Source organism: Danio aesculapii, chromosome 1, assembly GCF_903798145.1.
Source record: "Danio aesculapii chromosome 1, fDanAes4.1, whole genome shotgun sequence".
Taxonomy (NCBI): Eukaryota; Metazoa; Chordata; class Actinopteri; order Cypriniformes; family Danionidae; genus Danio; species Danio aesculapii.
The window spans coordinates 3,476,769-3,543,222 of record NC_079435.1 but is presented as its reverse complement, the minus strand read 5'-3'; the positions used below and the strand labels follow the sequence as shown (position 1 = coordinate 3,543,222).

The window sequence follows — 66,454 nt, the reverse complement described above, 5'->3', positions numbered from 1 at the left end:
CAACCACAAATAAACACTAGTGAATCACAAAATAAGCATACTGTGTGCACTATAGTAAGTTTTTAAGAGCTATTTTAGAGCTTACACAAAATTAAATAAAACACTCTAAATCAGGGGTGCCCAAACTGTTCCCTATAAAGGGTCAAAAACCAAGTTTGATTGAGAGCTGTGGGCTGAAGTCAAATACACCAAATCTTATTGCTTTAAATTTGCCATAGGTAGTTTCCTAATTGATTTGCTAATATTTAAAAGTAACTAGAAAACGTTGCTTTAAACATATGAATTAATGATGCAGTGTTATTTTTTTTACATTTTATAATTGTATGTTGTATATTACGCTACAAACACCTTGTAATAAACGAGCAGTGCATTTTCTGTTATTTTACAGACTTATTTCTCTAGATATTATATACTATATTATTTCAATCTACTAAAACATCAATAAAAGTCACTTTGTTAAACTGTAGAGTAGAATTTTTTCCAGCATCAAAATTGAACAGAGCAGAGATCAAATACACCAAATCTTATTGCTTTAAATTTGCCATAGGTAGTTTCCTAATTCATTAGTTAATATTTAAAAATAACTAGAAAACGTTGCTTTAAAACATATTAATTAATGATGCAGTATTATTTTTTTACATTTTATAATGAACATAGTAAAAACATAAACAATCCCATTTATAACACAATGGAGTTCAATGCTGAATACACTAGTCAAGCTGCTCCAGCCTTTACCTTGATTTGCTCAACTTGTGCATTGTCCTCTATCTGTCAACTGACAGTATTTACATTTTAAAAGTCTGATTCATTTATTTAAAGCATTGTTTTTTTCTGTAGCTCCTCGATTAAACAAAGAAAAGAAAGGTTATGTTAAATTTTAAATGACAATCTCTGTCAAAGGCATTTACTCCAACTAACTCCCCACCATTCTCCTTCTCTTTTCAGATGGGATGGCGGGCCAAACCAAAGGTTACCATAGGTCAACTTTGGCCCACGGGTCCTACTTTGGGCACCTCTGCTCTAAATGAACCATATACCAGCCTCATTATTCGCTTTATTCTCATCTGCTATTCGAATAGTAATCAATTTTGGATAATAGTCAATCATAATAATCGCGAGTTGCATCTGAAACCAGGTTCTACTGCAGAAAAATACTCCGGCGTGTCCTGAACCTGCAGGTGTGTGTGTGTGCCTTTGTGTAATATGCAAACTAGCATCTGTAAATTAAACATTAACACTTTTGTTTCCTTATAAAAGAGCTTGAACAACACGCAGCCGCAGGACCAAGTGCATATCTTGCAAACCTGTCAAACACGTATTTCATTCCCCAAGGCGAAAAGGTGTGACATTGTGTTAGTTAATACTAATATTACTTAACATCAAGCTCATTCACTTAATATCACTTTTTTGCTTATGGAGAAAGTCTTATTAGTTTTTGTTTGGCTGGAATGAAAGCAGTTTCTACTATTTTATAAATACAATTTGAAGGTCAATATTTTTAGCCTCCTTAAAATTTCCAATTGTTTAGGGGAGAGTGGGGCAAGTAATGGGGTTAGACAAACCATACTTATTTTACCAACAACACACAAGCCTCTCCAACAAATGAGCATTGAAATTATGATCGCCGGATCTATGGTTTCTGTACAGTATTGCCAAGAGTGCCAGGAGTAAAAATGTTACTATTTACCCCACCTGCCGGGCAAGGTGTAACAGACAGAGGGTTAGTTATAACACGTGCTTATAAAGTCAGATTTCCCACAAGTCATTTAAAAGCAGTTTACTTTAAATAGTAGCTATATTTCCTCAGTACTGAGCTTATTTTTTATTCTACATATCACAGCATATTTATTCATTTATTTATCTATTGGATAAACACATTTGGATTTATTTGCATTGTTATACTTTATTATACGATGCATTTATTTGCATTATTAGCAATTTTGTTTTTTCTATTAAAAATATATTATATTAAAAACTTTTGATATTAAAAGTTCTCAACATTACACTCCAAATTCAACAATTATTTTGTTTGTTTAATTGGTGTCCAACCAGGGGCGTTGCTAGACATAAAGCTCTACTGGGTAGACATAAAGCTCTAGAGCTCTACATAAAGCTCTCTCTATATATACACATACATATATACATACATACTCTACATATACACTATATAGATTTTTTAAAATAAATATTTATTATAAATAAAAGTATTCTTGTTATTATACAATTATTATTCTAAATAATCTTAAATTTAACTGGAAAACAATTTTAAGACTACTGGAGTGATGCTAAGATCATTTAAGAAATTACTTTAGCATAAATATTAATTTCATTTGAATGAGATTCTATAGACAATTCAATAAAATACAAAAAAAGATGTGTGATAGAATTATCTGTTGTCTTAGACTTGACACATGCATAAGAATTAGGTTTATGAAGTCTTTACCTCCCTGACTCCTCATCCCTCCTTTTTGCCTCATACAAAAAAAATCTATCAGGAGGCACGCTTAGTAAGATCACCATCATATTGTTTAAACTTTAGTTTTGTAGACTTGCAAAACAAAAAAAGGCTGTTACACCGGTTTTACAACGCATGCGCGGTGCGTGACAAGCAAGTAGCCTGCTTTTTTGGGGCACGTGCCCCAGTAAATTGGGTCTAGTGACGCCCCTGTGTCCAACAGTGTGTGGCTTAATTGTAACACCCTATTACAGCTAACCCCGCTGTGTCGTGTTTTCCTCAAAACTGGCTAGCGGTCACTGTGTGTGTTTTACACCTTTCAAATTGGTTTCATCTTTTAGCGTAGAAGATGGTCATCACAACAAGGTTTTACTTATTTACTCACAGATTTATTTAACCCTTTGACTGCCCGCTCTACCAAATGGTTGACCATGTTTTTACTCTTAAATAATGACTGTTATAGTCATTTAAAGAATGACTGTTTTAAATGGTTTACACACACAGCATTGTTGGTTTACAAAATAAATAAATAAATAAATAAATAAATAAATAAATAAATAAATAAATAAATAAATATCAAACAAACATTTTCCTGTTGTACTACTACAATTGATCTTGGTTTTATTGTAAAAAACAAAACAAGAAAACATGTTAAATGGGAATCTGAAGTATTTTATGGCATACTGCAAAAAATGATGATGATTTAGTATTCAAAAATGTTTTATTTTGAATTTTTTACACAAGTTTTTCATAGTATATGTATTAATTCCGATACTTTTACCATAAACCGACATATCTGCCATTTGGTAGAGGTTGATATTTTAGAAATGATGGGATGTGTTGAAAAAAAAAAATGTATTGAGAGAAAAAAATATCTAATAAAAGAAAAAAAAAAAAAGCAGCACAGTGGTGCACTCACAGTGGTGCACAGAAATTGTTAAATGCTAACCGTGTACTTTATTTATTGTGCTTCAACCAGCAGTTATTACCATTCAATTCCTGTTAGACCTCCTTTTTTTTTTTGCTTGCAGAGAAACTAAATTCCCAAACTGCAAATTATTTCTTGCATTAAGCTCACTTCAACACAATATATCCAGGTATTGACATGGTTCACTTAAGTAGGAGAATCCTAAAAAAGCTGAACACAGTCATGATAATAAAAAAACTGTACAAACAAACAAACCTGCTAATTACCCAAACACTCTTAATGATATACTGGTGTCGCAGCGCCTTCGAGTAGACGAGTACAGTCATAACACAATAACAGCTTTAAAAATCATTAGCAAATGAGATGGTACATCTCAAGGGGTTTATCCCAATGAATAAATACCAAATGGTTAATTTAAGCAGACATCTACAAAACTTTGATGTTTGCAGTATTTATCACATGCATTTAGTTCATTATAGCTAATATAATATTTTATTATGGATTCAATACATTATGACTTATTTAATTGATGAAAAAAATGTTTTCTTAATGTATGAACCATAAGGAACATCGAAAAGCCAGGTTATTTGTTTCAGTTTTGTAATTTTTCCCCATATTAAAAAAGTATACTACACTAATTTATAGTAAATATAAAGTGTTTGAGCTCTAATAAAGTGTATTGTATATATTATAGTATTTACAACGCTTTGTGTCTAAAGAATGCTCCAGCATGGTGTTTATAATAGGCTACTTGCACAAGAGGGTGCAGGTGAGCAGTGTTGCCAGATGTAGCTGACTGATTCCAGCCCAAAAACTATCCAAAACCCGCCGAAATGCAAAAAGACCCGCCCAGTCATCATGCGAAGTCTGCGGTCACACTGGGCTTTTCCTCCCAAAGACTTCCATTCATACACACGTGAATGCATCAGACCGGAAACGCAGGGTCATGCGTTAAGTTTCGCAGTTTGCTGCGGTGCAAAGTTCAAGCTTGGTGAACTCTGACCTGCGAAATCGCATCACTTGACTGCGTGAGACCAATCGAGGATTAAAACACGATCTTTCTGGACAGAAATTTAAAACATGGAGCAATCGCTCGCTTTTTGAAATTTCTAATCATCTTGTTTAATCCCGCCCCTTTTCGCAGGGCCATACAGCAGAATTTCGCACACACAAACTCTGGTGTGAACGCAGCTTTAGTGTGTGTTTAGGGGGGAGGGGGGAGGTTGTGACGGTCGCGCAGATAATGCTTAGTGGGGTGGGGGTGGAGGGGGGATTTGTGACGGTCATCGAAATCAAGCTAAGGGAGGGTTGTGACGGGTCCTATGTCCTTTTGTACCGCAAAAGTACATTCAAAACTGCGGGAAACCGCCCAATCTGGCAACACTTCCAGTGAGCTTTCGAAGCGCAAGTGTTACTTTGTGTTTTGTATTATCATTTTTGTGACACTGAAGGAGGCTAATTATAAAGGTTTGAGTCTGAATGCACTTTTGTCTTTTTTTTCATTGGCGATTCATCTGGCGATGTATCTCTACTAAATTACTGCTCAGTGCACTAATTTGCTTTCATTCTTTCCCAGTTGATTCCATTGGGATCACTACAGTCCTACAAAAACTTCTAGTACTGTATGTAGTCCCAACAAACACATCTATGTGTGTACGGAAGACAGAAGATGCACAAATTAGTATTTTTTTATCATTATTTCAAATTTTTACAACAAATAAGCATATGCTTTAATATATTCATAACGGCGTTCGTGTTTTACCGTCTTGGTTTAAAAAAAAAAAAAAAAAAAAAGCTAAAATAAAAACCGCAAAATTTGGCTATCTATAATCCCTAATGATAACTCCTGTACAGCAGTCCCACAACATTCTGATGCTCGATGATACTCGAATACTCTGTCAGAAGTGTAGTGGCTGGGAATGGGCTTTTTACAGTGTCTGCTATAATGTTAATGTTGTTTTTTGTGTGTTTGCATCGATGAATATGGTCACGGTGTAAATGCTCAGTGTAGTTACGATCTTATTGCCACATTATATCGTTATGATAACATGATGCAACAATCTAGGTGCAAAATCCAAAGCGCAGGGCGCAAAAGCATTAAGGACGTGTCAGAATCCACTTTAGCTATTTTAAAGACTGAAAAATCCGCTCTGTACTGTGGCGCATGGTCTAACAGGGTTGAGCTTATTCTCTTAATGAGTTCTGGGTGTGTTTTGAGAATAAACCAATCAGAGTCTCATCTCCCATTCCCTTTAGGAGTCAATTGTGTCGCGTCATGGCGCATTTGCTATTTACATGGCGGACTTTGTAAGGGGAAAAACTGAACGCTTCACTAGTAAGAAAACAGTCAAACAGAGCATCTGCAGCTCGAGAATGAGAGATGAGCCTCCTCATTCTTTACTTTCACTTTCTTTCATGGATAAGAAAACGTGTTGTACGCACAGACATGCATTAGTCTACATAATTAATTCCGTTTTGTTAAGCGCAAAGATTTGTTTCAAAACTATTTCTAAATTCAGTTCTAATTTCCAGCAAACTAATAAATAAACAATAATAACAAAGCGCGTTCAAAAACTGAGTTATATCCAAATACTACAGTGGCCGAGAAAGCTTAACACGCTGGAATTACAAAAAAACACCAGCAAATAAAGAAACGATCTTAATCAATTTGACAGCACACGTGTTGCAAATTCTCACAACACAAAACAACAGAAGAAACACACAGCAAATTGGTCCCAACACAAACAACTGAAGAACGACGCTGCAAATTGGTCCCAACACAAAACAACTGAAGAAACACGCTGCAAATTGGTCACAACACAAACAACTGAAGAAACACGCTGCAAATTGGTCCCAACACAAAACAACTGAAGAAACACGCTGCAAATTGGTCACAACACAAACAACTGAAGAAACGCTGCAAATTGGTCACAACACAAACAACTGAAGAAACGCTGCAAATTGGTCACAACACAAACAACTGAAGAAACACGCTGCAAATTGGTCCCAACACAAAACAACTGAAGAAACACGCTGCAAATTGGTCCCAACACAAACAACTGAAGAAACACGCTGCAAATTGGTCCCAACACAAAACAACTGAAGAAACACGCTGCGAATTGGTCACAAACAAGGGAAGAAACCGCTGCAAATTGGTCACAAACAACTGAAGAAACCACTGCAAATTGGTCACAACACAAAACAACTGAAGAAACACACAGCAAATTGGTCACAAACAAGGGAAGAAACCGCTGCAAATTGGTCCCAACACAAAACAACTGAAGAAACACGCTGCAAATTGGTCACAACACAAAGAACTGAAGAAACACGCTGCAAATTGGTCACAACACAAAGAACTGAAGAAACACGCTGCAAATTGGTCACAACACAAAGAACTGAAGAAACACGCTGCAAATTGGTCACAACACAAAGAACTGAAGAAACACGCTGCAAATTGGTCCCAACACAAACAACTGAAGAAACGCTGCAAATTGGTCACAACCCAAAGAACTGAAGAAACACGCTGCAAATTGGTCACAACCCAAAGAACTGAAGAAACACGCTGCAAATTGGTCACAACACAAAGAACTGAAGAAACACGCTGCAAATTGGTCACAAACAAGGAAAGAAACCGCTGTAAATTGGTCACAACACAAAACAACTGAAGAAACACGCTGCAAATTGGACACAACACAAAACAACTGAAGAAACCACTGCAAATTGGTCACAACACAAAACAACTGAAGAAACACACAGCAAATTGGTCACAAACAAGGGAAGAAACCGCTGCAAATTGGTCACAAACAAGGGAAGAAACCGCTGCAAATTGGTCACAAACAAGGGAAGAAACCACTGCAAATTGGTCACAAACAACTGAAGAAACCACTGCAAATTGGTCACAACACAAAACAACTGAAGAAACACACAGCAAATTGGTCACAACACAAACAACTGAAGAAACACACAGCAAATTGGTCACAAACAAGGGAAGAAACCGCTGCAAATTGGTCACAACACAAAACAACTGAAGAAACACGCTGAAAATTGGTCACAACACAAAACAACTGAAGAAACACGCTGCAAATTGGTCACAACACAAAGAACTGAAGAAACACGCTGCAAATTGGTCACAACACAAAACAACTGAAGAAACACGCTGAAAATTGGTCACAACACAAACAACTGAAGAACGGCGCTGCAAATGGGTCACAAACAAGGGAAGAAACCGCTGCAAAATGGTCACAAACAAGGGAAGAAACCGCTGCAAAATGGTCACAAACAACTGAAGAAACCGCTGCAAATTGGTCACAACACAAAACAACTGAAGAAACACGCTGCAAATTGGTCACAACACAAACAACTGAAGAACGACGCTGCAAATTGGTCACAAACAAGGGAAGAAACCGCTGCAAATTGGTCACAAACAAGGGAAGAAACCGCTGCAAATTGGTCACAAACAAGGGAAGAAACCACTGCAAATTGGTCACAACACAAAACAACTGAAGAAACACACAGCAAATTGGTCACAAACAAGGGAAGAAACCACTGCAAATTGGTCACAACACAAAAGAACTGAAGAAACACACAGCAAATTGGTCACAATCAGGGCTTTAACTTCACCAGCCAATGTGGCTAGTAGTTTTCATCATTACTAGTCACTCACCATTTTCACAAGCCACAATTTTATTGTTGGGAAAATATTTTTTATACACATAAATATGCTAAAATGACTTAATTTAGATTTTGCGTCATCTCCTCATGCATTTCACTTTTTGTGTGTCGTGTTGTGTATGAGCTTGCTGAATAATCATGAGCAAATGGGTCATGGTTTCAAAGTATTACAATTAGTTTTTATTTTTACATAATTTCAGAGCTCAAAATGAAGGATTTACCACATTTATCTCTGACCACACCAAACATAAACAATGAATTATTTTTAGCCACAAATTTTAAATGTGACAAAGCTCTGTCCTGGCTAATGGTCCCAGATCACCAGTTAACTACACAAAATGGGGAGTTAATCTCCCATTAAAGCAATGTTATTGTAAAAAAATGAAAATTAAACCATATTAACGCAAAAGAAAGCAGGTAAAAAAACATACCGTGTGATAATGAAGGAATGATCACACACACACACACACACACGGATAATGTTAGACCCATAAATAATCTGTTCAAAGTATGGTTAAAGCAAAAGCAACTGGCGCTGCTTACAATAAGTCAACTCTGGATATCTTGAAAGCAGCAGGACTGTGTGTGCATGTTCATCACTTTTTGTCTAGTCTATTTGAAAGAGAACCAATCGCATCAGGTGTGTTTCTAGACACAGTTGTTTCATGAAAGGAAACCGGAGCGCACACGTGTCATCACCTCAGCTGTTAGCGCGAGTGATTATCCTCTCATTCTGTATTCACCTGCTTTGTTCGCACGAAGTTGCGAACGCAATTATTTTTGTCAGTCATGTTGCTTCTCAATTCTAAGATCGCCTTTGCATGCGTATTGGACAATCCTTATTGTCGAACCCTCCTTTTAAGAATTATTATCTGGAAAAATTATTTTCAACCAGCCAAAGTGGCTAGTGGCAGTGTATGTCTTACCAGCCTGATCTCACGAGAAAACGTAAGTATTTTACGTTTTGTCAGTTTAGTGGCTAATTCATTCGTACGAATTTGTACAATTTTAAAAAGGAGGTGTGGCACTTAACTCCACCCCTAAACCAAACCGTCATTAGGGGAAGAGCAAATCATACTAAATTTTACGAATTAGATCGTAGGAATTCATACGAATTAGCCACTAAATCAAAAAGTTACGAATTGCCGTGAGATCGTCGAAATCTACCTGCATTTGGCGGGTGTTAATGTAAAGCCCTGGTCACAACACAAACAACTGAAGAAAGACGCTGCAAATTGGTCACAACACAAACACCTGAAGAAACGCTGCAAATTGGTCACAACACAAACAACTGAAGAAACATGCTGCAAATTGGTCCCAACACAAAACAACTGAAGAAAGACGCTGCAAATTGGTCACAACACAAACAACTGAAGAACGACGCTGCAAATTGGTCCCAACACAAAACAACTGAAGAAACACGCTGCAAATTGGTCCCAACACAAACAACTGAAGAAACGCTGCAAATTGGTCACAACACAAACAACTGAAGAAACACACAGCAAATTGGTCACAAAATTGCTTCATTCCACTGTGGCAAAAGCAGATTAATAAAGCAACTAAGCCGAAAAGAAAATGAATGAATGAACTCAGTGATTGGGTTTAGCGAAGTTACGACAATCCAACATTTTATTTTTAGATTTTTTAGATATTTACTATAAACTAGAAAAGTATTTTTTTCATGTGAAAAAGAAACATGCCAGCAGAAATAAATCCTCCTTCCAGCATCAGAAGCGAATCACTGAAGTACTGTAGATGTACTGATGTACTATCAGATCTGTGAAGAGAATCATTTCCTTCCATCAGAGAACCAGTAAAAGCAACCGGATTTCTGAGCACTGATGAGATTTTATCTTTAAAGTATCGAACACTTTCCTTATAAGGACGATAAAAACAACAACATTAAAGAACGTTAAAGGACTTGTGTTAATACAATATCATTAATTTTCCACTTCTATGGTCAACATAACGTTTGTGACATTATTAATCATAAAAAACAACAACAGAAGAAATAAAACACAAACTGACATCTACAAACGCTTTGACTTTATAATTAAACCTGTACGGATGACAGGTGGACAAATCTAAACCTGTTTTTATTTAAAACAAATATAAATACACATATAATAAATAATAATGCTAATAATAATGCTAATAATAATGCTAATAATAATAATACTAATAATACTAATAATACTACTACTAATAATAATAAGAATAATAATAATAATAACCAATATATACCAAGGCAAATTGTCATGAATAAACTGAAAAAGCCCCCCGACATGAAGCATGGAGGCAGAGGTTTTTATATTTATGTAGAAAATAATCATTTTAGTAACATTTGAATCCTTTAATTCTTTTGATCTGTAAAGATATTTGTGTATTGCTGTAGATCCTGTGTGTATTAAACAATGTGTAAGCATTTAGACCCGCATAGGTGCATAACTAACTGGACTTTAGCACAGATTTAGTTGGTCAATGGCGTGGTCTATTTCGGCTCCTCAAACTAGCAACATGCCAACAATGTGCCTTAACACACCTCCTCTATAGACCGGAACACCCATGAGTCTACAAAGTGGGGCAAATGCATTTGCTATTTAAACAACGTGGCAGAAAACGAGAAAATTACTGTTGCGCTGATTTCTCATAATCACAACAGAAAAGAAGAACAATGGCGTGTCAGTGTGTACATCACAATCACTCATCAAAACTGAAGATCAACTGACATCAAAACATTGCTTTGTGTCCACAGATTTCTACAGAATGTAAACAGGTTTGATATGTATGGATTTTCAGCACAGTCAGTGCGCTCCTGAAAAATCAGATAGGATGAAAGAAGGCAGTGTTTTTGGAAAAGAAATGAGACTTTATCATAAGAAAAATAAAGTAGGAAACACTGTAACATTTTTTTCTTGCTCTGTTAAACGTCACTTTTACACAACTGACAAATACTAAACCGATTTCTCAATAATCGTGTCTTCATTAACACGAGATAAATGAACAGTAGTAAAACTACAAACCGGTAAAACAAAAATGCTATAAATAAACGCAAACCTCTAAAAAAAGAAGTTTAGAATGTTCTTATTCTAAAAATGATGTCATTCATTCATTCTTTTCTTCCCTTTATTAATCAGGGGTCGCCACAGCGGAATGAACCGCCAAAAATTATGTCATTGTGTTCCAAAAATATCTTATAAAAATTTCCCTTTTTTCATCGTCAACATGAACATCATGTTTTGTTACGTTATTAATTTAAAAACAAACAAAAAACAACAACAGAAGAAATAAAAACATAAGAATAAACACAAACTGACTTTATTGACTTGATTAGTAATGATTAAACTGTATGGACGCAAGCAATGAGTGTTGAATGTTGTATTATTGTTTAAGCATGCACTCTAAAAAATGCTGGGTTATTTTAACCCAATTCTGGGTGCAATATGGACTAAACCAACTGCTGGGTTATTTTTTTTAAAACTAAATTAATAGGAGTAAACTGAACCCAATGTTTGAGTTGTTCAAATAACCCAGCATTTCTTAGAGTGTGACAAGATGTTTACAGAGATTAAAAAGCAAATATTATGGAGCCACTGCAAGCCACAGAATCAGGTGTCGAACACAACCAGCCAATAGGTAGCACGGGGATTCTGTTTCATTAGCATGAAGGAGTCTAAAAAGTTTCTGTTATGAATGATTCAGATGGAAAGACGCTGATCAGAAGCAGATCAGAATATAAAGGTAAGAATAAAACCATTATTTAACATATGTACACACACACACACACACACACACACACACACACACACACACACACACACACTCAGTTAGTAGAATATAATTTATTTTTAGTATAATACACTTGTTTCTAGTATTTGTACTACACTTTAAAAAATTAAATGACAAAAAGTCACAGCAATTATTGTTATTTAATGAATTAATTTAATTTAATTGAATTTTTGTTAAATAAAACAAATTATTGTGTGAGGTTATCTTTAAAATGAAGCATACTGTTTATATAAATTTAAAACCAAATAAGTGTCACTTATTTATTTTTTTTACATGTTTTCTCATATATTTAATTGTTTTCTTGATTTTCATTTTATCATTACAGACTGTATACATTTTTGTGCTTATAAAAAACAAATTCTTAAGCAAAAATAATCAGAATCAGAAAGAGCTTTATTGCCAGGTATGTTCACACATGTGAGAAATTTGCTTTCGTGACAGAGCTTCTACAGTGCAACAGGATTACAGAGACAGGACAAAAAACAGATAATAAATATATTAAAAAAAATACAAGTAGTGAATGCAAATATTAAATATTAATATTGAATGCAAATAAAAATATTAAGCAAAATTTAAAAACTTAAAAAACAGAATTGTTTTGTTATAAAAAAGTTTAAACTAATATAATTTTTATCATTTTGTGAGGAAAGCTGACTAGAAAAAAATAATATCAATAATAATTAATAATATAATAATTAATAATAATAATAATAATAATAATAATAATAATAATAATAATAATAATAATAATACTTAATAACATTAATTTTTATTAAATTAAAAACTTTTTTGCCAGCAACATTGCAGTTAGTTTGGTTATTTTTGTTTTTATAAAACATTACTTTAATGATTTGTGAACACTGATGCAGGCACATTTTCAAAAGCATTGCAGGATTTAAATAATTAATTATGAATATTTTACTGTAAATATCTTGTAATCACGTGAATCGTAAAAAGGGAAGATTCGAGTATGTAAATAAGATTACATTTTAGCAGCACTGACTACAAACTATGATTAATGCTAATATACGTAAAATTATAATTTAAGAAAAATATATTGAGAATTGAACCGAAAGGAACACTATTTAATAAATTAAGGAGAGTTTGAACTCAAAAATAAAAAGATTTTTGCTGCTTGTTCAAACTACGTATTTAAAAGAATAAGCTTAAAATGCTGAAACATTTTTAGGACAACTTAATTGTTTCACATTCAATCCATTTAAAATGATTAAGTTTGTTTGTTGGGCTAGGACAACATGAAGTAATTAGGATAACTTATTAATTTTTACCAATGTAAGTAGATTGAACGTAAAACAATTAAGTTGTTGATTGAACAATTAAGTGTTGATTCAACTCGTTTTAAATAAGTGCTTTGAACAAACAGCACATGATTTTTTGAATTAAAATGATTCATTTTGATTTCTCTCTAAAACAGTGAATATACCCGTTTAACTAGTATGCTTGAGGGATTTTCTTTTGGGTGTGACTACTGTAAACCTTTCAGCCGAAAACTCTTTTGTACATCATAACTGTACAGTGATTTACGAGAATTCCGAACATATTATTCTGCATTTCAGTTTGTGTGGCAAAGCAAAAATACAATCACCATCAAAACTACTGTAATTGCACATCACGGCTTAGTCAAGACAGCAACGTGTCAGAGATGATGATTTTCTCAGTGAAAAAAATGTTGAGAATGTGAAATGCAGGTATTCACACGATTACCCTGACAATCAACACACAAAAATACATATTTTACATTTAACCTGAAGCTGATCATCAAAGAAAGACTTTTCTGCAGATTATGCATGACTTTTTTTTCAGTTTCATCCGTCCAATAATAAAATAATTGACCATTTCAAGCATAAAATACCACATTTAGACAGTTTCTGTCAGATTTCAATGCTGTTTTCCAACATTAGCAGTAGAGCTATTAAACTGCACTGTGGAAAATCCTTAAATTAGCAGTTTTTCATATTTTGTGATTCATGTTTTTATTTTTCCCCATTTATTTCTGGTATTGAAGCTTTTTTCTGACAACTTTAAACCTTAAAAAGTTTAAAAAAGTGGCCTCTATGAACATTTGTAATAGTTTGCAGTGCTATATTGTCTGTGTTGGTGTTGTATATTACGCTACAGAAACCTTGTAATAAACTGCAGCACACTTTCTGTTATTCTACAGGATTATTTCTCCAAATATTATCTCTTATATTACTTCAAATGACTGAAATGTCAATAAAAGTCACTTGGTTAAACTGTAGAGTTGAATTTTCAACATCAAAAGTCGACAGAGCAGATTTCGACATCCCATAGTGCAATTCACAACCACAAATAAACACAAAACACACTAAAATACAGTTCAAGAGTTCACACTTAGCTGATGATTGATAATAAAGCTTGTTTGGCATGCTGTCCCGGGAGAGAGCGCTGAGCTTATAAGATCCTCGAGCCCTGGGCTTCCTTCCATTGCAGGGCGAGAGGGGAGTGTGAGCTCAGGTAGATCTCGATGACTCCCCCATTGCTTATTGTAGCCAAGTGTCAGATATGGATGCTGAAAGAGGTGTACTCAGAGCTTGGCTAAAAATATTTTGGATTAATTGTTTAGGGTGCTTGCTTTTGAACTGTGGGAGGAAACCAGAGGTCCCGGGAAAAACCCACGCGAGCACGGGGAGAACGAGCAAAACTCTGCACAGAAATGTCGCCTGGTTTCGCCTGGTTTTCGGCAGTCTTGATGTGAGGCAACAGTGCTAATCACTGGCCACCGTGTCGCCCGTTTGAAAGGAGGGAAAGTAGGGTTGGGTGGGTTCGGGGGAGGGGTTTTCTTCAAGACGAAGATATTGAGATGAGAAAACTCTGGTTATTTATAGCGAGTTAAGAATCGTCTGATAGGATAATTAGTCATGAGCTAATGCTGGAACAGCTGTGAACAATCATGATCATGTGATCCTCTTGAAATTTCAACTGTGCATTAACCCAGAGGTTCTCAAACTTTTCAGCCTGTGACCCCTAAAATAACAATGCCAGTGACTTGCGACCGAAAATTCCTCAGAGGTTATGGTAACACTTTATTTTGATGGTCCATTTGAGTATTAATAGACTGTCTGCCTAATATCTGTTGCTACTGCTCCTTCAACAGACATTTGACTATAAGAAACTTTTAAAGTGCATGTCAACTTACACTATCCCTAACCCCAACCTAACAGTCTACTTATAATCTAATGAGAATTAGTTGCAATGTAACTTAAATTCAACAAACGGACCATCAAAATAAAGTGTGACGGAGGTTATAAGTATTCAAACGTTGCACACAAAACATTAGTCCTATATAGACACGAGCATATTGACAACGCAAAACAGTGCCACAGTCTAACAACCATATAATTTTTGTAGTCATTTAATAATTTGTTTAATATTAACCTCAACTAAAAAGACTATTCTTGGTTTAATATTGCAGACCGTCACCTAGGGTTGGGTATCGTTTGGGGTTATTTCGATACCGGTGCTAAATCGATACTTTTAAAACGGTACCGGTGCCAAAACGGTGCTTAAACTGATACTTTTGAGCTACAAAATTATGGTGGATGACTTTAGAAAAATGAATATATTTCCTTTGATCATTTTTTGGTTAGCTTGAGTTTAAGATTTGCATTATGAAATTACATTAGCTTCCTACTAACCTGTGGAAAAGCTGTCAGCAAAATACTGAACTCCTTTTTTCTAAGGTTTGGGCTTGTGACTGTGTTTACATGGTTATTAGTAATCTAATGATTTGCCTTAATCTGAAAAAGACAATAATATGATCACGGTGTTTACATGAGTTGCTTTTTGAATGTTCCTTTCATGATCCTCTCTTACATGTTATAGTACATAGATCGATTAATGTCAATGGGTCACCAGGCTATCCATAATTCCTCCAGAGTTTCAAGTAATTTCAGGTGTTTCATTTAAAATTTTTTGACTTTAACTGAAAAAATTAATTTTTTCGACTTTAATAGATGTGAACGCGATCATGCGTGTTGATCTGAAGAGAGTCACTCTCGCTCACCGAATGCACCGTACTGCATGCATTGTGTGCGTGAGTCCGTTCCCTAAGTAACAAAAAAAATAGACCTAGTGCTGAAACGATATCTTCTTTTGTGTTTAACTGAAGAAAGAAACTCGTAAAGGATGAGAAAATGATGACTGAACACATTTTGATTAGTTTAAAGCAACGAAAGTTTTCCAAAATGTCTAGTAAAGTCGACTACTTGAGTTTACAGTAGGAAAAACAAACACAGAAGTCAATGGTTACAGGTTTTCAGCATTATTCAAAATATCTTCCTTAGTGTTCAATGTAATAAAGACACATAAATATTTATTAAAGAAACTCAGTGTTTAAACAAATAAAGGGAGAGTAAATGATGAGAGAATTTTCATTTTAGCAAGAACTATCCCTTTATTTAGGATTTGCTCATAAATTATTGGTGGGCATCTGCGGATATAACTGAGCTTTAAATTCTAAGAAATGTTCAGAGTATTTACAGGAGATGATTCCCTTTAACCCAAATATTTGCCTTTTCATCCATCATGTTTGTAGTTTGTTTACACTTTTCACTCTCACTTTGTAGTTCTAATCGAATTCACGTACTACGCGCAATGTATTATGGGCAATATCAGCGGTTAGAATGTGGATGCTTCTACACTTCGAGTTTTTACCGGAAATAATAAACCATACCGGAACCTCTGGCATACTCTTTTCAACATCCTACGATTTGGGACATACTAATTCTACTTTCAAATACTATTTAGGATGGATAGTATGCCAATTGGGACGCAGCAAATGGTTACAGCATTATTCAAAATATCTTCCTTAGTGTTCAAATGTAATAAAGAAACTCTTAAATGTTTAAACAAGTTAATGGAGAGTAAATGATGAGAGAATTTTCATTTTAGCATGAACTACCCCTTTATTCAGGATTTGTTCATATTGGTGTGTATATGTGGATATAACTGAGCTGTGAATTCTGAGAAATGTTCAGAGAATAACAGGAGTTGACTCCCTTTAACCCAAATAGTTGCCTTTTCATTCGTTCATTCTGGACTCTCAGGCGATGTCATTTTAATATCCATAAACCACTGAGTTCCATAGTAGGAAAAACAAATACTATGGAAGTCAATGGTTTACAACATTTTTCAAAATATCTTCTTTTGCGTTCAACAGAAGAACGATATTCGTAAAGGTTTGAAACAAGTAAAGGATGAGTAAATGAGAGAATTTTCATTTTTGCCTGAACTATCCCTTTAGGATAAACTGTACTCATAAATTATTGGTGTGCGTGTGCGGGTGTAAGTGAGCTTTTTAAAGCTGCGGATTCCAAGAAATGTTCCAAGAGTATTACAGGAGATGACTCCCTTTAACCCAAATATTTGCCTTTTTATTAGTTCATTCTGCACTCTCAGGCGATGTCATTTGAACATCTAAAAGGCATCGTTTGGACACTTTACTGAATGGGATGTTAATTCAACTAATGCTGTTTAATTTCACCTCTTGTACACATTTTGATTAGTTTAAAGCAACGAAAGTTTTCCAAAATGTCTAGTAAAGTCGACTACTTGAGATTACAGTAGGAAAAACAAATACAATGAAAGTCAATGGTTACAGTTTTTCAGCATTTTTCAAAATATCTTCCTTAGTGTTCAATGTATTAAAGAAACTCCTAAATGTTTTAGTAAAGGGAGAGTAAATAAGTGTTCAATGTAATAAAGAAACTCTTAAATGTTTAAACAAGTAAAGGGAGAGTAGATGATGAGAGAATTTTAATTTTTGCGTGAACTACCCCTTTATTTAGGATTTGCTCACAAATTATTGGTGTGCGTCTGTGGATCTCGAGTTTTATAAGCTTTGTATCTAATGGGATGTTCACATCAGATGTGGCTTGCGCAAACAGATCACAATATTTCCACGTAAATGAACTTTTTGAGTTCACTCACATCTTAGCGTCAAACTGACATCATCTGTCTGCCCGTCAACATTCTGACTAAAACAAACACTGATCTCAACAACGGACAACCAAAAGCAATTAAACTTAGAGCTAGTCAGTCTTGTTTTTTAATATGCTAAAAATGCTGTGTTTTCATCCTCCTGGCTGAATATCTGCCTCAGGTTTTATCTGAGACTGTGACTGAAAATGGTTCCTGTTTATCATGTTAATGTTTGCATTTTTTGATTCTGCTTGTAATTAGCAAGTAATTGAATTATTCATTCATTTTCCTTCGGTTTAGTCCTTTTATTAATCAGGGGTCACCACAGTGGAATGAACCGCCAACTATTCCACCTTATGTTTTATGCAGTGGATGCCCTTCCAGCAGAAACCCAGTACTAGGAAACACCCATACATTCTCACATGCACACACAGACTCATACACCACAGGCAATTTAGTTCATCCCATTTCACCCCACGCCAACACGGTGAAAACATGCAAACTCCACACAGAAACACCAGCTGGTCCAGCCAGACTTGAACCAGCGACCTTCTGAGCCACCGTGCCACCCCAGAAAATAAATTTGTATGACATTAAAAGATTCTAATATTGCTGAAGGATTAGAAACCTCCAACACAGTGGATCCATGATGTCCTCTTCTTCCTAAAATTAGACTTTCTGGAGGTTCATCTAAGCAGTTTGAGGAAAAAATTGGGAAAATATATCCAAGATCATGTTTTATTGCCAGATATTCACACACCAATCAAGGCTTAGCAACCGTAGCAATGCGCAGGAGGCCTGTCAAGCTTGAGCGACGAAAACAAGCCAAATCGTTGTGCATATGGATTGTGCAAATCTGATATCCGGTATCCTAAAAGTTTGGACGGGGTGGTGGGATATTTTCCCTTTTCAAAACCTAAAACCCAAGTGGAGAAGTGCCAGCGTGGATCAAGCTCTGTAAGGGGTGCTAAAGGAGCGGGGTTAAGTTAGTTTGTTTTCGATATTCCTGACACATTCAGTGATAGACAGAAATAACTCACACACCTCTTACCCTAAACGGATCTAAACTGTGTTTTACTACAAAAATACAAAGCAGGTTGTGTTTCCCTGCTGTCTTTTTACTTTTTCTCCGCTCTATATTATGAACACTAAGCCATTTAAGCCTTCGCCATAGTAGTCATACTAATAGCAGTAGTAGCATCCATGTTTCCATTAGTTTCAAGCAGAGGTGGAAAGAGTAATAAAATCTTCTACTCAAGTAAAAGTACTGTTACTTACAAAATGTTTTACTTAAGTAGAAGTAAAGTTACATGTCTATAAATCTACTAAAGTAAAAAAATAACTCATTAAGAATGTACTCATGAGTAAAAAGTAAAGAGTAACTTTCTCAAAAGGAACAAGACAATATAAACCTCCAATTAGTTGTTTTTTCATCTGTATAAGTAACTTTAAAAATTAAAAACCAGTAACAAAAAATATATAATTATGTAAAATATCTTACAGATTATCCTATTTAACAATGTATACAAATTCTAATGCAACATCTGCTGTGTTAGCTAAATGGGCTATATGCGCATGGACTTTTAGCCAGGCAGCCCTATGGCTTCCGGTGAACTGTCTTTTTCAAAATTGTCACGTTAGAGATCTGATTTCTTTAAAAATCAGCGATCTTCACTGCCGGTTAGATCTACGATAGGAAGTGGGTCTCAGATGGGACAAGAAGCACTACATTAAACTCAACCCCCCCCCCCCCCCCCCCCCCCCCCTCCAAGCCATGTCTTTAAAATATGACAGTTTATTTGACCCCAGTATTTCGGTTGTTGCTAGATCGGATACAGTTGCGGCCGGAAGTTAACAGGAATTATCTATATTATTTATTAGATTTCACATTTGTTGTATTTTATTAACGTCTACCCCCACCCCAACCCAACTGTCACAGTAAGGTAAAAACAGTAGTTGTATTGAGTATTATTTATGCTATCTATTACATTACCCAATAAATTGTATTTTTAACGCCTACCCCCACCCTAAATTAAAATTATTGCTTTACAGTGTCATAAAAAATGCTGCTATATTGATGTGCATATCGCACATCCGGCCGGCCGAGTACCCGATCTAGACTTTACCCAGTATTTTCAATGGAATATCTGGCTAGCCAGTTGCTACCGACGGCGCTAGTGGTTACACCATCTTTCATCTCATTTTACGCTTGAACAACTAAATGAATGCTTAAGTCTATTTAACTGAATGTATTGTAACATCAACATCGATGCTGTAAAAACAACCTTGAGAAATCGAAAATAGTCACATTAGGCTTTCACTGGGAGTTTATCGTTGGCTTTAAAACTCTAACTGTGCATAGAGCCCACCGTGCATGAACAATTTTGCTCCAAGTCCCCGTTAATATCTAATCTTTGTGCTAACGAACATTAGCAATGTTACGAACACAGTTGGGCAAGTTACTTCCAAAATGTAATACAATGTATATTAAAAGTTACTGTCATTTCTTCTCTCTCTCTCTCTCTCTCTCTCTCTCTCTCTCTCTCTCTCTCTATATATATATATATATATATATATATATATATATACACATATATATATATACACACACACACATATATATATATATATATATATATATATATATATATATATATATATATATATATATATATATACATATACATATATGTATATATATATATATATATATATATATATATATATATACATATACATATATATATATATATATATATATATATATATATATATATATATATATATATAGCTTTGCATGTATGGCAATGACTGTATACCAACCTTAATCACTTCTGGGGATGGGGTCTTATTACAGTAAAAGGTAGCAATTTTATTTTACCCAATATATCGTTGATAATATCCACTGATTTTTATATAGTTAATCAAATGAACTTAAACTATTAAAAATGCAGCAAACATTTGTTTTGGCCCAAACTACAAAAGCAAACAAATTGAAAACAGTTTTAGTATTGGTTTTGCTTAAGTTGCATACTAGTTTGATCATGTATAAATGTCATTATAACTATATTGTATAAATATTATTACAAAGGCCTACATCATGCTGACAATCAAAAACTAAATGACATGATATAACAGGCGATTGTCCCCTGAATGCACCTGAAAAGACACGAATGACACGTCTCATAAAGCTTGAGAAGCATACAGTTCTTCATGATATATATATAATTGGTAAAATAAAGAGTTACACGTTAAGGAGACACTAAACAACATTTGATACATTTACTGCGGGCTCTGGTGCAGATGAAAAGAAAGATAGATAGATAGAAAGATAGATAGGTAACTAGAACAGACAGAGATAAGGTGTGCTGGATATTAATGGATGCAGCTGGTAGGCAAATGCCTGCGAGTTGCTTCTGCGCTGCGCACGCGCTGCTTCAGCTCACATTGCGCGTGCGATGGGAAAAAAGTCTCCCCGCATCCATCGCGATCTTTATCATTTCATGTGCGCATCGCTTTTTTTTCCGCACAGTAATGATCTTTATATCGCGGATCAAGTGCAGTGAAATGTTTCAGACAACACGCGCAAGCCGCGTCAATCAAAACAACTAGCTGTAACAACTTTTATAGCAGGAAAAAAACAAATACTATGGAAGTCAACTGATGCAGCTTTCCAGCATTCCTACAAAAATCTTATTTTGTGTTCAACATGAGGAAGAGAATCAAACATGTTTCGGCTTTTTACAAGCAAAGGGCGAGTAAGTGACGGAAGAAGTCAGTTTAGGGCTTTAAGCTGCCATGGCAACCATATCCAACGCACACTGTGGGATATGCGCTACTAAGAGTAGGAAATATGTCAGTGTAAGAGATTTATAGGTTAGTCTAACAAGTGCAAACAATACATTAAACAACGGATTGAAAATGCTTTTATACTAAGCATTTTAAATTGTCCATGTGTTATTTATTTATTTTCTGCATCAAAAAGTTCCATATTACACCCATAAGGGCACAGGCATGGGTAAAATTAATAATGAGCCATATACAGTAGCTTACCTTGTCATTGCTGGGGTTGACAGGCATTTTGCTGATAAACTTTCTAAACTCCCGCAGTGATAAACCCAACTCCAGCAACAGTAAATAGATAGGTTTACCGGCGCTGATTTTTCTCACGCTTGCTGCTGCTGCAATGACGTGGTTTCCGGGCGCGATTTCCTTTTTCTTTTTCCGTTGCATTTCTTTATATATATTTACTTTTTACTCAGTAACGGATATGATTTAAAATGTAACGAAGTACAATACTTTAGGCAAACCATACTTAAGTAAAAGTAAAATTACAGATTTTAAACTACTCTAAGTACAAATTCTCAAAAAAAAAAAAAAAACTACTTATGTACAGTAACGTGAGTAAATGTATTTCGTTACTTTCCACCTCTGGTTTCAAGCTACGAATATTAGAAATTACAAATCAACAGAACAAAACAGAGATGTGGTCACAAACTGAGCACTTGCGATCAATATACTTCACCTGCAGCTGTTTTTGAGTAATGTCCATGTCAGAGCTACAATTCACTGATGTTTTCGTCAGTCTTTTGGAGATTTAATCATTGGTTACGTTATAGCGGGTTAATGTCTGCTTTTATATTTGGTGTCGGATTCATATTTGCTGGTAGGGAAAATCTATTTGTTCTAAATCTATGTAAAGTTTGATTTGCATTTCAATTTATTTATTTTTTCCACCGAACTGCAAATTAGAATAGAAACGGTATAAAGAGCACACAAACATACTGACAGCTATAGGCACTGTACATTGTTATAGGTCAGTGATGCTAATATTCGGCACAAATCCATCAGTTTCGCCTTTCTGGCTGTTCTTTCTATGAATGAACTATGTAAAAGCACTGTCCATGCGTGTTTCCTTGTCCGTTAGTAACGCTATATTTCATAGCACAATAGTCTATCAGGCTTTTTGGCTAAAAATAGGGAAATCCCGGTTTAATTTGTTATTATTAGATTATTTTACTACTGCTGTGCATGAACTAAGCTGTTGAATGATTAGCGTATGAGGCGGCTAGGCTAACCTAGCTTCAATTTTGATTAAGTTATTTTCTAATCGGTTGTGTATTAAGTCGTCAATATACCCCTGTAATGCATACTGCAGTCCTTTTTTGTCTATCACCGGCGCATACATGATATTGTCATAGACGTGCCAGGCATGAAAGCTTGACAGGCGTAGCAACAGTAACTAAGGAGGGCGGGGCTTAGCGAAGGGTCAGTTGATTCTTTTCCTTTCCAAAGTAGAGTGTATCGTGTGATACAGATTGTACAATTGTAGCTTTTGTTAAGCCACATTTTTATAGACCTCTTTACTTGCTGGTGTGTCTTCTGTTTTTTTATGTATTTACTTGATTGATTGATACTATTTATACTTTTTAAAATATACTGTTCTAAAATTCATAAATAAAATAATAAAGACAATAAAAAATAACATTAAAGATTAAGTAAAAAGCAAGCAGAGTTTATTAATAAAACAAAAGCGCACTGCGCTACTTTTCTGTTATTTTTTAATGTAAATGCACTTGATGGCTGTGTGCCCTGCTGAAAAATCCAGCTTAAACCAGCCTAGCTGGTTTTAGCTGGTTGACCAGCCTGGTTTTAGAGGGGTTTTGGCCATTTCCAGGCTGGTTTCCAGCTATTTCCAGCCTGGTCTTAGCTGGTCAGGCTGGGAGATGACCAGCTAAAACCAGCTTGACCAGCCTAGGCAGGCTGGGAGCCCAGCCAAAGCCAGCTATGTCCAGCTTAAACCAGGCTGGTCAGGCTGATTTTAGCTGGATTTAGCTGGTCATTTTCCAGCCTGACCAGCTAAGACCAGGCTGGAAATAGCTGGAAACCAGCCTGGAAATGGCCAAAACCCCTCTAAAACCAGGCTGGTCAACCAGCTAAAACCAGCCAACCAGCCTAGGCTGGTTTAAGCTGGATTTTTCAGCAGGGTGAGCATTAAGGCTTGTACACACTGGGACACTTTTCGTTCACATTTATCCTCAGCGTTTTGAGACATTTTTCTGCATTGAAACCCAGGTGTTTTCATTGTCGTTGAGCAGATTAGAGAAAAGGGAAATGAAACTCACCAGCAAATACAAATTTGCTCTTCTCCAGTGCCGTGCACAGACTCTTAAATTCGTTTGTAAGATCAGGCTGGTTTTGCACACTTGTTTACACAACTAAACTGCAAAACATGACAACAAAAACAACAAGGCAGCTAGATTATCACATGACCAAATATGTTTCTCAAAATAAAAACATCTACGGGACGCTTCACACAGAATGTGTTTTTCTTTCCAATGCGCTGCTTCTATTAATAAACAAGTAAACAAGAGCGCAAAACACATAAAAATTTCCCGTTTTGGGTTGACAAATGTCTAATTTGAAAAGTGCCAGGTCAAAGGTTAAATCACCTGTTATAAAGTTGTCATCTATCTAGTTTCTTATTCTGTCATCCACATATTTAACCGAGTGTCCATCTGTGTTTTACCTCCTCAAGACATGTCAGAGCTCAGGATTGTGTTGGTGTGTGAAAGCGGAGCTGGGAAGAGCTCATCAGGAAACACCATCCCGAGAGAAAAAGTGTTTGATGAAGAATTATCTGATGAATCTGTGACCGAGAAATGGCAGAAACACCAGCAGGAGGTGAGCGATCAAATCATCTCCATCATCGACACTCCAGAACTGTGTTATACGCTAATAAATGAAGAAGAAGTGAAGAAAGAAATGGAGAAATGCATTGGGATGTCAGCTCCAGCACTAGCTGAACAGTTTAAAGATGGACATCATGTCTTCAACAACACCGATGAAGAAAACAGATCTCAGGTCAGTGTACTGCTGGAGAATGAAGAAGAGTGTTGCAGTAATGAGCTGCTGATGGAGGCTCAGAAGAGCATGCATTTCTCATCGATGACCGGGGCTCAGAAAGCGGTGTTTGTGGGAGCAGGTCTACTTGGTGGAGCCGTTGGAGGAGCAGGAGCTGTAGCTGTGGTTCAAGCCGCCGTGGCTTTAGCAGTCGTTCCTGTGGCTTTTATCGCTGCAGGAGTCGCCATCATGGCCGACGGAGCTGCTCTGGCTCTCATAGATGCACTAAAAGGATGCAAGAGGAGCAGAGATAAAGACAACGGCAAATAAAGATTATGAGGACTGTAGTGTTGGGGGTGATGCTTCACAAATAAGGTGCATTGGAATTGTTGTAAGTTTTGCCTTGTTTAGAGTTCAATTCTGTTCATCTTTATTTCTACTGCACCTTTTATAATGTAGATTGTGCCAAAGCAGCTTAATATAAATGAAAAAAGAGAGTAAAAGCCATAATATTTCAGATTGTGGAACATTCCAGCAATTCAGGCAGGGATGAGAGTAGTGCACAATGCTGGTGTAGTTTTAGATGGGTTAGATGAGACAGGTTTAATACAGTTTAGTATAAATGTCACAGTTGAAATTCAATTCAGACTAACTATACCATTCCACTCAATCAGGGCCGGATTAACCAATGGGCATTATGGGCACAGGCCCAGGGGCCCGTGTGAACTTGGGGCCATTGCGAGGGGAAAAAATGCAGATTTTGGAGTGTCTATTTAGGCTAAGTGCAAATAGCGCGCCTTGTTGGAATAGGCTAGTTGAGTGATTCTCGCCCATCACTGTTTGATCGACAGAGACAACATAACTAAAGAGCGCAACCAACAGCAGCGTGAGCGGCGTAGTTTGTGAAGTGCATGGCAACATGTTTTGACGTGATGGATTATGAACTCAATTCAAATCCAGCATCAGATGAACCAACACAATCTCACGGCAATTTGTAACTTTTTGATTTAGTGGCTAATTCGTACGAATTCGTACGATCTAATTCGTACGATTTAGTACGATTTGCTCATCCGCCAATGACGGTTGGGTTTAGGGGTGGGGTTAGGTGCCACGCCTCCTTTTTAAAATCGTACAATTTCGTATGACTGAACTCGTACGAATTCGTACGAATTAGCCACTAAACTGTCAAAACGTAAAATACTTACGTTTTCTCGTGAGATCAGGCTGGATGAACACGTTCTTTTTTTTCCCACTACATATCAGGTTTTGCCTACTCTTCATCACGAGGAAGACAAGTAGGAATCAATAATAAGTGTGTGTATTATAGAAGACTCATAGAACTGAACTGGATTGGTGAGGTGTTATATCCAAATCATATGCATTATAAGTTTGTCGAAGTTACACATTAAAAATACCTTTAAATATATATTTTAGTACTGCTTCTGTGAACTTGAACAAGTACTGAAAATTAAAATCCATTAATTTCCACTAGTTGCATTAGTATTTTTTTAAAGTGTGCTTTAAATGCTTTAAAAATAGGTTACATCTTTGTAGACTAGAAATATATGTACTGTATATCATTTATTTAAAAAATGCGGGCAAAACATTTTATATTAATTTTATTTTTAAAATATTATATTATTCTTATTTTTTTAAATTCAACCATAGGGATGCAGCCAGGTAGGGGGCCTACAAGACATTGTGCCCAGGGCCCTCTGAATTCTTAATCCGGGCCTGCACTGAATGACAATAAGGCTCAACTTGGCTTGACTTGAATCTGCCATTGACATGATGGATATTCAATAAGGTCAGGCACAAAAATCACGTTTTCCCATGCCTTTTCAGTGCTAGCCCTTGAACTATAAACAAGACAAAACTTTCATGTGGGAAAATCTTTTTTTTTTTTTACATAATAATCTTTTTTTTTGTGTGTGTGTGTAGCTCAGGGGTGCCAAAACTCATCTTAGCTCAGGGGCCACATGGAGGAAAATCTATTTCCAAGTGGGCTGGATCGTTAAAATTGTGGAAAATATGTAAAATTTTATTAGTATATGAAATGATTGCTAATAAAATTTTACATATTTTTAATTCTAATAGTTGGAAAGTGTGTAAATAGTCAAGAGCATGGAGTTACAGTAAAATACATTCACTTAGTAGCATTGAAACGGAACTAACACACATATCACTAGGATTAAGTTTAGCCAGGTTGTGAACCAGCTCTGGAGCAGGCTAGCTGCAAAGAATTCAGAGAATTCAAAGAACATTCAGCCAGGATAGCCTCAAAATCCGCTTAATCTTACTTTTGTGCAATGCCCCTCTGGATGACAACATAATACCTAAACAATAAAGGAATGAAATGACAACATAATACCTAAACATAAGACGAAACAAACTCAGGGGTATACTATAAGAGATGTGATTAAACTGATAACAAACAGGGTTGTTGCTAGATCGGATATGGTTGCGGCCGGAAGTTAACAAGAATTATTTATATATATATATATATATATATATATATATATATATATATATATATATATATATATATATATATATATATATATATATATATATATATATATATATATATATATATATTATTTATTTTATTTTATATATTTTTTAAATTTTCCTTTTATTGTATTTTAATAACGTCTACCCCCACCCCAACCCTAAACCCAGCTATCACAGTGAAAACAGTAGTTGTACCAAGTATTATTTATGCTATCTTTTAAATTACCTAATAAATTGTATTTTTTAACGTCTACCCCTACCCCTACCCCAACCCTAAACCCAACCGTCACAGTACTGTAAAAACATTAATTATTGTTATAGTGTCATTAAAACAAATGCTGCTTTATTGATGTGTATATTGCACTTCGGGCCGGCTGCGTATACGATCTAGACTTTACCCCACAGGCGAGTTGGATCTCCCACAACGACAACTTCAATTTTAAAACATATGGTGTTATAATACCGTCAATGACGCTTGGGTTTAGAGGTGTGATCGGGTGCCACGTCTTCTTTTTAAAATTTTACATTTTGTACGACTTAACTCATACAAACTAGCCACTAAACTTACAAAACGTAAAATAGTTCGATTTCCTCAAGAGAACGCCTCAGTGTGGTATGGCAGAGCATAGATGTGGTCTTTCTCTCTGAGAAGGCTGTCAAACTGAGGCGATTCAGGCTTCCGGATCAGATTAAATTAAAAGTTTGCAATTGCTGTTGCCATTCAGTGGACACAATTGAAACAGCGGTTTCTTTTATTGAAAAATGGCAGCTCATTTTTATACTTTACAGAATCATCTCGGGCCGTAGGTTTGACACGCCTGGTCTAGATGCTCATATTGTATTACTGTGGTATCACTATTTTGATGGACCGTATTGCAAATTGTGTTGACTATTAGTTCCATTGGAATATGTTAAAGGCAATATTAAGTGATACCATCAATTTATAATTTCTCAAAAATTCTGAATATGTGAGTTACTTAAAAGACAATGTAGGTTACCCTTTTATTAATTGACATTTCTTCTCTTGTCCCCGTGTTGGCACACAATGTGTACAATATTTACTCTTCTCACATATACTCTTGCATAAAAAAAACAGATTCCTAACCTCTGAAATAAATAAAATCTTCCATTATTCAGCGATGAAGAGTGTTTCAATTTTTTTTCATGCATCACATACTTCATTTAATCCAGGAAAGTGTTGTTTAAACTCAACTGTGCAGCAGGGGAATCTACTATTTCCCTCAATTGTCTTATTCACTTAACATCTACTTTTGGTTTACATATTAAATTTGACAAAAAAAAAAAAGATTTTATATTTTATTTTTTGTAAATTTTTGCAAACAAGCAAGCCCAGTCTGGATGCAAATTACACATTACTTCCCTAATAACTAAAGTAATTAAACATCACTTAAAAAAAAAGAAGTAACGCAAGATTGTATTGCATTTCTTTTAAAATTAGCTTTTTCCCTACACTGCTGCAGGATTTAATTACTCAAGGATGATTCTGATTATCAAACCGTACTCCTGTGCTGCTTCCAGAAAACATCTGAACAGGATATAATAATTAATAATTTAACCACGAGACTCCTGTTAAGCCCAGATTCTGACAAAATTAAACATTCGGAGAATCACACAGGTTAAATAAGAATAAAATGACGTTAATGAACACATCTTCCAGTCACTTTTTACATTTTAGTTGAAAACATCATTTGTATATCGATACTGCACATAACAGCATAAATATGACTTGCATAAAAATCTAAATATTTCTGTTATTTGCTTTCATATATATATATATATATGTATGTGTGTGTGTGTGTGTGTGTGTGTGTGTGTGTGTGTGTGTGTGTGTGTGTGTGTGTATATATATATATATACACACATATATACACACACACACACACACACACACACACACACACACACACACATATGTATATATATATATGAAAGATATGATATATATATATATATATATATATATATATATATATATATATATATATATATATATATATATATATATATATATACACAAATATATATATACATACGTACAGTTGAAGTCAAAATTATTTGCCCCCTGTTTATTTTTTCCCCAATTTCTGTTTAAAAGAGAGCAGATTTTTTTCCAAACACATTTGAAACACATTTCTAATCATAATAGTTTTAATAACTCATTTCTAATAACTGATTTATTTTATCTTTGTCATGATGACAGTAAATAATATTTTACTAGATATTCTTCAAGACACTTCTATACAGCTTAAAGTGACATTTAAAGGCTTAACTAGGTTAATTAGGTTAACTAGGCAGGTTAGGGTCATTAGGCAAGTTATTGTATAATGATGGTTTGTTCTGTAGACTATTGAAAAAAAAAATAGCTTAAAGGGGATAATAATATTGCCCTTAAAATGTTTTAAATTTTTTTTAAAAACTTTTATTTCTAAAAAGCTTTTATTCTAGCCAAAGTAAAACAAAGAGGACTTTCCCCAGAAGAATAAATATTATCAGACATTCTGTGAAAATTTCCTTGCTCTGTTAAACATCCTTTGGGAAATATTTAAAAAAAGAAAAAATAAATCTAAGGGGGGCTAATAATTCTGACTTCAACTGATTTGTCTGTGTTGGTGTTGTCTATTACGCTACAGAAACCTTGTAATAAACTGCAGCACATTTTCTGTTATTTTACGGACTTTATTTCTCCAGATATTCTTTCTTATATTACTTCAAACGACTAAAAAGTCACTTCATTAAACTGTAGAGTTGAATTTTCAACATCAAAATTGAACAGAGCAGAGATCAACATCCAATAATGCAACTCACAAACACAAATAAACACTAGTGAATCACAAAATACAGAAACTGTTCATTAACAGATATTATTTTAGTGTAAATGTCATGTTTAATGGAATATTAAGATGTTTTTTTTATTTATAAAATGTAATATTAATATAATATAATATAATATAATATAATATAATATAATATAATATAATATAATATAATATAATATATGCGACATGGTGGCTCAGTGGTTAGCATTGTCGCATCACAGCAAAAAGGTCACTGGTTCGAGTCCCAGCTGGGTTATTTAGTATTTCAGTGTGGAGTTTGCATGTTCTCCCCGTGTTGCCGTGTATTTCCTCCGGGTGCTCCGTTTTCCCCCACAGTCCAAACACAAGCGCTATAGGGGAATTGGATGAAATAAATTAGCCACTGTATGTGTGTGAATGAGAGTGTATGGGTGTTTCCCAGTGATGGGTTGCAGCTGGAAGGGCATCCACTGTGTAAAACATATGCTGGAATAGTTGGCGGTTCATTCCGCTGTGGTGACCCCTGATTAATGAATGAATGAATGAAAGAATTTGCATTTGTTGATATAAAATATGCACAGGAAAATAATCAAATGTATTAAATAACAATTTTCTAAAGCTGCTGATGCTAGAAGTGAGTTTAGCCTAACTGACGCATGCTATTTAAACCCACGCACACATGTTTAAATGCTTACAGTGTCCTTTATTGTGCTTCAGCAAAATCCCAAAGCGCAAATGATTTCTTGCATTAAGCTCACTTCAACACAATATATCCAGTTATTGACACGGTTCACTTAAGTAGGAGAATCCCAAAAGAGCTAAATCCTCACACTCACGGTTATAACAAAAACTGTATGCTTTCCAGCAAACAAACCTGCTAATTACCCAAGAGCTCTGAATAATATACTAGTGTCGCAGCGCCTCCCCGTGGATGACTACAGTCATAACACAATGACAGCTTTACAAATCATACGCAAATGTTTTATTAAAACAGAGAACTTGAAATTAGGAAAGTAGAATATGAATTTACATCAGTATAGTTAATATAATATTATGGAATTTTTACAATATGACTAGGCTCAGATTTCTACAGATTTTTAGTCCATCGAGTCTATGTATTTACTTGGGTAAATGTGTGTAACTTTATATTTAGTCAGTTTTTAAAATAATTTCACTAATATTATTGTGATATAATAATAATATTAAAATGTTGATATGATTTATTTACAATATTTACAATAATATACAGAGTTTTCAAATGATATGGTCTCCTATTATAGATCACCTGCCCTCACACGTGAGAGAAATTGTTTTGTGTGTCAATTAGATTTTTTTTAGAGGAGGGTTGTCGGAAGCTCACAGGGAATGGTCTTTTGTTGTTTATTTGTTATTTTTGATGTTATTATGTTGTTCTAATGTTCTTTTTTTCAAATGATTATACAAGATTGTGCGGTGATGTGGACCATATATATTATCTTGTTTTATGTGCCTTTCCAGAGACTATTTAATCACCAATATTAGTACTTATAGATGGTATGATGTTTCCTTTTTTTCTATTTATTGATTCATTTACTTATTTTCTTACTTTAAAGGATTGCTAATTTCTTATTTACTAATTTGTTTTGTAAAACTTGCCTATGTCTACTTGATTATGTCTGTAAAAGCACTTTGTACATTCATTTTGATAACCTTAAATAAACATGTTACAAATAACAGAATGGTTTAATTCTAAAAATGATGTCATCGTGTTCCAAAAATATCTTTTGAATATTTCCCTGGTTTATCGTCAACATAAACATCATGTTTTGTTACGTTATTAATTTAAAAACAAACAAAAAAACAACAACAGAAGCAGGAAAAACATAAGAATAAACACAAACTGACTTTATTCATAATAATTAAACCTGTATGGATGAAATAAATGAGTGTTGAATGTTGTACTTTTGTTTTAGCATGCACTCTAAAAAATGCTGGGTTATTTCAACCCAATTTTCGGTGCTATACGGACTAAACAACTCAATCTCACGGCAATTCGTAACTTTTTGATTTAGTGGCTAATTCGTATCAATTCGTACAATATAGTAAGATTTACTCATCACCCAATGATGGTTGGGTTTAGGGGTGGGGTTAGGTGCCACGCCTCCTTTTAAAAATCGTACATTTTCATACCACTGAACTCGAACGAATTCGTACGAATTAGCCACTAAACTGACAAAACATAAAATACTTACGTTTTCTTAAAAACAGTTATCGCCCCATGCCTGTATACAAACGGAATAAATACATATTTACACACACAGGCATGAAGGGAAAAAATTAGGCTTACATGTTGTAACTTAGTCATTCATTCATTCATTCATTCGTTCATTCATTCATTTATTTTCCTTCGGCTTATTGTTTATTTCAGAGGTTGCCACAGTGGAATGAACCGCCAACTGTTCCATCATATGTGGGAAACACCCATACACTCTTGCATTCACACACACTCATACACTACGGCCAATTTGATGTATTCACTTATAGCGTATGTGTTTGAACAGTGGGGGAAACCGGAGCACCGGAGAAAACACACGTCAACACAGGGAGAACATGCAAACGCCACACAGAAATGACAACTGACCCAGCTGGGACTTGAACCCGCGACCTTCTTGCTGTGAGGAGACAGTGCCTTTTTATCTTCACTTTTTATAAGTCGCTTTGGATTTGCTAAATGAGTATATGTTAATGTAAATAAATGCACTGAATGCTGGCTCAAATATCTGTGAATTTCTGTAGTTAATAGTGAGAATTGCTACTTAAATTGGTTAAATTGAGTTTAATTTAATGTGCTATTCACACTATTAACAAACTATTAACTAAGACTTTCAGTTCAATAAACTACAAATTAATAGTAAGTTGGGTTTAAGTATTGGGTAGGGTTAGGCATGTGAAATAAGATCATACTTTATCACAGTTAATATCTCAGGTAATAAGCCAGTAAAAGGTGTGAATGGTTAATTAAACTGAAGTGTTACCCTTAAATTAATAGCACACATACACACTCAATGTCTATTCTTGGTGTATTTTAGTCGTGGTCTATGTTTATTTTGTAATGTACATTCATTAATTTTCCTTTGGCTCAGGAAAGGCCTATATTCATCGGGGGTCTCCACAGTAGAATGAACCGCCAACTAATCCAGCATATTTTTTTACCCAGCGGATGCTCTTCCAGCTGCAACCCAGTACTGGGAAACTCCCATACACACTCCTACTCATACACTACGGCCAATTTAGTTCATCAATTCACCTATATCGCATGTGTTTGGAAAAATCTGCTGAATCTCACACTATTGCTGTGTCCCGGGGCGGACTGGCCATAGGGAGCACCGGGACATTTCCTGGTGGCCTAACGGTCTATCTGGCCTGCCACCATGATTCTGGCCTGATTCCCCAACCCCCCACTTTTCATAAACATCCCATTATTGCGGTCCATATAAATGTACTCATTGTCCCGCGAACTAGAGTTCTGCACAGGACTGAATTTTTAGACCTGCTCCTGCCAGGTTTTATTGCGCACCTGACCGCTCCAGCTGTATATTCAGCCTTTGTTCACCCGTTGCCCGCCATGCCCCATTTTCTACTCGAGCGTTCCCACTAAATTTAGATCTGGTTAAAATTGGGTACCATCAAAAGAGAGAGATAACCGATAAAAGTGAAGGTTGTGCAAAGATTGTAGGCTAAATGTCAATTTTGTTTGCCCCTTTGTGATAACACGAGTGCCGTTTTTGTGGTGAGTCTTTCAAAGTCAGATTTACAAACATATCCACTCAATATATTTGCCAACTACTGATTGTGTTTCATATATCATATCAGCATTATTTCTATACACATGGTAGGCACATATCGGGCCAAGGAAGAATGTAAAATGTATACCGATTTAAATATGCCCCCTAAAAAACACCAGGTGGATGCTACAGAGTCCAGACAGCATATAACAAGCGACACGGCGGATGTGCGCTCTCTCTCTCTCTCTCTCTCTCTCAAACAGAAACACAGTACAGCACCACGGCGGATGTGCGCTCTCTCTCTCATACAGAAACACAGTACAGCACCACAGCGGATGTGCGCTCTCTCTCTCATACAGAGACACAGTACAGCACCACGGCGGATGTGCGCTCTCTCTCTCATACAGAAACACAGTACAGCACCACGGCGGATGTGCGCTCTCTCTCTCATACAGAAACACAGTACAGCACCACGGCGGATGTGCGCTCTCTCTCTCAAACAGAAACACAGTACAGCACCACGGCGGATGTGCGCTCTCTCTCTCATACAGAAACACAGTACAGCACCACGGCGGATGTGCGCTCTCTCTCTCATACAGAAACACAGTACAGCACCACGGCGGATGTGCGCTCTCTCTCTCATACAGAAACACAGTACAGCACCACAGCGGATGTGCGCTCTCTCTCTCATACAGAAACACAGTACAGCACCACGGCGGATGTGCGCTCTCTCTCATACAGAAACACAGTACAGCACCACGGCGGATGTGCGCTCTCTCTCTCATACAGAAACACAGTACAGCACCACGGCGGATGTGCGCTCTCTCTCATACAGAAACACAGTACAGCACCACGGCGGATGTGCGCTCTCTCTCTCATACAGAAACACAGTACAGCACCACGGCGGATGTGCGCTCTCTCTCTCATACAGAAACACAGTACAGCACCACGGCGGATGCACGTGCTCACTCTCTTTCTATATATCTCGGGAACGCTATATTGTAAGACCGCCCGCTCCCGTTCAAATTACGCCACAGTTACCGACCGTTACAGTGTTTTTTTTGTACATTTTTTTTTGTAAAGCTGCTTTGACACAATCTACATTGTAAAATCGCTATATAAAATAAAAATGAATTGAAATTTATTCTCCGCAAGAAACCTAGTCGGGTCTTAAGGCTCATGTGGGAATGCAGACCTCTACCGCGAACCACACTTTTGGAGGTGCGTTGCAAAATCTATTCGTAAATTAGCTGTTTTTTGTATTTTGTGATTCGTGCTAGTTTTCCCCATTTATTTCTGCTTTCTAATTGCATTATGGGAGCTTGATCTTTCTTCCACAATATTTAACCTTGAAATGTTGTAAAAAGTGACATTTATAAACATGTTTAATTGTGTAGAGTGCTATATTGTGTGGTTAGTGTTGCATATTACGCAAAAAAAACCTTGTAATAAGTTGCCAGCACATTTTCTGTTATTTTACAGTCTTATTTCTCTAGATATTATTACTCATACATTATATTATCTCAAACTTCTAAAATAAGTCACTTTGCTAAATTTTTAGGGCTCTATTTTGACGATCCATGAGCAAAGTGCAAAGCGCAGGGCGCAAACGCATTAAGGGCAAGTCAGAATCCACTTTTGCTATTTTAAGGACGGAAAAATCCACTTTGCGCCGTGGCGCATGGTCTAACAGGGTTGAGCTTATTCTCTTAATGAGTTATAGGTGTGTTTTGAGTATAAACCAATCAGAGTCTCATCTCCTATTCCCTTTTAGAGTCAGTTGCGTCGCGCCATGGTGCATTTGCTATTTACATGATGGACTTTGTAAGTGGAAAAACTGAACGCTTCACTAGAGAGAAAACTAAGCATACAGCGCGAGAATGAGAGAATGAGCCTCCTCATTCTTTACTTTCGCTTTCACTCTCGTGAATAGGGAAACTTCTTGTATGCACAGACATCCATTAACCTATACATAATTAATTTAGTTTGTTAAGCGCAAAGATTTGTTTCAAAACTATTTCTAAATTCAGTTCTAATTTTCAGCAAAGGAATAAATGAACAATAATAATGAAGTGTGGTCTAACAACTGAGTTATATCCAAACACACATGTTGTGCCCCATATGGTCTAAAACCTGACAGGTGGACAAATCTAAGCTTGTTTTTAAAAAAACAAATATAAATATGCAGATAATGAATAATACTGCTAATAATAATAACATTAAACAAAAGCAAATTGTTATGAATAAACTGAAAAAGCCCCCCCGAGATAAAGAAGGCATGAAAGTATGGTTTTTATATTTATGTAGGCTAGAAAATAATCATTTTTGTAATACTTTAATCCTTTAATTCTTTTTCATATGTAAAGATATTTGCGTATTACTGTACATCCTGTGTGAATTAAGCAATGTTTAAGCGAGGCGCACAACTAACGCGCTCTGCGCTGGACTATAGACCAGCTTTAATCTGGTCTATTAAACAATCTATTTAAGTTCCTCAAAATAGCAACGCACCAGCAATGCGCCTTAACATGCCTCCTTTTTTTAAGACCAGAACGCATATGGGCGCACATATGAGCGCAAATGCATTTGCTATTTAAACAACGTGGCTCAAAATGTCAAAATGACTCTTGCGTCAAGCTAAAACTAGCAATCAACAATTGCGTCATGCCTTGCGCCGGGTGTATGATAGAGCCCTTAGAGTTGAATTTTCAACATCAAAGGTCGATAGATCAGATATCGACATCCCATAATGCAATTCACAACTGCAAATAAGCAATACAAACACTGTTCATTAACAGATATGTTTTACAGTGTGCACTATACTAACTATTTAAGAGTTATTTTAGAGCTTACACAAAATACAATGAAACACACTTTAAGGTATGTGTAATATGCCACTGGCTTCTTTAAATTAGACTCAAACACTGCAGCCGCAGGACAAAAAGGCGTATCTTGCAAACCCGTCAAACACGTATGTCATTCCCCAAGGCGAAAAGGTGTGACATTGTGTTATTTATTACTAATCCATATGAAGTGGCCTTAATTACAGTGTCATTTAAATTAATCCTTTGGCACAATGCACTTCTTATCTACACACACTTAAAATCAAAATTATCACGCCATCCTGAAGTGTTTCTTCTTAAGTATTTCCCCAATTATGTTTAACAGAGCAAGAAAAATTCACAGTATTTCCTTTAATATTTTGTGCTTATCAGTTTTAGTTTGACTGGAATGAAAGCTGTTTAAGATTTGACGGTTAATATTATTAGCCCCCTCAAGATTTTTATTTTCGATTGTCTACAGGACAAACCAATGTTATCCAATAACTTGCTTAATTAACCTACACTGACCGGCCACTTTATTAGGTACACCTTACTACCGGATTGGGCGCCCTTTTGCCTTCAGAACTTCCTTAATCCTTCATGGCATAGATTCAGTATCAGAATCAGTTTTATTGCCAAGTGTGCTTCACACACACACACACACACACAAGGAATTTGTTTTGGCTACTGAAGCTTCCAGTGCACCTAAAGCGACAAGTGACAACACAAAATAAATATGGAAAAAAGAAATACGATAAACATTAAACAGATGCAGTTAGTCAAAAAATCTGGATGTTGAGTTGTATGTACAGATTTCTTATACACATACAGGTTATAAGGTGCTGTGTAGAAATGTGAATGGAGAAAGTATTGCATTGTATATTGATATAATGTGTACATGTGCGAATGAGAAAGTATTGCGCATGTTTATTGCACAGTAGGGGAATATTTAACTGTTCATGAGGTAGACAGCCTAAGAAAAGAAACTTTTCCTGTGTCTGGCTGTTTTTGTGCTCGGTGCTCTGAAGCGGCGACCAGACGATAACAGTTCGAACAGGTAGTGTGCTGGGTGTGAGGTGTCCAGAGTGATTTTGCGAGCCCTTTTACTCACTCTGGAAGAGTATAGTTCTTAAGGTGTAGGAAGGGTTGTGCCAGTGATTCGTTCAGCAGTCCGGACTATTCGCTGTAGTCTACGGAGGTCGGTTTTGGCAGCTGAGCCGAACCAGACTGTGATTGAAGTGCAGAGGATGGATTTGATGACAGCCGAGTAGAACTGTACGAGCAGCTCCTGTGGCAGGTTGAACTTCCTCAGCTGATGAAGGAAGTACAGTCTCTGCTGGGCTTTCTTCACAATAGAGTCTATGTGAATGTCCCACTTCAGATCCTGAGAGATGGTGGTGCCCAGGAACCTGAATGACTCTACTGCAGCCACAGTGCTGTTCATGATGGGGAGTGGGGGGAGTGCAGGGGGAGGGTTCTCCTAAAGTCCACTATCATCTCCACTGTTTTGAGCGTGTTCAGCTCTGAATGTTGTATCTGCACCATAACGCCAGCCGCTCCACCTCCTGTCTGTATGCAGACTCATAACCGTTCTGGATGAGGCCGATAACAGTAGTGCCGTCCGCAAACTTAAGGAGCTTGATGGAGGGGTCTTTTGTGGTGCAGTCGTTGGTGTACAGGGAGAAGAGCAGTGGGGAAAGAACACATCCCTGGGGGGCACCGGTGCTGATGGTGCGGCTGTGATTTAGTCCATTCTGACTAGCTGCTGTCTATCTGTCAGAAAGCTGGTGATCCATTGACAGACAGAGCTAGGAACAGAGGGCTGGGTCAGTTTGTACTCGAGCAGTGATGGGACGATGGTGTTAAAGGCAGAACTGAAGTCCACAAACAGAATCCTTGCGTAGTTCCCTGGTTTGTCCAGATGTTGTAGGATATAATGGAATCCCATGTTGACTGCATCATCCACAGACCGGTTTGCTCTATAGGTAAACCGCAGGGGGGTTCAGCAGGGGTCCAGTGATGTCCTTCAGATATGCTAGCACCAGTCTTTTGAATGACTTCATGGCCACAGATGTAAAAACAACAGGCCTGTAGTCATTGAGTCCACTGAGTCCTGTGATCTTTGGCTTCTTCGGGATTGGGATGATAGTGGAGCGCTTAAAGCAGGATGGAACTTTGCGCTGTTCCAGTGATCTATTGAAGATATGTGAGAAAATGGGAGCCAGCTGGTCAGAGCAGGTTCTCAGACAGGCCGGTGAGACACCATCTGGCCCTGGTGCTTTCCTTCTCTTCTGTTTACTGAAGATCTGACGCACATTATCCTCACTGATCTGAAGTGCAGGAGGGAGAGGGAGATGGCTGGAGGTGTTGATGGCTGTGTAGGGCGATGGTCCGGGCTGTGTTGATGTGGTGTTGATGGCTGTGTAGGGAGATGGTCCGGGCGGGTGTGAGGTGTCTGGTCAGAGGTGTCAAATCTACTGTAGAAAATATTCAGCTTGTTTGCAAGATGTTTATTGCTGTCGATGCTGGGGGATGGTGTCTTGTAGTTAGTAATATCTTTCAAGCCTCTCCACACTGATGCAGGGTCGTTGGCAGAAAAACAGGGTCGTTGGCAGAAACGACCTTTCCAGAAACAAGGCACTGGAAATATTCCTCACAGATTTTGCTCCATGTTGACATGATAGCATCACGCAGTTGTTGCAGATTTGTCGGCTGCACATCCATGATGTAAATCTCCCGTTCCACCACACCCCAAAGGTGCTCTATTGGATAGGGAACTGGTGACTGTGGAGACCATTTGAGTACAGTGAACTCATTGTCATGTTCAAGAAACCAGTCTGAGATGATTTAATTTCTTCAATCTTTTATTGTCCAGTTTTGGTGAGCCTGTGTGAATTGTAGCCTACAACTTCACTCAGACAGCTATACCGCCTGTAGCGTTCATTTAACACATAAAATGCAGCCATACGTACCCATGAGCATATATTTCTCAGTTCTCAAAAAATGTTTCCCAACGAGCCTGTGCTGCGACAAGAAATATTTGCTCTCTTTCTCACTTGAAGGAATGAAATGAACAAATATGTCCACACAGGCACATCAAGATGTTTGAGCTGAACAAGACTGGTCATGCAAGACTGTCTGTTTATTTGCTCTGCTTCAGTAAATTGAATAGTTTTGGCACAAGACACATTGTGTGCTTTAGACAGACCGTGGCCTGATGTGCACAACAGATATTAGTCCCATTCTGTGTTTATGCTCAGTTTGTGAACACAGTTTGATTTTAAAATCCTCATGCTTGCATACAAGGCTTTGAATGGTCTAGCACCACAATATTTATCTGAGCTTTTAATCCCATATGCCCCAAGACGTGCTTTGTACTCATCTGATGCTGGTCTTTTAACTGTGTTAACATGACTGCAATGGGAGATCTATGGGCATTCTCTTCATTGGCACCTAAATTTTAAAACTCCTTACCTTCTGATATTCGCAATGGATAATCCCTGAGTATTTTTCAATCATCACTTAAAGCCTATATATATATATATATATATATATATATATATATATATATATATATATATATATATATATATATATATATATATATATATATATATATATATATATATATATATATATATATATATATATATATATATATATATATATATATATATATGTATATATATATATATATATATATATGTATATATATATGTATATATATATATATATGTATATATATATATATATATGTATATATATATATGTATGTATATATATATATATATATATGTATGTATATATATATATATATATGTATGTATATATATATATATATATATATATGTATGTATATATATATATGTATGTATATATATATATATATATATATATATATATATATATATATATATATATATATATATATATATATATATATATATATATAAAAAAAAATATATATAAAATATATATAAAAAAAAAAAAAAAAAAAAAAAAAATATATATATATATATATATATATATATATATATATATATATATATATATATATATATATATATATATATATATAAATAAATAAATAAATAAATAAATAAATAAATAAATAAATAAATAAATAAATAAATAAATATATATATATATATATAAATATAAAAGACCTTATTCGATTCCAAACATGGCTGGTGTAATATGGTATTTCTATGATGCAGGTTGTTAGAGCAGTAAGTGGAGATCCATAACACCATGCCTACTTGGCAAGAAATTATTGGGTATGTGTTTGCCAAATAGGTGTGTCTCTACCGGGTCTTGAAAACTGCCATAGTCTCAGACAGTTTGGAGGCTGGTAAACTGTTCTCCAAAAGGGCTAAAAATGAGGTTGTAATATTTATAAAGGGACTTTAATCATAATTATTTTTCACCGACTGGAGGAGGGAACAAGGAGCAGAAATACAATCATAATGGCATCAGCGTTTGAAGGTCAGTCTGAAGTGAATACGTTATACGATACACACACTTTAGCTGCGCATAGCGACACTTTTTAACATCACAATCTGAAATGAGCTGTATTCTGCATCTTTACCAATTAGATTTGCTTCATTTTCTAAATTTAAATATTATACTTCAACTTGTTTTGTAAATTTAAAAGAGGAAGTTTAGTAGCAGGATGTAACGACACTAATGTCCCTCTTTTCCTCATTTAAGTCAGAATCCTGTTGTTTGTGAATGTTAGGTTGTGCTTTTTGGTTAGTTATGGTGCGGCAGTGCATTTGTGATCTCTACCAAAAGAAGAGCTTAGATTGAAAGCACTGGGGGTCAAAAGATTGAAGGACAAACCTTATCAAATGACTAATTTAGCATTAAAGAAACAATAACGTGTTCAAATATTGTGATGAATGGTTTGCGTTAATGTTGACAGCTCAAATATTTATACAGTTAAATTGTGACTGTGAATTGTTTTCTTCTTCTCAAATATTTCCTAAATGCTGTTTATCAGAGCAAGGAATTTTTCGCAGTATTTCCTATAATATTTTTTCTTCTGGAGAAAATCTGATTTGATTTATTTCAGCAAGAATAAAAGCAGTTTTAATTTTTTTATGAGCCATTTTATGGTCAATATTATTAGCCCCCTTAAGCAATATTTATTTTGATTGTCTACAGAACAAACCACTGTTATACAATGAGTTGCCTAAATACCCTAACTTTAACCTAATTAACCTAGTTAAGCCTTTAAAATTCACTTTAAGCTGAATACTAAAAAGAAGCATACTTAAAACTTAGAAACAATCGCTCACAGAAGCGTTTAGACATGTTCAATATCTCCATTTAATGACAAACCTGTTTGACAGGTAATGAACCTGATGTGAGGATTGTGCTGCTGGGAGTTTGTGGAGCTGGAAAGAGTTCAATGGGAAATGCAATACTGGGTGCAGAGGTGTTTAAAGAGAGCAGAACGAGAGAGAGTGAGATACAGAGAGGAAGAGTAGAAGACAGAAACATCTCCATCATCGACACTCCAGGATTCTTCAACACTCACCTGACCGATGAGGAGCTGCAGAATCAGATGATGAAGAGCCTGGATCTCTGCTCTCCTGGACCTCACGTGTTTCTGCTCATCATCAACCTGGAGAACTTCACAGACGACCACAGGCACGTTGTGCTGGAAATCCTGGAGATCTTTGGAGAAAGAGTGTTGAAGTTCACAATGGTGCTGTTTACAGGAAAGGAAAAGTTCTCCAGAAGAGAATGGACTCGAATTCTTAACAGTGAAAAAACGCTGAAAATATTGAGCAACTTTAAGGGGAGATTTCATGAGATGAACAGCAAAGCCGAATGTATGTAAAACACATTGCAAAACTTTTTAAGAGCATTGATTTAATGGTGAAGATGAACAAAGGACAACACTACAGCAATGAGATCAACTTGAATAGCCAAAGACAAGAGAAGAACGAGAAAACAACACAATAAGAAAGAGAAGAGCAGAAAAAAGAAAAAAGAAATATTGAGAGGGACATTACAACTAAAACCAAAGTGGAGAGAATGACTGAATGCAAGCAGAGTAAAGATGCAGGTAAGTTTGTTGCAACCCAGGCTCATTCTGAGAACGTAGTCCCGTTGACGTTTCTGGAGACCGCGAAATACGTAGCCGGGGGTGCGTACGGCTGCATTTTATTTTTTTAAGCGAATGCTTCGTGTACTCTGGCGGACTCGAGGCGCAGAGAGGGGCTGACCACGACGACGACCGGGTTCGAGTCCGGGGAAAAGCGGTTCCAGAAATCGGGTAAGAAAACAAAAACAAAATCCAAAAAATGAAGCGAACAAGTTCATCACAGGGTGAGAATGTGGTCAAAATCCGAAAACGTGGTAAAAATCAGACGAGGGTTTTTCTTTTTCTGGACAGCTTTTGTGAATCGTCGTTGGTTGGGTTTAGGGACGGAGGAGGGAGGGTCAGCCGATTGGCCGGTCGCACGGTCAATCATTCTGTCATCCAGGCAGACAGGCGGAAGGTCATTCGACAGCGGCCTCTAGCGGGTTTACCCGAGAACGGCGCGGGAAAAAGCGAGCACAGCGGCCTCTCGCGGACTCGCGAAAACAAAAACTGCAAAAATACGTACCTCCCGGGACGTATTTCGCGGTCTCCAGAAACGTCCCCGGGACTACGTTCTCAGAATGAGCCTGGGTTGGTTTTTTATGTGCAGTACACATATTTTAAATTCAAATATTTTTGTAAGAATAAACTACTAATTGTTAGTCCAGCATAAACTAGCCAGAATAATTTCAGACATGCTTTAGGAAGCATTAAATAATGGCATAAATACCAGTAATCTCCTCCCATAAATGTGAGCTGTGCAGGGTAACTTTGAGCAATGCTGCAATTTTGCAGAGAGATGTTGCTTGACTATTTTCCTATTAAGAATGCACCTGTAACCCATTGCCCTAATTAGTTATGACATCATTTCAATAAAATTGGCCAGCAACATTGCTCAAAAAGCTGCCCCGTGTATCATTAGCTTTACTGTCTAAGCCTAATAATTGTTATACATATGGTTGATATGAAAAGTCTATTTATATAAATAAATAAAAGCATATCAAATCAATGCATTTAAACGCTCTAATGCAGTCAGGCATTAGAAACTGATGAGTTTTATATTAATAACACAAAACAGTCATGACAGATGCAGTTAGCAGATATTTGCAGAAAGCAAAGGCAGATGCTTCAGCGGGACTGACAACAGAGGCAGCAGAGAAAAGCACCAACCCTGGAGGTAAGTACTTTTATATATTTGTAGAATTTATTATTATTATTATTATTATTATTATTATTATTATTATTATAAATATTACAATCCTTTTCATTTATAGTAAATTCTAAAAGTTTTCAATCAAATGTGATTGGACCAGTGGGTGAAAGCAAATCCATCTTACAGGCGGCCTCAACAGCGATGCCACTGGATTCAGACCGCACTGCACCATTATCAGGTAACGTTTTTCATGTGAATTACTGATGTACAAATAATTACAAACATATATACTGGAATGAGTGGAAAAAACAAAACAAAGCAAAATAAAGTGAAGCAAAAAATAGGAAAGCAATGCAAAGGAAAACAAAACAAAAACAAAAGCAAAATAAAAGCAAAGCAAATCAATGCAAAACAAAACAGCAAAACAAAAGGAAAGCAATGCAAAGGAAAGGAAAACAAAAAGCAAAACAAAGGAAAAGCAATGCAAAAAAAAAAAAAAAAAAAAAAAAACAAAGCAAGGCCAAGCAGAAAAACAAAACAAAGCAAATCAAAACAAAGCAAAGCAAAGCAGAGGGAAACAAAACAAAGTAAACCAAAGTAATACAAAGGAAAACAAATGAAAATAAAGCAAATAAAAAGCAAAACAAAGCAATGCAAAGCAAAGCAGAGGAAAACAAAGCTAAGCAAAGCAAAACATTCATTCATTTTCTTTTCAGCTTAGTCCCCTTTATTAATCTGGGGTCGCCACAATGGAATAAACCGCCAACTTATCCAGCGGATGCCCTTCAAGCTGCAACCCATCACTGGGAAACATCTATACACACTCATTCCCACACATACACTACGGACAATTCTATCTTCTCCAATTCACCTACACCACATGTCTTCTCCAGGGAAACCGGAGCTCCCCGCCAACACGGGGAGAACATGCAAATTCCACACAGAAACGCCAACACTGACCCAGCCAAGGCTCGAAGCAGTGACCTTATTGCTGTAAGGCGACCGTGCTACCCACTGCGCCACCGTGAAGACCCCAAAGCAAACCAAAGCAAAACAATACAAGGAAAACAAATAAAAGTAAAGCAAATAAAAAGCAAAACAAAGCAATGCAAAGCAGAGCAGAGCAGAGGAAAACAAAAGCAAAGGAAAACAATGCAAAGGAAAACAAAACAAAAGCAAAAAGCTAAAGAAAACCTAAGCCAATCAAATAATAAAAAAAAAGAAACACAAAGCAAAGAAAATAAAAATAAAACCAAAACAAAGCAAAGTAAAGCAAAGAAAAGCAAAAACCAAACCAAAACAAATCAAAACAGATCAAAGCAAAGCAAATCAAAGCAAAGCCAATCAAAGCCAAACAAATCAAATCAAATCAAATTCAAAGCAAAGCAAAGCAAAGCAAATCAAATCAAATCAAAGCAAATCAAAATCAAAGCAAAGCAAATCAAAACAGATCAAATCAAATCAAAGCAAATCAAAAAAAAAAAAAAAAAAAAAAAAAAAAAAAAACAAAGCAAAGTAAAGCAAAGCAAAGCAAAACAAAGGAAAATAAAACCAAAACAAAGCAAAATAAAACCAAAAGAAAGCAAAGAAAAGCAAAAACCAAACCAAAACAAATCAAAACAGATCAAAGCAAATCAAATCAAATCAAATCAAATCAAAAGCAAAGCAAAGAAAAGCAAAGAAAAGCAAATCAAAACAGATCAAATCAAAGCAAAGCAAAGCAAATCAAAACAGATCAAATCAAATCAAAGCAAAGCAAAACAGATCAAATCAAATCAAAGCAAAGCAAATCAAAGCAAATCAAAACAGATCAAATCAAATCAAATCAAATCAAAGCAAAGCAAAGCAAAGCAAAGCAAATCAAAACAGATCAAATCAAAGCAAAGCAAAGCAAAAGCAAAACAAAGAAAAACAAAACATAACATTTATTTCTATGAACACAAAAGTTCACTGCAAACTTTGTTAGATTCTTTCACATTAACAAATAAATGACACCTCATTTTGTGTGAATCCCATTTACACACTACATCAGAAACATTCGATTGTCAAAAAAAGGAGTTAGGATGTTTTCTTTTTTGCATCTGTTATAAAATGTGTTGAGAGGTGTTTTGACAGTTCAGAGCCACTGTTTTGGCCAAACTCAAAAACCAGAATGCTGTCAAAATTAAAAAAAGATAAAGAAACAAACAGTTTCAAATGTGACATTTGAAATGTTTAATTTGAAGTGTAAATTTTGATTTCATGGTGACTTTAATCTATGTAATGTAATATAATAACAGGGAGGTCATGTAATATTGCTGAATGTATAACTAATTAACAATATATTTTCTCCTCTAGAAAATCTGAGGATTGTTCTTCTGGGTAAAACCGGATCAGGAAAGAGCTCAACAGGAAACACTATCCTGGGAAGAGACGCCTTCAGAGTCAGTTTTCTATCCTCCACTCAAACATGTGAGAGAAAAAATGCAGTGATTTCAGGAAGAAACATCTCAGTAATCGACACTCCTGGACTGTTAGATGTGAGGTGGTACAAGCATTTACAGGACAAACTCAAGCAGGACATTGAGAAATACCTGGAGAAGTGTGCTCCGGGTCCAAATGTGTTTCTCCTGGTCATCAGACCCAATGGCAGACACACGGATGAAGACGCAAACACTGTCAAATGGATTCGGGAGAACTTTGGAGAAGAAGCTGTTCGTTATACGCTGGTTCTGTTCACTCATGTTGACTTGCTGACGGGTGAATCTATAGATGATTATATTAGACAAAGTCTGGATCTAAAGTTACTGATTGACAGCTGTGGTGCCAAATTTCACACATTGAACAATCAGGATAAAAACAATCCGAATCAGGTCACTGAGCTCCTGGAGAAGATTGAACAACTGGAGAGAGAGTTTATGATGGTGCTACTGTCAAGATGAGTGATGACTTCCGGTCTAATCCCCACCCCTCTTTAGGGTGGGACTTCCTATCTAAGCCACGCCCTTTTATTCTTATCAATTTATTCCTTCATTCATTTTCCTTCAGCTTAGTCTCTTTATTCATCAGGGATCGCCACAGTGGAATGAACCACCAACTGTTCAAGCATGTTTTACACAGCTGATGCCCTTCCAGCCACAACACAGTACTGGGAAACAACCATACACACTTATACATACATCCAATTCACCTATAGCACATGTGTTTGGACTGTGGGGGAAACCAGAGCACCTGGAGGAAACCCACGCCAACACTGGGAGAACATGCAACCTCCACATAGAAATGACAACTGACCCAGCCGGGACTCGAACCAGTGACCTTCTTGCTGTGAGGAGACAGTGCTAACCACTGAGCCATCGTGTCTCCTTAATTAAATTGTATTATTATGTTAATAAAGGTTTCTTAATAATTTTCACTTACTTTTGGAGTGCCTTGGACTTACAATTTCATCGTTTATCTCTCTGAAAGAGCACCGACAGATTATTTACCCCTGAAGCACTTTTGTTTTTGCTTGTTTTTGGGTTTATTTGAATCGAAATCAAAAATATTTATTGTGTTTAATAAATAAATACAAAGTAAAAATATTGTTTACTATAATAAGCAGTATATTTGGTGTGCAGCGTAGATTTTAATAGATTACATTCAAGAGTTCACACTTAGCTGATGATTCATCAAAAGCTTGTTTGGCATGCTGTCCCGGGAGAGAGCCCCGAGCTCAAGGGATCCTCGAGCCTGGTGCTTCCTCCTGTTCGCAGAGCGAGAGGGGAGCCTGAGCTCGGTGGATCTCAGAACTCCCCGTCTGCAGTAGCTAAGGGAACATGTGAGGAAAAAAAAGGGGGCTAGACAAATGCTTGATTGTTATGCATGATGTATATATTTGGATGGTGGGAGGAATCCGGAGAACCCAGGAAAAACCCACGCGGACACGGGGAGAATATACGAACTCCTCACAGAAACACCTACCGACCCGGCAGGACCAGGGCTGGCAGTGTTCTTGCTGTGGGGCTAACAGTGCTAACCACTGGGCCTCCGTGCCGCCCGATCTATAGTGAAGGAGGAGAATGGGGAGGAAGGGTGGTTTCTTCCAAACGAAGATAAAGTAGACTGAAAACTGTGGTTATTTATAGTAGCTTATGGCTCATATGATTGGATGATACTGATTAGCTTAATACGAGACCGGCTGTGATAAATCATAAGCACGTGATCCTCCCGAAATTAGTTTATGAATAAACCTCACTTAGATTCAGCTTTATTGTCATTACACATGTACAAGTAAAAGGCAACGAAATGCAGTTTAGGTCTAACCAGCAGTGCAATAGCAGCAAGTGCAGGATACAGGTATAAGTTATAAAGTACAGTTATAGAAACACTAGTGATATTTACAGATGGATGTACTATGAATATTATATACAGGTTGTATTAGCGATGAACAGAGATTTACAATAAATGAATATATGTACAGGATGCTATTAATAATCAGAAGAGTGCAGATAGATAAATATAATTACAGATGTATATACACAGCTTAATCCCTTAATTTACTTTTGTGCAGTGCCCCTCTGGAATGACAACATAATACCTAAACATAAAGCTGTGGTCACACTGGGCTTTTCCTCCCATAGACTTCCATTCATACGCACGCGAATGCGTCCGACCGGAAATGAAGGGTCATTCGTCAAGTTTCGCAAGTTGATGCGGTGCAAAGTTCAAGCTTGGTGAGCTCTGACCTGCGAAATCGCATCACTTGACTGCGTGAGACCAATCGAGGATCAAAACACGACCTCTCTGGACAGAAATGTAAAACATGGAGCGATCTCTCGCTTTTTTAAATGTCTAAACATCTTGTTTAATCCCGCCCCTTTTCGCAGCGCCGTACGACAGAATTTCGCACACACAAAGCCCGGTGTGGCCGCAGCTTAAGACGAAACAAACTCAGGGGTATAATAACAAAATGTAATTGAACTGATAACAAACAGGGCTGAGACATAGGTGGAACTAAACATTAACAATCGGCGGGAAAACAGAACACAGGAATCACATGACATAAACAGAAGCACATGGAACACAACACATGACACAACAAACACATGGCACACAACACACTGACAACACCAGAATCAGTTTCACTGTGTATAAAGATTTATTGAATTAAACCAGTAACCCAGTATTACACTAAACAGATGTTACGAAGACATTCTCACCTGATCTGATGCTTAAAAGTTACATTCACCACTGCATCAGATGGTTATCCCATAAAGTAAAGCACAATGCAAAAAATACATTGCGTTACATCCAAATAGACAGACAGTATACTGAACAGTCAGTAAATAGTTAGACCTTGCATTAATATAATGGTTCAAATGGTCTGTTTAACCCATTTACGCCCACCAGCAACTATAGTTGCAGAAGTACAAAGCTGCCATTTTCCTTTGATAGCTAATTTTCTACATGTTATCTGTTTAATTTCTCAATGAAATAAAAATTTCAAGAAAAAAAAAAAGAATTGATTTACTTCCGATCACGTGAGGCTTTCAGCTTCCTACACTGAAAAAAAATATTCAAAGATGATTCCTTGGATTTACTCAATTTATTTTACGTTAAGTGGTTGTAAACAATTTATTTGGGCTGAATTTAAACAAACAAATTAAGTTGAACACTGCTCAATTTAATTTGTTTGTTTCAATTCAACACAAATAAATTGTTTGCAACAGTTTTGCATGCAACACTTTTTTTCAGTGTACCCCTAATTCCAGAATGCAAAATGGAGGCAAAGAAAGACAAATTTCCCAAATGAAGACAATTTTCATGCTACTAAAATTTTAGTGAGATTTACTGAAAATGCTTGTTTTATTGGGGGAAACTAGTGTGTTTCATCACTTTAAGAAAAATGGATTAGTTCTTTATATTGAAATCATATGGATAGATCTTTTTTGGGCGTTCATATCAAATGGTTTTCTAATTTTAAACATATTAAATGTGTTTATGAATAAGAATTTATCTGTTGACAGCAGTTGTTTTGAGTTAGAAAGCCAAATGTTCTCTTCCTATTCAAATGTTATATTAAAGGTTTCTTAGAACATATTTGTCCACCAGCAACTATAATTGCTGCATATTCAAATAAAAAAAATAAATAAATAAAAAACCTGGAAAAAATAAATGCCAAACATGTTAATTTAGGACACTATTAACGAGGCATGAAACCACTTAGAAAAATGTGGGCACAAATAGGTTAATCAATAGGTAAACCTCATAAATAGTGGAAATAAAACATATGAACAATTACAAAAAAAACACCCTTAATCTACACCCTGCTGAAAAAAACAGCTTAAACCAGCCTAAGCTGGTTGGCTGGTTTTAGCTGGTCGACCAGCCTGGTTTTAGAGGGGTTTTGGCCATTTCCAGGCTGGTTTCCAGCCATTTCCAGCCTGGCCTTAGCTGGTCAGGCTGGAAGATGACCAGCTAAAACCAGCTTGACCAGCCTAACCAGGCTGGGAGCCCAGCCAAAACCAGCTATGTTCAGCTTAAACCAGGCTGGTCAAGGTGGTTTTAGCTGGTCATTTTCCAGCCTGACCAGCTAAAGCCAGGCTGGAAATGGCTGGAAACCAGCCTGGAAATGGCCAAAACCCCTCTAAAACCAGGCTGGTCGACCAGCTAAAACCAGCCAACCAGCTTAGGCTGGTTTAACCTGTTTTTTTCAGCAGGGCAGTCAGAAAATAGTCAGACCTTGCATTAATTTAATGGTTTAAATGGTCTGTTTGGTCAATAGGTAAACCACATAAATAATGAAAATAAAAAATATGAACAACAGAAAGTCAATATTTAGATGCATGCAAGAACTTCAAGAAAGAAATATGACATTATTAAGAATTGTGAAATGTTCGTACGGTGGTCTGTAAACTGTGCTGTGATCAGACTGTTAAATCTGACACAGAGACACTTCAGAATCATTGTAAAACCCAAATCCAGCATAGAGGGGTTCAGTGAATGTAGTGTTGAATGTGTATATGTGTGTGAGTGTTTGTGCATCAGAGACGCTGTAGAAGGACAGACGGCCTGACGACACGTCTAGATAGACCCCTACTCTATTGGATAAAGAGGAGGAGGGAGGAATAGGTGTGCTGTTAGCCTTACCATCGTGCCATGCAGAGAAAATCGTATCGCAAAAGTAGAGATTCCAGGACTTGTTATTAAGACCGAAGCGACAGTCAATTCCTCCTTTCCTCTGGATCCCTTTATATGCCACCGCCGCGTGACCCCAGCCTGTCAATTTCGCCTCCCAGTAACAGCGTCCAGTCAGAGACTCTGGACACAGAATCTGCTCATAGTTCTCAAATCTGTCTGGATGATCAGGATACGGCTGATGATCTCTCACATGTGTTCCCTTTCTGTTGTCCTCAGACACAATCACGCGAGTGTGTGCTGTGTATGGATCCAGTGAGAGGCTACAGGCATCTGCACACAAGGAGAGAGAATACAGCTATGATTGTATAGGACTATTAGCTGGGCTTCAGATGAGTGAGATATAAATTGTGCTGTGGTGGAAGTGCTTCAGGACAGGTTAAAAACTGCCAATTAATTCAATAAAATAATTAAATATGCAGAAATATGTATATTCGTGTGTGTCTTTGTGGAAATACATTTTCGCATTCCATGTGTGATCCTGAAATGTCCTCCATGATCCACACTGAACAGACAAAAACAATAAAACATTAGAGGAAATGAATGACTTTAATCATTCATAAACATTCATTGATATAAAGTATTACAGCTAATGTATGTCACAGCTTTACTTTTGGGGTTACTAGCGCTGTCAAAAGTTTAACTGTGATTAATCACATTCAACGTTCTTTGATTTGATCATTTTTAATGTACATATACACACTATTTATACACAGTGAGTACACACATTTGTAAATACAAACTTTTATTTTGGATTTATTGTTTAACAGCACTAGTACTCTTTAACCCAACAAATCTGTAGCTAGTAAAGCAGTGCTGAAAGCCACAGACAGAGAGAAATGTTTAAATTTTTCCACATACTTGAGTTTCTGCAGTGTATAGTGTGGATCCTCCAGTTTGTGTTGGAGCAGCTGGACTCCTGAATCTCCTGGATGATTGTAGCTCAGATCCAGCTCTCTTAGGTGTGAGGGGTTTGAACTCAGAGCTGAAGACAGAAAACCACAGCCTTCCTCTGTCACCATGCAGCCAGACAACCTGACAATAAACACACACACACACACACAAACTAGAAGTTATTTTGAAGCAGGGGTCACCAAACTTGGTCCAGGAGGGTTTTACAGAGTTTAGACACCTGTATGGCAGTTTCAAGTATACCTAGCAAGAGCTTGATTAGCTTGTTCTGGCGGTTGATAAGGGTTGACGCTAAAATCTACATGACACTGATAGTTTCCCTACTGAAAAAACTGCTTAAACCAGCCTAGGCTGGTTGGCTGGTTTTAGCTGGTTGACCAGCCTGGTTTTATAGGGGTTTTGGCCACTTCCAGGCTGGTTTCCAGCCATTTCTAGCCTGGTCTTAGCGGGTCAGGCTGGGAGATGACCAGCTAAAACCAGCTTGACCAACCTAGCCAGGCTGGGAGCCCAGTCAAAACCAGCTTAAACCAGGCTGGTCAAACTGGTTTTAGATGGTTTTAGCTGGTCATTTTCCAGCCTGACCAGCTAAGACCAGGCTGGAAATGGCTGGAAACCAGCCTGGAAATGGCCAAAACCCCTCTATAACCAGGCTGGTCAACCAGCTAAATCCAGCCAACCAGCCTAGGCTGGTTTAAGCTGGATTTTTTTTAGCAGGGTTGGAATGTGGATTTTACAACATATTATACATATTATAACATATTAAAACCTCTTGTTATAAACTCAGACCTCAGTATCTCCAGCTGACAATTGGGACTCTTCAGTCCGTCAGAGAGTAGCTTCACTCCTGAATCCTGCAGGTCATTGTTACTCAGGTCCAGCTCTTTCAGGACACAATTTGAGGATTGAAGAACTGACGACACAATTTCACAATCCTGAGTAGAGAGATTGCACCCAGCAAGACTGAAAAGGTAAATTAGTAATAATTAGCATGACCCTGCAACTTTGTTTTCAACATATTAAACATCAAGAAGACATACAGTATATTGCAAACAGTTTTGGCACATCCCTCCAGATGAGCTCTCATGAACTCAAGAATGGAGCAGTGATAGGAGCCATGTGTGCAATAAGTCCATTCATGTATTTTCTTTAATATAAAATCTTCCACAGTCAATTGTTGTGATCATATAAATCAATTGGGAACAACAGCAACTTAGCAACCAAGCAGCTGCATCCAAACCTTTTAAGTGCCATTGGATGCAGTGGTATTAAGCAGGTTGCCACTGACTTGAGAGCAGTGGAGACGAGTTCTCAACAGTGACCTATCACACTCCTCTGTCTGCTAATTTGATGAACAAGCCTGGGTTTGGTGATTGCCATGAGAATATTCTTGCCAGTGTAGAGTATGATGAATGAATTATAAGAATGAACTAAGAGTTATAGTGTGGGGTTGTTTTTCAGGATTTAAGAATTAGCCCCAGTTCATTCATTCATTTTCTTTTTGGCTTACTACCTTTATTAATCTGCCACAGCGGAATGAACCACCAACTTTTCCAGCATATGTTTTACACAGCGGATGCCCTTCCAACTTCAACCCATCACTGGGTAACATCCATACACACTCATTCACAAACATAAACTACGGACAATTTAGCTTACCCAATTCACCTGTACCACATGTCTTTGGACTCGTGAGGGAAAACGGAGCACCTGGAGGAAACCCACGCCAACACAGGGAGAACATGCAAACTCCACACACAAATGCCAACTGACCCAGCCGAGGCTCGAACCAGTGACCTTCTTGCTGAGAGGCAATTGTGCTACCCACTGCACCACCGTGACACCCTGGCCCCTTAGTTCAGAACTTCAGTAAACCAATACATTTTGGACAATTTCATACTCCCAACATTGTGGGTAGAGTTTGGGGATGGGGAATCCTGTTCAACATGACTGAGCACGAGGGCACAACGCAAGGTCAACAAAGACGCAAATAAGAAGTTTGGTGTGGAGGAACTTGACTGGCCTGCACACAGTCCTAACCTCAACCTGAATAAACATGTTTGGGATGAATTAGAGTGGAGAGCTTGAACCAGGCCTGGGAATATAAATTGATATAATCCAGTTCCAAATTAGCAATAATCTATATATAACTGAAAAGTTATACTCTTTGGTTTTGTAATTAGCTCGTTTCATTCAAAACTCTAGCTAGGGTGTGACAGACCTTAAAATCTCTTGGTTTCCTGAGCACTGACTGTGCCAAAGTGATTCAAATGCTTAAGGCATCATCTTAACATCTCTTCATTTGTCTTTGGGTGATACTTTCAAGCTGGTCAAATGGCCGGATGGGTTCGGTCTCCAGTATTTCATTTGCATGCTTTGTGTTCATGCTAAAATCATGAACGAGTACTTATATGCTGAAGAGATCGGGGCTGGGGGGAAAGGCGATTTACCCTGCCGACAACAACACTTCATTTGCATGCTTTGTTTTAGACTGTCCCCACCTCTATGTATCAATGTCTGTAAAAATGTATTTAAACTACTGCCTAATGCACTAAGACAGACAGAGTTCTTTCGATGACGCCACATCGACGCCGAGTTCTTTTTATTAAAGGATTCTGCTTTAGAGATACCCGAAAGTTCTCCCTGGTTTCTGGCTCGGCTTAGAATTTCACAACAATTTTGGTGTCGTGAGCCAGATAGAGAAATTCACAACACATCCAACATCAGTGCTTGACTTCACAAATGCGTTTCAAGAAGAATGGATAATAATTCCCACAAGCACACTCCTAAACCAGCCATATTGGGATCCCACATAGCAAAATATCTCTGGCCCAGCTCTACCCCACACAATCAGCTTTTGCTTGGCCCACATGCTGCAGTGAAATACGGTACATGACTGGACCAAGTCTGTGCTTCCAGACAAGAGCCAAACATGGACCAAATCTGGGCCAAGTCTTAGCCAAGTTAATAACCCATAACTGAGCCTGAACTGGGCCAGATATGTTGGTGTGTCACGACTGCAATGAAATTGATAAACCCATGAATCATTGCACTTTAGGCGTGCTATGGGCGTGCTTTTCCTCGAAGCGACCAGATAGGTAGAATTTTTTATTTTTATTTGAAAATAATATATTATGGGTCAAGATAGACCAGACTCACATGGCCCATATATCAATTATTAACATCTGGGCCAAATACTACATTTTACATCTGGCCCAAGTATTGTGTGCCGCCTTAAAGACGGTGCCACCTCTGCCAAACCAGGCCCATGTTTGGCCCACATGCTGTATGCCACTGCCGGATGAATGCCTGCTGTGCCAGATTTATGCCAAATCTGGGCCAGAATTCTTTGCTACCTGGGATGTCATTAAATGTAGAATATAGCGAATCATTTATAATTATAACTTCTTTCAGACAGAATAATGTCCTGTAGAAACATTTCATTGTCACACTCACAGAGCTCTTCTGCAGTTGCTGACGGCTGGTATCAGTCTTCTTCTGCCCTCATCTGATGTGTTGTATTTCCAGAGCTCCAGCTCATCCAGCACCTCCTCTGACATCTGAAGCATGTAGGCGATTGTTGAGCAGTGAGCAGGAGAGAGCTTCTCCTCTGACTGTTTGTCTGATTTCACAAACTCCTGGATCTCTCTGGACAGAGTCTGATCTTTCACTTCCAGCAGACAGAGGAACAGATTGATGGATCTCTCAGTGGAGAGTCCATGTCCATCTCTGATCTTCTCTTTAATGTACTGTGTGCTTCTCCTGATGCTCTCTGAGCTCTTCTCTGTGTGTGTCAGTAGATCCTGTAAGAGTCTCTGATTGGACTCCAGTGAGACGCCCAGCAGGAACCGCAGGAACAGATCCAGATGACCATTCTCACTCTCAAGGGCTTTGTTGATTATATCTCTATGTAGATTTTGTATTACATCACAAAAACGCAGTGTGTCAACATTTTTTATCACGTAATGGTAAAACAAATAAAAAGCAGCAAGAAACTCCTGAACGCTCAGATGGATGAAGCTGTAGACCTTCCTCTGATGAATCACAGATTCCTCCTTGAAGATCTCAGTGCAAATCCCAGAATACACTGAGGCGTCAGAGACGTCTACGCCGCTCTCAATCAGGTCCTCCTCATAGAACATCACATTGCCCTTCATCAGCTGTCTGAAAGCCACTTCAGCAAGTCTGACAATCACTTCTCTGTTGGACTGCAGGAGTTTCTCTGCATCTCTCTCCTCATACTTCTGCTTCGTCGTGTTGATCTGAATCAGCAGGAAGTGGATGTACATTTCAGTCAGAGTTTGAGGGATTTCTGCACTCAGATCTCCTTCCAGGAGCTTCTGAAGCACAGTGGATGAGATCCAGCAGAAGACGGGTATGTGGCACATGATGTGGAGGCTTCTTGCTCTTCTGATGTGTGAGATGATTCTGCTGGCTAGATGCTGCTCACCGATTCTCTTCCTGAAATATTCCTCCCTCTGAGGCTCAGTGAATCCCTGAATTTCTGTCAGACGCTTGATGTATTTGGAGGGGATCTGATTGGCTGCTGCTGGTCTGGAGGTGATCCAGATGAGAGCAGAGGGAAGAAGCTCTCCTTTCATCAGCTTTGACATCAACACAGCCACTGATGAAATCTCAGTCACATCACAAACTCTCTGAGCGTCTGAAAACATCAGTGTGATTCTGCTTTCATCCAGACCATCAAAGATGAACACAACTTTACACTCCTCATAAATCTCGGGCTCCAGATCTTCAAGTTCAGGATGAAAGTCCAGCAGAAGTCTGTGAAGACTGTACTGATGATCTCTGATCAAGTTCAGCTCTCGAAATGGAAGCACAAACATGAAATCTACATCCTGATTGGCTTTTCCCTCGGCCCAGTCCAGAATGAACTTCTGCACAGAGACGGTTTTCCCGATTCCAGCGATGCCTTTAGTAAGAACAGTCTTGATTTGCTCTTTCTCCTCTTTAAAGATGTCATTGCAGTAGATTGGAGTGTGTTGTGAGTGTTTTGTTCTGGCTGTTTTCTCCATCTGTAAAACCTCATGTTCTTCATTCACTCCTTCACTCTCTCCTTCTATGATGTACAGCTGTGTGTAGATCCTGTTCAGGAGGGTTTGAGTCTTTTGGAGTTTGACTCCCTCAAATAATCCCTCATATTTGTTCTTCATGCTGATTTTGTGCTGGTCCTTGACTCTATGGAGGACATCATCCTCTGATTCCTGCAGATCAACAGTCTGAGCATATTTAGCGCAGGTCAGAAAAAATCTATCATAAAAAAAAAATTACAATTATTACACTGATCTTCATTCATTCATTTTCTTTTTGGCTTAGTCCCTTTATTAATCTGGGGTTGCCACAGTGGAATGAACCACCAACATATCCAGCATATGTTTTACGCAGCGGATGCCCTTCCAGCTATGAACTGGGAAACATCCATACACACTCACTCACACACACATACACTAATGACAATTTAGCTTACCCAATTCACCTATCCCACATGTCTTTGGACTTGTGGGGGAAACCGGAGCACCCGGAGGAAACCCACGCCAACACGGTTGCAAACCAGCAATCTTTTTGCTGTGAGGCGATCGTGCTACCCACTGCGCCACCATGACACCCTACACTGATCTTATTCAAATAAATTATTCAAGATTATAAAGGATTTCTACATACTGTAGATCGATTCTCAGAAACATACAGTCATTCATAATAAAGGCTTTCAAGATGTAATACAGTGCGTTGACATATGAATGTTTATTCTTACTGAGGGTCAGAGGTCATTGAGATGTCACTCAGTACAGGAGGTTGCCTCATGGCCACGTCGCTCTTCAGAGACACAATGCTGGGTTCAGGAGTGTCTGATTTCCGTCTCTTCCTCCTCCTAATGTTGACCAAACAAACAAACAAACAAACAAACAAACAAACAAACAAACAGAAATCAGCAGTAGCAACAGTGTATATCTCGAAAGTAACATTGTTTTGCATCTAAGTATATTAATTTGGTGGTTCATCGTGCTGTGGAGACCCCTCATAAATAAAGAGACAAAGCTGAAGGAAAATGAATGAATATATTATTTTATTAATAAATCTAAATATATGTATAACTTGACAGATGTCTCTTATATTGTCGCACAACAACATTAATATAGTATAGAATAATGTAGAATGTTTTATAATATTAATAATTTAGGTAATAATAATTAGGTACTTTTATAATTTAATTTAATTACTTTTTGTGAAAGTAACCAGTCTCTATAATTACTTTTCCTTAAGTAACATGCCCAACATTGTTGATTTGAGATGTAATACAGTGCATTAGCATATGAATGTTTATACTTACTGAGGGTCAGAGGTCATTGAGATGTCACTCAGTACAGGGGGTTGCCTCATGGACACGTCGCTCTTCAGAGACACAATGCTGGGTTCGGAAGTGTCTGATTTATGTCTCTTCCTCCTGCTAATGTTGACCAAACAAACAAACAAACAGACAGAACTCAGCAGTAGCTACCTTGTATATCTCGAAAGTACCATTGTTTTGCATCTAAGTATATTAATTTGGTGGTTCATCGCGCTGTGGGGACCCCTCATAAATAAAGAGACAAAGCTGAAGGAAAATGAATGAATATATTATTTTATTAATAAATCTAAATATATGTATATCTTGACAGATGTCTCTTATATTGTCGCACAGCAACATTAATATAGTATAGAATAATGTAGAATGTTTTATAATATTAATAGTTTAGGTAATAATAATTAGGTACTTTTATAATTTAATTTAATTACTTTTTGTGAAAGTAACCAGTCTCTATAATTACTTTTCCTTAAGTAACATGCTCAACATTGTTGATTTGAGATGTAATACAGTGCATTAGCATATGAATGTTTATACTTACTGAGGGTCAGAGGTCATTGAGATGTCACTCAGTACAGGGGGTTGCCTCATGGATCCGTCGCTCTTCAGAGACACAATGCTGGGTTCAGAAGTGTCTGATTTCTGTCTCTTCCTCCTCCTAATATTGACCAAACAAACAAACAAACAAACAAACAAACAAACAGAAATCAGCAGTAGCTAGAGTGTATATCTCGAAAGTAACATTGTTTTGCATCTAAGTATATTAATTTAGTGGTTCATTGCGCTGTGGGGACCCCTGATAAATAAAGAGACAAAGCTGAAGGAAAATGAATGAATATATTATTGTATTAATAAATCTAAATATATGTATAACTTGACAAATGTCTCTTATATTGTCGCACAGCAACATTAATATAGTATAGAATAATGTAGAATGTTTTATAATATTAATAATTTAGGTAATAATAATTAGGTACTTTTATAATTTAATTTAATAACTTTTTGTGAAAGTAACCAGTATCTATAATTACTTTTCCTTAAGTAACATGCTCAACATTGTTGATTTGAGATGTAATACAGTGCATTGGCATATGAATGTTTATACTTACTGAGGGTCAGAGGTCATTGAGATGTCACTCAGTACAGGGGGTTGCCTCATGGATACGTCGCTCTTCAGAGACACAATGCTGGGTTCGGAGGTGTCTGATTTTTGTCTCTTCCTCCTGCTAATGTTGACCAAACAAACAAACTAAAACTGAGCCGTAGCAAAAGTGTTTACAAAATCTCAAAGTATAATTTTTTAGCACCTAAATGTATTAATTTAGCAGATTCTTTTTATCAATTTGTATTTGTACAAAAAAACAACTAGTAATTTTATAGAAAAGCTAACACAGATACACAGGATAGAGAGGACAAGGCCAAGCTTACAAAGCCTCACAGGAGGACAGCTAGAACTGTGACAAAGACTTGACCCCCATACAAGCATATACAAGAAAGCTGGAAACTGCCCTTCCTGATCTATAATAATGCACGGATATGAAGGGGATGAGAATATTTGTGTGGCGAAAAAACTAGGGCCTATTGGTATAAAACTTGTCTTTCAAAACAGTCTTAACTCCTGTTCACACCAAGGATCCATTATTTTTTTCAGTATATACTTCTTTTTGGCATTATCCCCTTTGTAACCAGCGGATGTCCTCAGTGTGCTGCATTTCTAGTGCATCTGACCAGTGAATCCAGTGAGACACTACTAGCTGCAGAGCCATTTGAGCTCCAGCGAAGGGGAGCTTGAGCTCTCGCTCCTCCTCCTGTAAGCTGTTTTAATGCGTACACCCACCCCACACCTAACCCCAACCCCCAGTGACATCACTCGTAGAAGAAGTGCAAGGAAGGAAGAGCTGGAGCTCAAGCTCCCCCCCTTGCTGGAGCTCAGCTCTGCCTAAGTGGCTCTGCAGTGAGCACCACTTGAATCCAGCAAGTGTAATCTATATTCAAACAGTGAATTCAGCGATCGCAGTCAGTTTAGTGGCATAAAAACAACACAAATTATTACCCCCAGCATTTTCAAAGGAGGAAACATAAATATGCTGAAACTATACTGTAAACCTGAGGTGCTTTTATTTTTATACTTTAATCTGCCAGCTTAACTAGCATAACCTTATATGTTTTTATCATTATTTCCCATAGTTTAATGAACTGTTTCCAAGATTATCTTTAAATAATCTTTGAAAAGACGGCTTAACATCAAGCAGAGCTTCTCCACAATGTCATTCTGCAGCTAAAAATAGCATTAGCCCTTTATATTTCAGTGATTCTGACTGGCTTTCAGTATTTAATCATTTGTTAGCTAGAGAAATCCTTCACAAAGGGAACCCAACAATATCATTACTCTACATCTTTATGGTTATTTCTGTGGTCTGAAAAACTGCTGTTGTTTTACATTCAGAACAATATTTATAACGTCTTTACCACTATCTTAATAGTTATTGTGCTTAGTGTGAATGAGCCCTTAAACTTTGACTTTAGAGTACAAGTAATATAAAAGTAGGGATTATTTACAGGTAGAAGCTTTTAATAAAGCACCCAAGACCTGATTTAAAAACACTGTTATTTTTTATAATGGCAGAAATTGAGTATAAAAACAGTAAATAGACAGCTATTCACTTGGCTCCTAGAAATGGCTTGTTTAAAACTGGATAATAGCATGGATAATTCCTTATTGTGACATATACAGTAGGGGTGGGCGGTACACCGGTGTCATAGTAAAATCTAACCGGTGTGACATTGCGCCACGACATGGATTTTCTAATACCGTAATAAATCAATTATGTGCCTTGAACGGCTGCATTTACATCAATAATAGCTAATTCTAAATAATAAAGCATTCAATTTTCTTCAAACGTTCAGTTGTGGTCTGAATACATGTCCTTATACTACAGGGCTCGAAATTGCAACCATTTTGGTCGCATGTGCACCCGAAATTTAATCTATGCGCCCTCATAATATATTTGGGAGCATTTGATTTTCTCTATAAACTTGCTGAATCGCTCTACGCTGCCACTGTATTGGTTCATATTAGCTCTCAATCACTCAACGCTTCCCGCTGTCAGATAACAGGGAGCTTTTGTTACCGCAGGAAATGCAAACGGCTGAAGAATGAAAAGTGCACAGGTTTGCAAACCTCACTTAAAGTTATAATAATAATAATAATAATAATAATAATAATGGCGCAGATGACAGCGATCATGACATGAGGTAAATGTTGATCCGCCAGCTGAGATCAATCGAGTGTTTTCGGAGAAGGTACCCGAATCTTGTTGCGTTGCTTTCACTGCGTGTTCAGCGCAAATGTCCGCTAAATGTAAAATCTAACACTGTAGACATCATCGCCAAAGAAACTCGTCTTTACTAAGTTTACAATGAAACTACGGCTCATAACAAAGAGCAGAATTGCGCTGGTGGTCATCGCGAGAATCCTGCTCTGTCTGCTCATAAATTGGTGCGGCTGACTCGCCTGCTTTATTCCACACACAGAGAAAAACGAAGATCAGCTCATAACGGGACGGAGCATTTAAAATGACACAAACCGAAACCAAAACTTAAAGAGTGATAGAAGTGAGACTTTTTCTTTTGTCCGTTCTTACTTGAAATGTATATTATTTTGCTATTGAAAGTAATACCATGATATTATACCGTCACCGTTCAAAAGATGAAAAATATCGTGATATTCATTTTAGGTCATATCGCCCACCCCTAATATACAGATTACTGGATGATGTATCAGTGCATATCGGCTTAAAACAATCAGTACATTTGCAGGCTGCAAATATGAATAAGCAGAAGTTAAATTGAATTTCAAGTGCTTAAATCTTCCTGACATATTGAGAAAGGCTCTCAGAGAAAACACTTCTTGATTTCACTTCTTGTTTTTGAAGCCTGGACAGATCATCCACTAGTCATGTGACAGGTTAAACACATAAATGAAATACTTCTGTGATGCTATAAAATTCCCTGAAGTCTCCTAAAATGCACTGCCAATCACTTTGTAATCCACACATATGTAATTCAGATAAAAACATCCATCAGTAGTCAAATGGCCAGCGTCTTACCTGAAATCAGAGGTCACTGTTAGGTCATTACTGGGAAATGATGAACTAATTTTAGATGCAGAAACCTTGTCTTCTCTCTCATTTTGGACACTCATTTTAGTGTTCTTCTTTCATTCACTAAATGAGTGCGGAGACTGAATTAAATGCTGTTGTACAAAGAAACAATATATAATAGATAAGGAAGAGTCCCTCCTGGTATAAATACAGATTTAAACTGGATTACATTGCAATATCGTGGTCATCACAAATTGTTGGCCGTCAAATTGAAACCGATTCAGGGTCATGACTTTTGTGTTTCCCTATTTTCGTCATGTGTTTCTTTTGGTTCCCCTTCTTTCTTATTAATAGTTTGTCTCACATGATTGTATTATACATGTTGATCAGTCTGTGGTTTCCCAGTACTGAGATGCGTCTGGAAGGGCATCCGCTGTGTAAAAACATATGCTGGAACAGTTTGTGGTTCATTTCACTGTGGTGGCCTCTGATAAATAAAGGGACTAAGCAAATGTAAATGAATCAATCAATATGTGTGTATTTAATGCAAATAATAATAATAATGATAATAATAATAATAATAATAATAATAATAATAATAATAATAATAATAATAATACACTACATTTATTACTCACAGTTTTTGCCTTGTTTCTAGTCCAAAACTTCATGAATCAAAAAGCATTTTCAAGTCAAGCATAAAATATTGTCTTATTTTCAGAAATAAGTACAAATTTTGTGAGTTTTTCCTCAAAACAAGCAAAACCTTCTGCCAGTGGGGAAAGCAGAATAATCTTATTTCAAACCAAAAACAAGATATTATAGTTATAATAGATTATATAGATATAATAGTTGTCATTATTCAGCGTCGATATTAGGTCTACTACTTCAACGATAGTATATATACATGCTGTATACTATAACATCTGTTTACCCATAGGGCTATAGTACGTGGCAAAGGACACAGTTAGTCCAGGATCAGTAGCTTTGTGTCTGTTCAATTCAATAAGGCATAGTGTTTGAGAGCAAATATTATATATTGTAATTTTTGGTCTTGTTTTTAATGTTCACTTTATCTATAAAGCACATGCTAATACAACAACAGCTGAGCACAGTGATGTACAGACACAATACAAAATAAAATTGTATAAATAAAATCCATTTCACTGCTTACAACAAGGCCTAAATACTCTAACATTTCATTAACACTCAATAAACTCAAATAGGTTCAGATTCAACATTAAAATAAAAGTCTTCAACATTAAAAACACACTCATGTAAGGTCAAATGCTGCTGTGAAATAGTATGTTTTTCACTATTACTAATATAAATAGGCAGGGCATTACACAGCCTGCACTCTCAGAAATAAAGGTACAGCATCTGATACCAGGGCAGTAACTTTTCAAAAGCTGCATTTTTGTTCCCAACAGGTCCTGACACGAACCTATTATTACCTAAAAAGTTCAAATGTGTACCTCAGAGTACCATAAAGGTACAAAAGTGTACCCTAAAGGTACTAATGTCCACCTGTGTGGTACAAAAGTCTAGTAGTTGAAAAGGTACCAGCACAGTGACAGACTTTGTACCTTTATTTCTGAGTGTGTAGAGACGGCGGAGCGATCACCTCCTTTTTCGGTTTGGGTGTGGGACAGAAAACACATTCAGAGATTCACAACGTAATTGTTTTTAAATTTCTTCACCAGAATCACATCTGCTATATGTGATGGAGCTGTACCATTTAATGCTAACAACAAATAACGAAGCCTTAAGCTTAATCCATATGCAACAGGCAGGCAGAGTAGTTGTCTTAAAACATGCTCATTTCTCAAAGTGCCTATCAGAAAATGTCTTTATTCTGCACCAAGTTTTGTTTTGAATCCCATAACACAAGGAACTCCAGTAATCTAATCTACAAGAGATAAAGTATGTATGGATTTAACTAAGTATTACTGAGATTTAGAAACAGACTTAATTTGCGCAATTAGTCTCAACTGCATATATCTTAACTTGCAGATCTAAACTAATTTATTGAATAATAAAAAAGACAACTTCAGATAATTATTCATGAACATACTATACAAGGCTTCTGACACTTTGATTGGTTTAATTGTCTTGAATAAAAGAATAAATGTGCATGAATAACTTGATAAAAAATGACTTACCACAAAATATATGTCGTGTTTCTGAGTTTTAAAGACTAGAAATGGCGTCTCTTCTTAAGTTCCTCCACTTTCTCTTTCGTTTCTACTTTTCGTCTTTTTAAAACTCCACTACAATAAAACACAAAGCTGCTCCCTCTAGTGGCGCAGAGCGTCATCTCAGGTTATGATGTGGTCAGAACTAAACGTAACAAAACTAAACATACATTCAAAATGATTACTTCATGGTCTTTGTAGCATTCCCAGCTGAACAGATGCACTTTACTCTCAGGGACTGATGTTTATAAATTGTTTAATCTTTAAAATAAATCATCGTAAGAGCTGAATAAAAGAAACAAAGCAACAAACAATACTCATTACACATATCCTTGAAATTGTGTTAAACAAATGCTCATAACAAGCCGATAAACTGATAAATACACATTTACAGTCATATATTCACTGTACAGGCATAAATTATAAACTTGCCTAACTGTATAGTAGTAAGTCTAAATAATTTGAATTGTTATAACGCTAACAATGCCAATATTTAATGCAGATAAAGCATTTATGACCTTATTAAATCCAACAATGTCCTATTAGACTGCAATATAAACAGCTTTAACAATGAATTAATTTTAGCACAATTAGGGATCTTATTTTTAGAGAGATAAATCCAAAATACATGAAATGACCAAAATAAAGACCCTTATGGCCGTTAATGTTCTATTTGTAGTGCAAGTTATAAGGAAATAGTAATAACATTAAATTACATGCCTTTTGTACAAAATTAACAAATAATATGGATATCACTGATTAAAATATAAACAATACCTTGTGCCCTTCATCAGCCAGGAGCTAAAAGTGGGAAAAACCTTTTTGACTGCCTTTGAGTTGTTGTTTTTTTACAGTGAGCACTCCAAAGTCCTTTCCTTTTGTAGCACTAAGCACTTCATCCAAGACTTCTTCAAAGAGTAAACTCAGGCCTTTTTTAAGACAACAGCACCCTCTACTGGCTGGAGGTGAAAGTGTCAGTGATTGAACAATTTAATGGTCATCTACAGTCTTTGTTAAAAACCAATCACTTACTGGTTTTATTTTTGTCAAGCTTAAGTAAATAATATAATTAAATTTCATTTAGTGATGTTATCATTACAATCTCCCTATATTTTGTGATAAAAAAGTTTAAGCTATTATAAATTTGAGTTCTGAAAATAGTTAAAAACATTTAAGACCTCAAATATCACCTGTTTGACTTTTTTTGTGTTTTTAATAATTTGTTTTGAGTATTTTTAATAATGGTTTAGACATACAGGTACAAAATCTGAGAGAGCTAGCTGCTGAGTAAAAGAGCTAGCTGCTGGCTAAAACAGGCTTGGGTCAAAATCAGGTGCAAACACCAGCATAAGGGCTCATCCAATAGAGTTATCCAATAAACAGGCAAGGGTCAGGACAGGTAGAAAACAGCAAGTGACGCCACTGTGAGAGGTAGGGTTAGGTGCAGAAACCTATAAGACCTCATGCAGTATCAGTCTACAAGATCTGCATTCTTTCCCATTGAAATAATTAAATCCTGGAATGAACAAGCATGTCCACACAGGCATATGAATGTGCTTTAGCTGAACAAAACAAGTCTTATTTGCTCTTTCACTGAATTAAAAATCTTTTTTTTTTCACTTTTATGGCAGTTCTAAAGAAATTTTCATGACTACAGGCTTTCAAGAAAAATAAAATATAAATATGCCTAAAACATGCATGTTTTGAGCACGCAAAAGGACTTGCTGCATTGGTGTTAACTCAGTTTTGAAGTTTTTTGTGGTCCCCGTTGGTCTGTTGGGTGACCAATCACAAGATTCCTTGCATTACAGATGACTGCTGAAGAGGAATATAAGACACAGCATAGAATTATTCATTTTAAAGATCAAATGTTTACCATGCTTTAGACCAGGGGGGGTCAAACTCAGCCGCAGCCCTA

At 36.8% G+C, this 66,454-nt stretch overlaps 3 protein-coding genes and 1 pseudogene across 4 annotated transcripts; 3 read left to right on the top strand and 1 right to left on the bottom strand.

Moving 5' to 3' along the window:
* Positions 1–11,766: 11,766 nt before the first annotated feature.
* On the top strand, positions 11,767–27,125 carry LOC130223064 (GTPase IMAP family member 4-like). Its single transcript, XM_056455764.1, has 2 exons — positions 11,767–11,795; positions 24,343–27,125. The coding sequence occupies exon 2, from the start codon at positions 24,345–24,347 to the stop codon at positions 24,975–24,977; it is 633 nt and encodes a 210-aa protein (XP_056311739.1). The 5' UTR covers positions 11,767–11,795; positions 24,343–24,344; the 3' UTR covers positions 24,978–27,125.
* Positions 27,126–40,884: 13,759 nt separating this feature from the next.
* LOC130223054 (GTPase IMAP family member 4-like) lies at positions 40,885–42,544 on the top strand (annotated as a pseudogene).
* Positions 42,545–42,554: 10 nt separating this feature from the next.
* On the top strand, positions 42,555–47,208 carry LOC130223011 (GTPase IMAP family member 5). Of its 2 annotated transcripts, none has more exons than XM_056455676.1 (4): positions 42,555–42,639; positions 43,736–43,834; positions 43,932–44,048; positions 46,148–47,208. In XM_056455676.1, exons 1-4 carry the CDS (start codon positions 42,609–42,611, stop codon positions 46,729–46,731), a joined length of 831 nt encoding a protein of 276 aa, XP_056311651.1. In that variant the 5' UTR covers positions 42,555–42,608; the 3' UTR covers positions 46,732–47,208. The 2 variants fall into 2 exon arrangements, with proteins under 2 accessions (XP_056311651.1, XP_056311662.1); XM_056455687.1 differs by having other exon boundaries at positions 42,557–42,639; positions 43,745–43,834.
* Positions 47,209–50,497: 3,289 nt separating this feature from the next.
* Positions 50,498–64,576, bottom strand: LOC130222987 (NLR family CARD domain-containing protein 3). The gene is made up of 11 exons (XM_056455639.1): positions 64,504–64,576; positions 62,348–62,493; positions 59,348–59,464; positions 58,780–58,896; positions 58,224–58,340; positions 57,648–57,764; positions 55,334–57,145; positions 52,667–52,840; positions 51,830–52,003; positions 51,427–51,473; positions 50,498–51,241 (listed from the first exon to the last, which is right to left on the bottom strand). Exons 2-11 carry the CDS (start codon positions 62,440–62,442, stop codon positions 50,706–50,708), a joined length of 3,306 nt encoding a protein of 1,101 aa, XP_056311614.1. The 5' UTR covers positions 62,443–62,493; positions 64,504–64,576; the 3' UTR covers positions 50,498–50,705.
* Between the last annotated feature and the right edge of the window lie 1,878 nt (positions 64,577–66,454).

Excerpts from the sequence above, each read along its gene's own strand:
- LOC130223064 (XM_056455764.1), top strand. The coding sequence starts at position 24,345 with ATGTCAGAGCTCAGGATTGTGTTGGTGTGTGAAAGCGGAGCTGGGAAG.
- LOC130223011 (XM_056455676.1), top strand. The coding sequence starts at position 42,609 with ATGACTGAATGCAAGCAGAGTAAAGATGCAG. Across the intron at positions 42,640-43,735 it reads CAAGCAGAGTAAAGATGCAG|TCATGACAGATGCAGTTAGC; the intron begins GTAAGTTTGTTG and ends AACACAAAACAG. Across the intron at positions 44,049-46,147 it reads CCGCACTGCACCATTATCAG|AAAATCTGAGGATTGTTCTT; the intron begins GTAACGTTTTTC and ends TTTCTCCTCTAG.
- LOC130222987 (XM_056455639.1), bottom strand. The coding sequence starts at position 62,442 with ATGAGTGTCCAAAATGAGAGAGAAGACAAGGTTTCTGCATCTAAAATT. Across the intron at positions 59,465-62,347 it reads ACAGTGACCTCTGATTTCAG|CAGGAGGAAGAGACAAAAAT; the intron begins GTAAGACGCTGG and ends GGTCAACATTAG. Across the intron at positions 57,146-57,647 it reads TCAATGACCTCTGACCCTCA|ATTTTTTCTGACCTGCGCTA; the intron begins GTAAGAATAAAC and ends TTTTTATGATAG.